The sequence below is a fragment of the Mya arenaria genome, chromosome 8, assembly GCF_026914265.1.
Source record: "Mya arenaria isolate MELC-2E11 chromosome 8, ASM2691426v1".
NCBI lineage: Eukaryota > Metazoa > Mollusca > Bivalvia > Myida > Myidae > Mya > Mya arenaria.
The window spans coordinates 52,544,452-52,616,540 of NC_069129.1; the positions used below are offsets into that span (position 1 = coordinate 52,544,452).

At 34.8% G+C, this 72,089-nt stretch overlaps 2 protein-coding genes and 2 long non-coding RNA genes across 9 annotated transcripts; 3 read left to right on the forward strand and 1 right to left on the reverse strand.

Annotated features, from left to right (window-relative positions):
* Window positions 1-24,904: 24,904 nt before the first annotated feature.
* LOC128243747 (uncharacterized) lies at window positions 24,905-32,452 on the reverse strand. Of its 6 annotated transcripts, none has more exons than XR_008262889.1 (4): window positions 32,409-32,452; window positions 27,376-27,458; window positions 26,925-27,048; window positions 24,905-25,333 (listed from the first exon to the last, which is right to left on the reverse strand). It is a non-coding gene; the product is annotated as an uncharacterized LOC128243747 (long non-coding RNA). The 6 variants fall into 6 exon arrangements; XR_008262885.1 differs by having other exon boundaries at window positions 27,347-27,458; window positions 32,409-32,449; XR_008262886.1 differs by lacking the exon at window positions 32,409-32,452 and adding an exon at window positions 32,362-32,401.
* Window positions 32,453-32,474: 22 nt separating this feature from the next.
* Window positions 32,475-37,762, forward strand: LOC128243748 (uncharacterized). The gene is made up of 3 exons (XR_008262891.1): window positions 32,475-32,675; window positions 37,334-37,410; window positions 37,744-37,762. It is a non-coding gene; the product is annotated as an uncharacterized LOC128243748 (long non-coding RNA).
* A 12,582-nt stretch (window positions 37,763-50,344) lies between these two features.
* Window positions 50,345-53,464, forward strand: LOC128244742 (uncharacterized). Its single transcript, XM_052962793.1, has 3 exons — window positions 50,345-50,688; window positions 52,203-52,498; window positions 52,869-53,464. The coding sequence occupies exons 1-3, from the start codon at window positions 50,482-50,484 to the stop codon at window positions 53,347-53,349; spliced, it is 984 nt and encodes a 327-aa protein (XP_052818753.1). The 5' UTR covers window positions 50,345-50,481; the 3' UTR covers window positions 53,350-53,464.
* Window positions 53,465-61,799: 8,335 nt separating this feature from the next.
* On the forward strand, window positions 61,800-64,948 carry LOC128244348 (chymotrypsin-1-like). The gene is made up of 6 exons (XM_052962363.1): window positions 61,800-61,839; window positions 62,512-62,719; window positions 62,947-63,040; window positions 63,588-63,753; window positions 64,053-64,201; window positions 64,784-64,948. Exons 1-6 carry the CDS (start codon window positions 61,800-61,802, stop codon window positions 64,946-64,948), a joined length of 822 nt encoding a protein of 273 aa, XP_052818323.1.
* The last annotated feature ends 7,141 nt before the right edge of the window (window positions 64,949-72,089 follow it).

Here is a 72,089-nt window from a genome sequence, read left to right on the forward strand (position 1 = left end):
TGCCATAGTCAGCAGAATTGGATACTAAAGGTCAATTCAAATGAAGTGTGAAGTTGGTGAGACAGCCGAACAGCCGGACATGTATTACTAAAGTATGAAGTTAGCCAAAACGCCCGGACAAGTTTGAAGTGAAGCATATATTATGTTTCTTGATGATTTGCGGACAACCGTGCAGCCGAACTAGCCGTAGCATAGGCATAGTGTGAATTTGGCTGAATAGCCGAGTAGCTGGACAAGCATTTGATAAAGTATAAAGTTAGCCGGACAGCAGAATACCCGGACAGGTAGTCCGAACGGAGCATATATTATATTGCGTGATGTTGGGTAACAACCAAGCAGCCAGACAAGTATTCCGATCGGAGCATAAGTAAAATTTGACAGTAGCCGGAAAGGAAGCGCCCGGACAAGTATTCCAGTCGGAGCATATATTATATTATGTGATGTTGGCGGAAAACACCGAGCAACCGGAGAAGTATTCCGGTCGGAATATTTCTATGAGTGTGTAAATGGTATGAAGATGTCCGGTCAGTTGAGGAGCATATTGGTGACCAAGCTGGATATTACATACCAGGTGTGGTAGGTGACACTTCCACCTCCCGGTACATTTAAGTCACCACGTGGGATATGACAAACCAGCTGTGGAAGAGGACGAATCTTTCTCCTGTCAAATATAAGTCATCAAGGTTGCAAATCTCGTTTCATTATTTAATGATTCCGATTTACAAAAAAAATGGTATTCAGATACCTCAAAATTAAGGAGTCTGAGTCACAAAAAGCATTTTTTTTATATCCTCAGTAAATTATCTATAACAAATAAGCTATTTCACTGACATCCTTATTAAGGAATCGTTCCAAGAAATAAGCTTGATTACGGATTTTTACCCACAGAAATACCTCCATTGAGGAATTTGACCCAAAGTATATCTCCACTACGGAATCTGAATCACAAATATTCCATTGTATAAGTAATGTGACCATAAAATGTACCCCTATCACGGAAAAGACCAAGAAATATTCCTCAATTGTGAGATATGACCAACAAATTTACCTCCATTTAGAAATCCCTCCAACAAATATACCTCCTTTAAGGTATCTTACCCAGCAAATATACATTCATAAAAGGATCTAACCAACAGATATTCCTCCATTCCAGAATCTGACCCACAAATATTCCTCCATTAAAGTATATGAATCACAAGTAAAACTAATACACGTCCATTAAGGAACGTGATTCACAAATATACCTCAATCAAGGAATCTAACCCACAATAATATCTCCATTACGGAACCAGAACCACAAATATACCTTCATTCCAGAATCAGATCCACAAACATTCCTCCATTATGGGATATTACTCACAAATAAACGTCTATTAAGGATCGTGATTCACAAATATACCTCAATCAAGGAATCTAACCCACAATAATATCTCCATTACGGAACCAGAACCATAAATATACCTTCATTCCAGAATCAGATCCACAAATATTCCTCCATAATGGGATATTTCTAACAAAAAAAAACGTCAATTAAGGATCGTGATTCACAATTATACCTCTATCAAGGAATCTTAATCACAATGATATCTCCATTACGGACCTTGAACCACAAATATACCTCCATTACGGAATTATACCTACAAATAAACATCCATTTAGGTATCTAACCAGAAAATGTACCTTCATTAAGGAATTTAACCATCAAATAAGCCTCCATTACGGAACCAGAACCACAAATATACATTTATTCCAGAATCAGATCCACAAACATTCCTCCATTATGTGATATTACTCACAAATAAACGTCCATTAAGGAACGTGATTCACAAATATACCTCAATCAAGGAATCTAACCCACAATAATATCTGCATTACGGAACCAGAACCCTAAATATACCTTCATTCCAGAATCAGATCCACAAATTTTCCTCCATTATGGGATATTACTCACAAAAAAACGTCCATTAAGGATCGTGATTCACAATTATACCTCTATCAAGGAATCTTAACCACAAATATACCTCCATTACGGAATTAGACCTACAAATAAACATCCATTTAGGAATCTAACCCGAAAATATACCTTCATTAGGGAATTTAACCATTAAATAAGCCTCCATTACGGAATCTGACCAACAAATATACATTCATTAAGGAATCTGACCCTCAAGTATATACCTATTTAGGAATAACACCAAAAAATATTTGTCTCTTAAGTTATCCGACCCACATATATACATCCATTGAATTGTTCGACACTCAAATATTCCTTCTCTTTATAATTTGACACTGAAATAAATTTCAATTTAAGAAATCACCAACAAAAATACCTCCATTTAAAAATTCGACACTTAAATATATTTCCATTTAGGAATTCGAGACTGAAATATACCTCCTTTTAGTATTGGACCAACAAATATACCTCTATTGATGAATTCGACACTCAAATAATTTGCATTTTAGAATTCGAATTTGACATATATACCTCCATTTAAGAATTCGAACCTTAAATGTACCTCCATTTAAAAATTCGACCCACAAGTATATATCTACATTAAGAATTCCACACTCAAATCTATATCCATTTCAAAATTTGACACTCACGTATTCCTTATTTAAGAATTTGACACTCAGATATATTTCCATTTAATAATATAAATAAAAAATCTACCACCTTTAGGAATTTGACCCACAAAGTTATAATACGACCCAAAAAATGATTATACCACCATTTCAGAATTCGACACTCAAATATATATCCATTTCAGAATTCGTCACCCAAATATATTTCCATTACATCTGAACCCAACATATGCTAGTTATCGGATATCTCTATCAAAGAATCTGACCTACACATATGCAATTTGTCGATAACCTCTATCAAAAATCTGACCTACACAAATGCTAGTTGTCGGAAACCTCTATCAAAGCATCTGACCTACACATATGCTAGTTTTCGGAAACCTCTATTTAAGAATCTGACCTACACACATGCTAGTTGTCGGAAACCTCTATCAAAGAATCTGACCTACACATATGCTAGCTGTCGGAAACCTCTATCAAAGAATCTGACCTACACATATGCTAGCTGTCGGAAACCTCTATCAAAGAATCTGACCTACACATATGCTAGCTGTCGGAAACCTCTATCAAAGAATCAGACCTACCCATAAGCTAGTTGTCGGAAACCTCTATCAAAGAATCTGACCTACAGATAAGCTAGTTGTCGGAAACCTCTTTCAAAGAATCTGACCTACACATATGATATTTGTCGGAAACCTCTATCAAAGAATCTGAACTACACATATGCTAGTTGTTGGAAACCTTTATCAAAGAATCTGACCTATTCATAAGCTAGTTATCGGATACCTCTTTCAAAGAATCTGACCTACACATAAGCTAGTTGTCAGATACTTTCATTAAGGAATCCGACCCACAAATATATATCTCCATGGAGAAATATGAATAACAATATACCTTCATTTAGGTTACTGACAAACAATTATGCATCCGTTCAGGATTTTTTCCACAAATACACATCCATTAAAGAATCTGACCGCCGAATATACGCCCATCAAATATCTTACCCTCGAATATACCCCCATTAAGGAATCTGACCCTCAAATATATGCCTCCAGTTTGAAATCCGGCCCTCTAATATTCCTCCATTAAGGAATCTGATAAACGTATATACCCCTGTTAAAGAACCTGATCCACTTATATACCTTAAGTTACGAATCTGACCCTGAAATATACCTCCATCAAGATATTTTACAAAAAAGAATACTTCCATTAAGGAATTATAACCTCCAAAATACCTCAATTTCGGAATCTTACCCTCCAATTTACCTCCGTCTAGGAATCCGACCCTTAAATGTACCTCCATTAAGCAATATGATTCTCTAATATACCTCCACTAAGGAGTCTGACACTCGAATATACCTCCATTAAAATATTCGCATTTTTTCTTGGGTGAGAGCCACATAACACCGGTTCCATATTATATATATTTTTGTGTGGCTCCTCCTGGTAAGAATATTTACCTTTTGACACCCAACATCATACCTACGAACAATTACTACTTACATTAATTGTTTAGTAAACAAGTAATGAACAAGAACAACTACTTGTTAATGGGCAAGTTTTGAACAACACATTCGTTGCATTAAAAGTACAAACATCCGTGCTCGAAATATTAGATTAACTATTCGTTACTCTAGTGCAAACATTTAATAACTGCATATAGAAAAGATTATCCGTTATTGAGTTATTGCATTCAGTGACGATTTGCTTGCCACATCTGATGCAGAGTTTATACAGTGAATTAAACATTCTTATATCAATTAGTATTCACTCGCAAAAAGAGACTTTTAGAGATTGAAAACTTACTGAATTACGGAAGCATTGTACTATTGATTGTGCCATTTCTAAATTTATTGTTCAGTTCTACAAAACAAAAGGTTTCGGTGTCAATGTATTTTCACACATTTATTATTTAGTGTGCAACGGGACAATGGTAACGTTTCAAAACAATAATATCAAGCAATGGTATTAATGGGAAATTTAGCAAACGGGATCATCGTTGATTTTTTGTTTATTGAAAATCATAGAAGCAAATCCAGAAATAAATCATATGGCTTTATATAATTACAATTAGTATAACTGCAAACTTGAAAATATTTTATTGATTATCTTCAAATAATATTGTATCTGTTCTTACTGATATGATTATTTTCCACAAATGTACGAGTACTATGTGTCGACTAAGCTGTGTTCCATTTATATACGTCGTGCGTTTCTCACATCGCTTTGACAAACACAGAAAGCAAATGTTCGAACTATAACTAAATGACAACTCGTTGATAGATTATAGATTATGTATTAGATACAGTACGGGTGATTCTTCAAAAGTGTCCTCTGACAAACGTAAGAAGCCGTTTCGCTAGAATGGACACCAATTTTGTCCAACGAAAAGCCGAGAAAAAAGTCCTAGCGAAGCGGTTTCTTACGCCTTAAAGAGGATACGTTTAAAGAAATATTTAGTAACTTATCTGACTTATACGACGATAAGTGTATTGCATATATTAGTGAGCAAATAAATGCATTAATAAATAAATAATACATATTTAGAAAAAGATAAATAGAAATACGTTTCCGAAGGATAAAGATAAGATTATTTTCATAGCTTTTCTAACATAGCAACAATGTATAGGCTAATGGGATTACTTGAAATTCTCGTGCACGGTCCGCTGACAACCGTAAGAAGACATTCTTTTAATACCTCTGCTGGAGGAATAGTCGCATAGGCAAAAAAGAAATAAAATATTGATATTGAACCTGTTTGGAATTGTACTAACTAGAGAGAAAGAAACTACTCGCTCGCCTAATATTTTTAACCACTCAAGAACAGTGTGATAAAACGCGCTTTGAATTCAAAGGCTTGTGTTTGTGTCGTGGTGCGGTTTATTTAATGAGGTTGTGTTAAGTTCAAAACGCTGTCTGAATGATAAAAGATCAGCAAAGTTCAAAGCGAGGTCTGAACGATCAAAATCAACCAAGTCCAAAACAAATTCGACAATGCCTGTCTGACCAGGAGATGACTCTTATTAATATTTTTTGAAGTTATCAGGTCGAATGCTGAGGTCACCTTGACATTGAATGCGAAACCCTTGTCTATTTTTTTAGAATGAGAATGTCTCGCCCTCTTTATTCTGACTACAATGGTATAATTGAATGAACATTTGTCATATTCTCAAATTTAAAAAGACAAATCAGCTGGCATGTCGGTCCATGCATAATGTATTTAATTGTCCAAATATTCCTGAAATATGGTGCTCAGCGGTACTCAATGCATGACAAACTTCTCATATTTCATTTTATATCTGCTTTGTCTTTATGTTTGATAAATGGCGTTTTAAATTTACGGATTGAAACGAACTTTTTAATGAGCCTATTAAATATTTAATAAATTACTTTTGATTGAAACTTCCATAAATAATTTATATAGAAAAAGAGAACGAACGCACACAATTTTGTTTGCAATTTGAATGGGATTTCCGGGCAGATTCACATAATGCATCAGATTCTTCACTTAGAGGAGCTCTGGCAATCAAAAAAGCAGATTACAACCGCAATATACCTCTAAGTAATGCAAATAAAACGCAAAATTTTCTTTTAGTCATGAATTGAATGTATTCAGTTAGTTATTGGAAGCTCTCGAAACTGCACTGGCAGGTAAATAGGTATCGCACTTGACCAGTTTCAAACAGTGTATGTAAAAGCGTGGGGGTGCAGTTGCAAGAACGACTTCAACCATACCAAACTGTGAAGCATTCCAATAATTTCGTTAATTATTGAGTGCTCTGTCTTCGTGGTCAGTAATTATGCATAATGGAATGAATTAAATAAAAAAATGAAAAAATGAACACATTTAATTTATTTCAGTACATTATGGCTATACAGCTTTTGATGTTACGAGACCTGATTATACGGTCCATACTAGAACATGCACTGGGACGGGACCTGGTTATCTCGCCCAAACTAGGACATGCACCGTGACGAGACCTGGTTATACCGCCCTAACTTGAACATGCACCCTGAAGAGACTTGGTTATACTGCTCAAACTAGAACTTGCACCGTGACGTGACCATGTTATACCGCCCAAACAAGCATATGCACCGCGACGAGACCTGGTTATACTGCCCTAACTAAAACATGTACCTTGACGAGACTTGGTAATACTGCCAAAACTAGAACATGCACCGCGACGAGATGGCATTCGCAGTTTTGAATGCTTATTGCCGTCAATCATGTTAATGACACGATCACTGTAGTTTCAGCGCATTCCGGCAGTTTGAAATTATTGGTTTTTTGCAGAAACATTGTTTAGAAGGCAATCGTGGATTTAGGGCGGAGTTAAAAGTCGACACTGTGCAATACTTATATACCTCTTTGTGTCTGATGATTTCTGTGGGCCAATGACAATTGAGGATTTGTTTTAATATTTCTGTTCATTATTTAAAGAGTGCATCGGCCGAGGTACGCCGTACTATTTTCTGTAGACCGGCAAATGAGAACTTTAACATCCACGTAATGTAAATTTCATTTTCAAACTGTAATTACATGATGAATTAGGAATTTTAATCGAGATTTCCAGAAATAATCCATATCACTCTGACGTGCTTAAAAGTAAAGTATGGACATGTCTTTTAAACTAACTGTGTCATTTCTATGCCTTCTAATAGCAACAAAAGTTGAGGCAAATGAGAAATTCCGAGCAAAAGTGTATGCAGGGAAAGAAGTTACAACAGTCACTTCAAGTAGTTTGGGTGTTTCGCTTATACAATGCCAAACCATGTGCGTCTTGGCTAGAAGAAAATGCACAAGCATGATTTGTGGATATGACAAAGTGTCCAAAACATGTTCTTAAAGTTTGGACAGCGAGGATGACCTCATTACAACTAATGGAATCACAAAGGTCGTGCTTATACCAGTTGATGGTAAGTAAATACATGTTGTAGGTTGTGACGTACACTACTAATGGAATCACAAAGGTCATGCTTATACCAGTTGATGGTAAGTAAATACATGTTGTTGGTTGTGACGTAGATTGATATCTTTTAGTAAAAAAAACAACATAAACGCGCGTACACGCACATGCATCGAACACACGCACGCGCACACGCACACACGCACGCACGCACGCACACACAAACACACACACACACACACACACACACACTTATACATCGTTTACAGTACAGATATAAAAATTGATACATAAATCTTCGTGTTTTACTTGTAACCCGAATAGATGGCCCAAGACATAGACATAACATATGAAATGGATGTTTAAAAAATAAAATAAGAGGTTGAATATAAACATTAAATTGTGCAACAGAGCCAACTTTCATCAACGTTTTGAAGTCAAACCATAGGGCATAAATCGCCCTTGCCTATGCAAGAGCATACATGGACCCATGGCAACATGAATACCAAGTTTTATTGGATACTGGATTGTTGACCATTGGTTTATAATACAAACGACGAAAACAATTACATCAACAATATCGCAATATCTTTAAATCCCTTAAAACAACAGACACGCACCTAAGCTACCGCAAAACCATGTCTTCATTCTTTGAACAACAGACAGCGGACTACATCAAAGCTATTGAAATACCCGGAGGTTACGTTAGGGCATAAGTGCTAGACTGGCGTAGGTGCTAACGCAAAAAATGTGTTAGTTGAACCGTGCTGGTGGGGCGTAGGTGTAAATAGGACACAGGTGCTAGTGGGGCGGAAAAAAGAACGACGTAGCTAGTGGGGCGGAGGTGTTAGTGAAGCATAGGCGCATGTTGTCTATAGGTGCTGATGGGGCTGAGCTGGTAGATCGAAGCAATTGGGCACTATTAGGGCTTAGGTGATAGTAGTACTTGATCTTAAGTAGGATGCAGGAACTAGTGCGTAGGTGCTCAAAGTGCTGAGATGCTAGTGTTGCGTTGATATTTGGGCGAAGGTGTCAATTGTAATGCGCTTGCTAAGTAAAAGTAGTTTAGCGAAGTAGATGAAATACGGGGAATACGTGCTTTGTGATGGCGGAGCAAACATGCTAGTGGGTTGTAGGTGCTAGTAAGGGGTAGGTACTAGTAAAGTTAAGGTGCTAGCAGGACTTAAGTAATACAAGTGCCAATGATGCTCAATGAGCGAATGTGCTTCTTTGGGACCTAAAACCTAATACTTGGTTCGCGACGTTGGTCCTTTCTAGGGGATGAATCCTATTGATTTTTGTGATTAGTAGATCAAAGGTCATGATCGCGGTTACCTTGGCATGACATATCGATATTACTAAAATATGACTTCTTTTAATTTTCAAATCAGATGGTTTAAAGTCAAGATGACCTTAAGATGAAAAACGGTTTCCGCGTTATCACTTAAGAACGCATACACCCAGGAACTTCATTTTAGATATTGGTCATGACTGATAAACGACCGATATGTATTTTGAGGCAGAAGGTCAAAGGTCATGTTCGCGACCTTGAAATAAAAAAGGATTTCGCTTCATTACTAATGAGCACTTTATAGTTGGTATGCTAATTCGTCATAAGTCCATACGTCACACTATTTTAGGCACAGTAGCTATTGCACCCTTGGACCTAGGAAATTCATTCTTGATATACAGGATGGTCATGACCAAAAGGTGAGTCTTTGTCGGTTAGTCCCCAGTCCAAAAGTACGAATGACATGTCCGTCATTGGTTATTATTTCTCAGCTACGACCAAACAATAGGGGAGATAATCGCTTTTAAAAAAATATTAAGTTTCCGATTATTTTCGGCAATAAACTTTCACTTTTGTAAGTGATATTCCTTATAGATTAAATAAATTTGTTGGCCAATTGAGTAGAAATTGATTCTGCAATAATTATTTTAAGTTTTCCTGTGTTTACGTCATGTATTTTGTTTGAACAGATGCCTGTCAGACTTCAGAGTACCTTGTGAACGGAGCAGAGCCTGTGTCAGACGCCCAGATAACCGCCTCGACTTCTTACAGTTTGATTTGTGATAGAAGAGGTGCCAAACTCAATACCATAGCGACTGATACGCATGAGGGCGCATGGTGTGCAAAGATCCTTGACAAAAATCAGTACATACAGGTATACATGTGCATACGTTATAATAGTTATTTTTTTCGTAAATGATCGAATTTCATTGAGGTAGACAATAAACTTATATGTGCTTAAAATATACTTCCCGGTGAATTATTTAGATTTATCAGTAAAATTACACTTGATATTTTGAACTATAATGCAATCTTAGCTCGTTGTACTATCAAAATCAAACATCTGTGCGCACAGGTCTCGGACACAATATCAACGACGTCATTTACGTTTCGTGCGCATGGAGTTTGGCGCATGTTGATTTTTAAGTCAATTAAATGTCTTTTAATAACACTTTGATGCATATAATAAAAACAAAAATAATTCGTTTCAGTGTAAACATGCACTACAGTCCATATCATGAGTACCAAAAGTTGATATATATGTTGGTGCTCAGTCGGTGAAATATTTTGCGAAATCACTATGAAACGAACAAATTCTTTTTTATAAACAACCAGTCAGCAGTTTAATTACTGATGGATAATCCATAGTTCATTGTCAGAATCTTTCAAATTGTGCACTTGGTCAAGGTCAGTAATTTATGGTGCGTTTCCAAAAACCTACGATGACTTATGCAATATGGAAGCAATAACTGCCCAACGTCGGTCATTTATCGTCAGAAATACGGATCAATAAAAAAATCTACACTAGCAAATACATTATCTCGCTCTAAATTTCTTCAAATCTATACTTCAATAGGGTCTATGAGACTATGATTGCATATAATATAAAAATATGGTTTATGGCTATGCCTGATTTATGAGATGGTATTCAATATTAGTGTGAAACTGGGTTGAAGAACGATGCAGCCAATCGAATTGCGTGAAAATACCGGACCTATAAAGTGAATGAAGTCCAATGTATGACGATTATATTGACTATGTTAGCATAATGAAAACCACTCATGGTTTATGGCATAGTAGATTTAAGGTTATCAGCATCCTTCTTAACCATTTAATGTTAGACCTACCCATTGGCTAAGGTATGAGCCTGTGTATGTTTTTATGACGTTATATTTTATTTATTTTTTATTACAATATTATGAATAAGTTATTATATAAGACTCAATGTTCGATTCCAAAAGCGTTAACTTTTTATATTACTTCATGCGCAAAACATACTCGATAGCGTCACCACTACTCGACAGCGCCACCACTAGGGCAACAGCGCCACCACTTTTATAAATATGTGCATTTTTCCTTTTTAAGAAGTGCTTATCAGTTTTGTTGTTTTTCGGCATAGGTACTTTACATAACAGTTATGTTTGCATGCGTGAGAATGTTCTTACGGGGTGTGTAAGCACTGAAATGTACTTGCTATGCAATCAGATCTCAAAATATGCACAAGTCTGATTCGGGAGAAAAGCTCCTAGCACCACAGTTTGCACAATATTGAAACGAAATAGTAACCAGCCTACAGTAGTAGTGTTCTTACACGGTACCGCATTCTTCGATTTTCGAAATATGTCCGTTAAATGAAATTATCAAATAAAATATAAATCATACTCACGTTTGTCCATGTAAACATAGGGCACAGCTCCACCACGGAAGTGTCGACAGCTCTTTTTCTTTGCACCACCGTAAAGTGGTGGAGCTGGCGTTTACAGGCCGTGATTCAGGACTATATGATGTTTACGATATATAGTCTGTTTTCTTCCTCTTGTTTTATATCTGAGATCAGCAACATTAAAATATCAATAATGCCCTTAATTTGTGGCGAAATTGATATGTTTAATATATATGGCCGATTTTCCGACATAATATTGTTCAGATGTGCTTTAAATGCGCAAATCCGTATAAGAGATATATTTTTTATTTAACAAGTGCCATGGTGACTGCTTCCAAAGCTCGATTAATACGTCTTACGCAAATAAATTATCACGCTATCCTTTAACGCTTATATAAGCGTGCACTGATCTCACATCAAACATATCCCCGGTTTTAAAGGAAATAGTTAAATAACGTTCATAACGTTGGAAATAAAATGAGTTGTGAAATTGAAGCTCGAAGCAATGGTCGCAACAATATCTCAATAGTCCTTCACACGCTCGATAAGTGTTTAAAGTCGTTTACAAACTTACCACAATTTGCGCCTAAACTCGGCATATAGTTTGAAAGCATCGGATTGAGCAACACTTTCCGAGTTATGGTTATACCGGTTGCAAAGAAATATTCCTAACAAATTAGTTACAATGAATAACATATATGTTTTTGTTTTATTTATTTAAAAAAAGTGTTATTTACAACGAAAGACATATGTCTTTTTTTCTTATAAAAGATATAACATCGGTTCCAACTCAAAAATAATTTATATCACCGATGTAACCAAATTATATAACACTGTTTTAACTAATTTGCACTGTTGTAAACTTTAGATTGCTTTCACATCCAATTCAAACATCAGCGTGCACAGGGCTAGGACATACTGACGTCTGTTTAAGGTTTTCGTAGGTGTTTAACATTTAAATTGATCACTTGTCGTGATATTGTACGCAACTTTATTCAACTCATCCAGTAATGTGTCAGTAAGCTCGCCAGACAATTGGGTTTCTTCCTGGTACTCCATTTTCGACAAAAACACAGGGCAATTTTATAAATTTTTGATCTAAAGACGATGTTTTCTCAGCACAAGGCCTTTATATTTCGTAGTCCAAATCAATTACGATTATTTTTGTAAACACGACACCTGACAGTTCAGTAAATATTGATTTTCTGCCTTAAATGACTGTTGATATTTATAAATATTGCAATTTACAAGAGCTCAATAATATAATTCGCCATTTTGACAAGTACGGTTTAGTGTTTAAAACCTGGCTATATCATTCCACATATTAAAGCTGCACTCTCACAGATATACCTTTTTTACAACTTTTTTATTTTTTGTCATGGAAAGAGCAAATATTTACGTAAATATTTGCAAACCAATGATATAAGATTGCTGACAAAAAATCAGATCATAGATTTTCATATTTCCGTTCGAAAATTGATGTTTTATGGCTTAAATCGTTACTAACGGTTTAAGAGATATGCATAAAACATCATTTTTTGAACTTAAATATAAATGTCTGCGATCTAACTTTTTGTCAGCAGTCTTATATAACTGGTTTCTATGGCTTTTCGCAAAAATTGGCTCGTTCCAAGACAAAATATAAAAAAGTTGTCAAAATGTTCAATCTGTGAGAGTGCAGCTTTAAGATGACTATTGAAATGATAGGATTTGATACGCCCTAAATCGATAAAATGTGAACGAAATAATTCACGGGTAATGAATGGAAAATTACGGAATTTGTCAGTCGTGGAATAGTGACGATGACATTAGAAATCGAGTATCCGAGGGTTGAAAGGTATATGTCCGATATCAATAAGCTGTATGATAAATGTTAGTTCCTGCTTGGGCAATTACTAATGAATAATTATATATTGCATCATGTTTAGTATATCTTAATTCATTTACATAATGTTTAATATATCTTATCTCAATATTTTACCAGGTGCAGTTCAATTGTCTGAACCACGTTTTAGGGGTGGCCTTGCAAGGAAAACATCCTTTAAATCAATATGTGACCGCGTACAAAGTACTCTACAGCTGTGACTGTGTCAACTTTCGTACGATCATGGACACGAATGGGTCTGATAAGGTAAGTGTAATTAAAAAACATGCACATAATTTCAGTGTGTTTTCGGCTAAAGAATGTAAACCTTTTGTGATAGCTTTTGATTCGTCGTCTGTGGTTATATGACTAGCAGCTTATAAGAATGCATTTACATTCAAACAGAAAATACCTGATTTAAGCATATCAATGTGTCTATCAATAGAAATAAGCAAGACGATCTAAATAATACTTGATATATAAAGTATAAATGTTGATAATTAAGTTTTGTGCAAAAAATTATGTTATTTAACTTACATACATGCGCATATCTACTGTATAGCTCAATGTGTTATACAAACATACATACGCACATGCATACGCACATGCATACGTACACGCACACACGCACACGCACACGCGCACACACACACGCACACGCACACACAAACACACACACACGCACGAACGCACACACACGCGCACACACACACAAGCACACGCAGACACATAAACGCACATATGCACATTCTCATACACATGCACATATCTGCTGTATAGCTGAAAGCTCAATATTTCATACATATATACACATATCTTCTGTATAGCACAATATTTTATACATACATACACATATCTGCTGTATAGCTCAAGATGTTATACTTTTATATGCACAAATCTGCTGTAGCTCAATATGTCATACATACATACATACATACATACACATATCTGCTGTATAGCTCAAAATGTTATACTTTTATATTCACAAATCTGCTGTAGCTCAATATGTCATACATACATACATACACATATCTGCTGTATAGCTCAACTCTCATTCATTCATACGGTCATACGTTCATACATACGTACATATGCTGAAGAGCTCAATATTTCACAGCTCATCGCATATCATGGTTAATCATAGTAAAATGGTGTTATTGTATACGCTTGTCTTTATTTGCAGTTTCAAACATACAAAATCTTTAGATAGTTGAGGAAAACACGTAAACATGGAAACACGATACGTTTGTTACATCTATGTTGCGAAGCGAGTCACATTGATAAACTTGTTTTCCTTTAACGTGTATTTTAAACTTTACAACTCTTATCGACCTTAGTTGCAGTAACAAAGTAATTCAATTCATGGAAAGCTGTGTTAAAGCCTTTTTCTTTAAATGTAGGAGACTGTGTAAATCTGCCAATTTGTGAACATCTGTCGATTAACTCGACCCTGCCTATTTGTGAGCTCAACATACATGTTAGCATGTAACGCTCATCCACAGATTATACAAACCAACGCACATCGTAATGTGGTGTTCGACAGTAGTTATTAATATTAGATTTTGTGCCAGCATATATTGTAACCGCTTCCTAAAGCTGCACTTTCTTTTGTATGAAAAATAAACAAACGCAAATATAACACATTGTAATACATTATTCAATTGTATCCATAGATATTTGATGGAAACACAGACACGGATACGGTTGTTACATCGATGTTGCCAAGTCAGGTGACCGCTCTCTGTGTCAGAATCAACCCAGTCACGTGGATTACGCATATAAGTTTGAGGTTCGATATTCTCGGATGTCCTGTGAATGTGCAGCACTGAATTAACACATAATTTATGCTGTATGCTGGCAAACCATTTGATTGAACTTTTATTAAATATGTCCGTGTCTCTCGAAACCATTTCATCGATAGAAACCAGTACTAGTAGTCATTGTGAGGGTTCATTAGTAGTGAGGCGAGACCTACATCACTAGATTCCCTCCCTCGTAATAACATTTTGCCATTTTAGATAAGCTATATAAAATATATTTCGCATAAATGAGGAATTGATTTGTAATGTAACTTCACGCAAGAAACCAGACAGTGGATGCTTTTGACGTTCAATTCAACGTGTGTGTTCGGGTGATATCTACGGTTGTATGTGTATACAACTCATCTATGAGGTTGTGGTTTCGTTTTCCACAAGGGTGAGAGTAGTCAAGTGGTTTAATTGGCCGCATCGCACCCAAAGAGAGTGTGGGTTGTATCCCCACCACGTATACATTCTAGTGGCCTCTCAAAAAGGAAACTAGTACTTGTTCCTACCCACAAAATGGACCCAAGAGTGAATAATATTTTAATATGACTTTACGATCGAGCTAACTAAATTAGTATAACCTATTAAGACTGCAGCTTTTTCGATCCAGAGTATTTGTTTCAAAATCGATGCTTGCTATTATTTTGCTGAGATAATATACAAATTTTAACACAATAAGTAAGAAAAACAGTGAACTGTTTAGAATCATCTTTGTGACCTTCACTTACACCGCATGCGTCCTTATTCTTTTATTATATTATAAAGGAAATATGATCTGACCCTTCTGACATTTTTGCATTATAAAAGAGCTTTGCGAGCTGATCTTTTGTCAGCAATCTTTTGGTCACAAAACACAAGGTGTACGTGTACTTGTCTGCAGGTACATATTATGGTTGCAGTTAAGTTAAAATGTTGTTCGAGAAAATTCCCTTTTAACTTGTAGACTTATTGATACCGCATTAATGATATTCCGTAATTCTTTGATTATGCCATTTTCAACTTGCTACGAAGCGCACAAAATGCAACACACATGTACACGTATTCGTACCGTCATAGTATCACTATACACTCAACAACATATATAACGCGGGAATTTGGTTTTCGGTTCTTGCTTTCCAATGGGTATCCATATTAGATATAAATGATACATATTTTCTCTAATTTAAATTAAGTTGATGTTTTGAATGCAATTTGAAGTTTTTGTGACACTAATAAGTATGGTAGAAACTAAACATCGAAATATCATTATTCGTAAAGGTGTTCCTGTAAAGCATATCATAAAGTACCAGTAAAGTTATAAGCTTTCATATAGATATCAGTATCCGATGGACGCAACATCTTCGGATAGGTTCGGATCGTGAGTCATCGCATAAAAGTATACATTCATAATTTATCTTGTTATTGTTTGTATAGTGACAGCGAACCCCGAAAAACTTAAACCAACATGTTAAAAAGTGTAAATGTATGATAGTTTCAATGTAATGTTGTCATTAGTGATTCAATTTTACCATTAAAAGTGATTTGAAGTGATGGATATTTTACCACGTTATTCTGACGTCATTTGCAAACACAGGTTCCGGTTACGGTCGGGCCCTATTTACACAACGAGTGAGACAGAATTACTGTATTTTTTAATGAGAAGTACTTTTGAACAATTTTTGAGTGAAATGAAATATTGGTGTAAATATAAGTAATGAATTGCGGGATTGACGTCAATATCGTGGATATGAACGCAATAGGGCTAGTTAAAGAACCAATGGTTCTTCGGACTCTACCCACTTTTACCAGCTCAATTGCGTTAATGTCCCGATAATGACTTCAATCCCACAATTCATTCCTTAACTAGGCTGTGTGCCACATTGAACTACATTGCGTGTTTTCGTGTTATTATTAACATATGTTTTTGTTTCTCTATTTGCTGTTTGGCATTGTGAACCTTCTTAAATAGTGAATAATGAGGTCTTGTCGTTTTTTCCTTCCAGACAATTATACTGAGATTTGTTTTCATGTTGATTTACCTACGTGTAATGATTTTAGTTTGCCTGATATGCGTGATATGACTTAATTGACAAAATACAGTTAATACGCTGTAACACTTGTATGACCGATGTGGTCAAACATTATGATCTTTTTTATAGCTATATATGTACGTTAAAATATATCGCATTTGTTATTAAACACGTTTATTTTAATTTAGATTTTAATTTAAGTTTTTGAGATATCTGAGTTGAAAATTGTTGCCTAAGGGATTTCGCCGAGTGTGAACAATAACATTTTGGAATTGTAATGTTTTGTACTATGCATAGGAATTTCATGTTTTTATACTTAATATAGGCTCTGTCCCATTGTGTTGTTTTGCGGGTTTTCATTTGATTATACATCCTCTTTTTGATGTTTGGCTTTTAAACCTCTAAAAGGATTTATAATTAGGTCTTGTCATATTTCCTTACAGGCAATCATACCGAAATTCGTTTGAATTGAGTACAATGGAGCCACCATACGGTCGATTGTTTAAAAAGTCGGGCGGGCGGTTTGGTGGCAAATGTTTTTTTAGCAAACTATTCCCACATTTGGAGAGGTATATCAATCTGATACTTTGTACAAATAGCCACCATGATGAAAAGACGATCCTTTTCCATCGTAGTTTTTTGATGTTTCCTATTCGAGTAATGAGTTCTTGGATATATCTTTCGTAATCTGACCTCTGTCGAACTCGTCTTCATTTAATTAGCCCTGAAACATCATTTTACACGTTGATGAATGTCCAGTGTGACGTACTTCTGTGATAGCCCTTTATTGTTGTTGTTGTAAACGTTGTTGTTGTTATTTTATTTTTGTAGTCGTTGGTGTTATTGATGATTGACCATAATTGTTGTTATCCAAACATTTGACGTCATAAACCTGATCAGAAGGTCGAGAAGAAGAAAGTAGTTCAAGATACGAATGAAGCTTAAAGTAGCAATGCACATTTTGAAAGAAAAGCAATAACAACGACAATTATAGTTTTATTTAATGTGACTTTTTTATGAAAACTTGCGAAAAGAAGACTTTCTGATCGGAATTGTATCATCATTTGCTTTCAAAGTAATTAACCCTCTCTCAAATACTTCTAAACATTTACGAAATGGTTAAAGAAATTATATGCATATATGTTTAAACAGATTTTTAGTCATGCTTGTTTGCTGAATAAAATTTATGTTGTTGCATTTGTTGTTTTGATGATCATGATACTGAACATGTGACGTCTAAAAATGCACGTCAAGTTTAAAACTAACAATATGGACTAATACGATTAAAACTGTTCATTGGTAGTAATAGTAAGCGTAACACTGTACATATTCCCACTCCAGCACATAATTAGGACATATCTAATTATTCTGTCAAACAAGAAATAACATAACGCATCCGCACATGAAAAAACAAAAAACGAAAAAGACGCGAGAATATTTGGTATGAGCAATGATAGGCTTATGAGATAATAGTCAACAATTTATTTCGTATTTTGGCATCATAATAATGAATTAATACGCGGCCGTAGATTAAAAAAAAGAGTATTTGTAAACCAATATTCATCCTGATCGGACTATACATCCATTGGATAAATAAGCCGGTACTATAACTTCAAGAAATATCAAGTCGTTGGTAAAGATCCCAATAAAACAAAAAATAAACGACTTTGTGAACAATATCAGAAGTGATTTTCACACACCACGTTTGACAATGTTATATATATCAACATTCATCATGAGTTTGCGAAAGTTAATTATAGGATTTATATCAATGCTGTTCATTATATATTCAATAAATGATTTGTCAAATGCATGATTCGATTACAATGACTATTTAAATTGATGAGAGAGAATTAATATATATTATGATACTTAAAGAAATTAAACAGTTGACGGGATAATAAAGGAACTGAACAAACATGCGAGTAACACCTGAGCAAGACACAATCGACTGATAAAACTGATATAATGAATGCATTTGCTACGGAACGTTTGTTATTCTAATTGAATCTAAGGTCGATATCCGTAAAAAATACTAACGTAAGGGACGAATATACATAGGCTTAGTTAAGATATTGTAGTCTCCACGTTGTCGGATTCAACGCTAGAACATATGCAAAGTGGTGTATTCGGTACTTACTGACATCAAAAGATACTTGATTGAAATATTATCCAGACACTACTAAATTCTGTCACCTTAACCGCGACACAAGATTGTGGATGTTCTAAATCAATTGTTTTAAATCAAATTCAATTAACATAATAATCGTTTTTCATGCAAACTAAGTCAAAGGCTGATTTTCGAAGTATATGAAGAATATACACCACATTAAACAAGATATATATGTTTTCCTAGTTTTAGTTTAAATATTGAAGCTCCGTTTATGTTAACACCTGTCCAGTCATTGCGCGAGACAGAATTGTCGATGTTCCTAAACAATTGTTATAAATCAATATTAATGTAAATAAATAGCATATTTAAAAACAAATCAGGAATAAATCTCGAAAGGTTAAATGTGAACTCTCACAGATTGAACAATTTTACAACTTTTTAAAGTTTTGTCTTGGAACGAGCCATTTTTGCAAAAATCCATGGATACAAATGATATAAGACCGCTGACAAAAAAATAAATCGCAGATTTTTATACTGCAGTTCAAAAATTATTGTTTTATGCAGTTTTCTTAAACCGTTAATAACGGTTTAAGCCATTAAACATTAGTTTTCGAACGGAAATATACAAATTTGCGACCTGATCTTTTGTCAGCAATCTTTTGTCATTGGTTTGCATATATTTACGCAAAAAATTGCCTTTTCCAAGACAAAATATAAAAAAGTTGTAAAAACGGTAAATCTGTGAGAGTGCAGCTTTAAAGCAAATATCAGTACAAATTAACAAAGTAAATGAGCAAATTATAAAAAATTGATAGACTGACGTAAAAATATAAGTTATTATTTCAGACAACTGTCATATTAAGACAAACAAAATATGAGCAAATGATGACGTATGAAAATCAGTTATACTTCCCGACAGTTTCAACAAATGTCATATTTTAAGAATAATAGTTAAACAAAATAAATGAGCAAGTAAAAGGATAAGCATGACAAAATGAAGTTAATACAATCCTGACAACAAATTGTTCGAAGATACAATCGTCGTTTATGCATTTGCTAGTGATAGTGAGTAAAGCACTTGAATTGTCGTATTGTTATCGTAACTGAAATGCACTCTACCCATAGATGATAGTAACAATAGCTGAAGTTTGCGAACTGTTTTCTTTACAGTGTAGGGTTTCAATACCCTCGTAGGTAAATTTTCTGTTCAGGGACATTCTAAATTTTGAAGCTTATTTTGCCTTACAATCAATACAGATCATCATCATATCATTCAAGACGGTTTCAATCAAACCCGGGAAAGGACGCGCAATAGCCTCAAAGTAAAAGCACTTCAAACCAAACAAACAGACTCACGTCAGTGTCTGCAATTCAACGTCTAAACATGCAAGCTAGATTGAATGTCTAGTTCATCAATAGCAAGTGAACAATGCTCATTTAGTTTGGATGTATCAGACGACCAGTATATATTATACACGTGCTAGACGCTCACTTCTAGCACAAATGACGCTTTGTCATTTTGAGAAATGTGGCTTCCGTTGGTGGAGGTATTTGTGAATTTTGACCAAAAAAAGGTGTGGTCGGTTTGTTATCATGCTCATACATTCAACTTAAAGGCCAAATGTCAGAGCTCGTAATGGTATTTTAAATTGAAAAATAAATAAATTTCAAAACAAGTTTGATGTGTATACATGAACCTCGTTTAAAGTTGAAAAGTTGAAAAGCTTTAAATACGTCCAACATTTGAAAATTATCATTATTTAGTGATAACTAGTTCTAACGATCGACAAAACACTAGCTTTGAATCGATCCACCTACCTCTAATCCAGACTCTAATAAACTAGCCGCTCTGTCCTCAAAAATGCAATTTGATATCCACATTGGATGTAAGAACATCAACATATTCATCTATGTCGTGGCAAATGTACGATTAACCGCAGAAGCATAAACTCATTTACTTTACAAATAAATTACACAATTACACAATTAAGTCACGGCCTAAATTCATTAAGCGCGAATAAGTAACCCTCTAGCTAAGCTCCGAACTAGTAGCCACATCAGCAGTAGTATTGACTAAAGATGCAACATCTTGTCGACACGGATGTGGACTTCTTGTCCGGGACTGATAGTCCTCTCGACCACTAGAGATGGACTGCACCCTAGATACAGGGGCGAAATCATACTTTACTATGCAGTAGGAATGCGGGCGTATATTATTCCCACACGTTCCCCGGGTATTCGGGAGACTACCCCATTATGCATGTGTGTTTGAAAAACAGCCGATATGTGCTTATAAGCCTATACTGCCCGTTTCCGTAATAGTCAACCCCACAAACCTATCCAACAAACAACCAAAAGTCTCTTAAAAAATACAACTTTGTGCTACTAACAGTAGCAGTGAACTTGGCTGCTTTCAAGAATATTATCAGAAAAATCTGATCCCGGGCATGTTTGTCAGATAATTTACTTGCGTTTTCGCATATAATTTTTTTAGTTTGGAATACAATCCAACTAGAGGTACCGTAAAACCTCATCACAAAAGGCATCAGGGCCATATTATACATACAATCTAACTTCGGAACTTTTCCCTCTTTCAAGAACAGTGAATTATTTGAATCTAGAAAAAAATATTAAATCTAGAATGCTTAGACCAAGTTGAGATTGAGATCTTAGATGTCAACGCAGTGCATAGACCTATACACTATATGGATATGGACGATATACCGTGACAGTACGTACATTGGCGTTATATTCTATACCAGTATATACTGTGCACTATATTCTATTCATTTTCAGAGGTGTTGAGTGCTTCAACACCCCTGTTCTCTATACAATGTATACAGCCAGAGATTTTGAAGATTTACTTCAACTCCTCTGTTATAGTCTATATACATTGTGGAAGCGTGCACTATACTCTATTCATTGTCAAGAGGTGTTGAAGCAGTGCTTCAACACTCCTGTTCTCTATACAATGTATACAGCCAGAGATTTTGAAGATTTACTTCAACTCCTCTGTTATAGTCTATATACATTGTGGAAACGTGCACTATACTCTATTCATTGTCAAGAGGTGTTGAAGCAGTGCTTCAACACCCCTGTTCTCTATACAATGTATACAGCCAGAGATTATGAAGATTTACTTCAACTCCTCTGTTATAGTCTATATACATTGTGGAAGCGTGCACTATACTCTATTCATTGTCAAGAGGTGTTGAAGCAGTGCTTCAACACCCCTGTTCTCTATACAATGTATACAGCCAGAGATTTTGAAGATTTACTTCAACTCCTCTGTTATAGTCTATATACATTGTGGTAGCGTGCGCTATACTCTATTCATTCTCAGAGGTGTTGAAGCAGTGCTTCAACACCTCTGTTCTCTATGCAATGTAGATTTTGAAACTTTACTTCAACTCCTCTGTTATAGTCTATATACATTGTGGTAGCGTGGACTATTCTCTATCTGTAGATTTGAACCCCTGTTATAGTCTATATACATGGTGGTGACGTGCACTATTCTCAATTTGAATAGAGAGGTGTTGAAGCAGAGTTTCAACACCTCATCACCTCTATTTATTCTTTGTCCAGTGAAAATGAAAAATGGGAGAAAAATGCTTAGATTTTTTTTGTTGGTTTTGTGTTATATCAGACACCACATTTAATATACTATAAGTATAATACAATCACATTGTACAAAATATAATTTTTGGGCAAAATGTTTTAAAAGTTAAATGAAAATGAGAATTTCTGGACTTAGCATCAACTCTGCCAAATTTTGCAATAAAATTACCAAAATAACTTTTTAAAACAGATATTATATAACATTATAAGATACTTGAAATATACAAACTATGTATTTTGTAAAATATGATTTTTAGGTAAATTTGTTAGAAAAAAAATGAAAATTTCTGCATTTTGCCAATTACTTTGTCAAATTTTGCAATAAAATTACCAGAATTACTGTTTTTAAATATATTTTATATTACAGTATAATAGACCTTAAGTAAAGAAACTACATACTTATGTGAAATGTGCTTTTGGGGCACAATGTTTGACAAATGAAATGAAAATTTTTGAAATTTGGTCACCTAGGCATCAATGAATTTTAAGTTTTTATATTGCAGATATTTACCAGTCGCGCAAAATGCACAATTGCAAACAACATGCAAAAGCACTTTGTAACCAATATAATGAGACAGGCGCTTTGGTTTGCCAAGCCTTGCCTTGCAAACATCTACATAAGCCTAAAAATGTCTGTCTGAGATACCAGGCGTGAAGCTGCATATAACACTAGCATGCGGATGAATCCACATGATTCTGATAAAAACATAAAAAAATCAGCCAAAGTTGCAGTATGCGTACTTGACTACATGATCCTTTAAATGTCATTATTATTTTCCAGTACAAAATAAAGCACCTCAAAACGCCCAGAATGCACCATGTTTTTCAAAATATTCTGAGGGGGAATGCCCCGAGACCCACCTAGCAATTATGAATCCACATATAAAGGGCTAGCTAAGCCCCTTACTTCTGTATGCAAAACAAGACTACATGCTCATCTTTTCTTTATCTATTCTGCCTGTTAATTTGCTTGTAAGCTTATGTTAGTCAACAATATAATAACATTAGCTGGGCCAAAATACAAAAGTCTCTTTTTATGTTGAGAAAAATTCGAAAAATTCCGTTACTGTTTAATTTCTGTGAATGTTTATTATTCTTTTGCAAAGAGGTATGCACTTATGATTGCCGGGTTTATATGAAAATACGATATCAGGAATGGTCTGAAACAGCCCTAAAACACACAAAAGCCTTAAATGAAACAAACATATATTATATATTAAAGAGAATTGGACTACTGTCTATAAAACATACACCTTAAAACACAATCTATGAACAGTTTTTGCCAATGTCTCTTATAAAAAAAAGCTACAACAAAAATATCGCTGGAAGTGATGGTACTTCCCATATGCCCGTTTTCTTTGAAAAAGCAGAACTTGTAATTCAATGTGCTAGTAGAAGGTAAATTGTTGTTGCATTATTATACACAGTTGGAAATACCATCATTTTTAATGCTGCACTCTCACAGATATATGAATTTTTATTATTTTTAACTTGGAATGAAAAACTTTTGTGCACATGTCTGATAACAGTTATATGAGACTGCATACAAAATCACAGTTTTTCCTATTACCATTTAAAACTCTATGTTTAATGGTTAGTAATGCTTGAGAAGAAATGAAAATTTTGGCAGTTTTTCAGACAATTGAATTCTGTTTCATTGAGAGTTATCTTATATAACTGGATTGAAGGCATTCATGCAAAAGTCAGACTATTTTAATTATTTTTTTCAAAGCAAATGTGAAAACTCTTAATCAGTGACAGTGCAGCTTTAACATCCTTTTAGATTTAAGCACTATGATTTCAAAATTATCAGACAAACATGATACTAGATGTATACTGTCTTGTTTGGAATTCTTGCCCTTATTCAGTATTGGTTCAATCATAGCAGTATTTATTTGAACTGCCTCTAGGTTAAAGTGTGATAAAATTCATAAGATGTCAAATACATAATTATATAAGATTCACAATTCTTCGAAGGAATGAACTCCTGCTTACATGTCATATGACAAATTATGGACAAATACAGAACCTAATCCTAATAGTTTTTCTCCAGAATTATCAAAGGGGTCACTCTTAACAAAGATCTAGTATAAACTTAATAATAATTTCTTTAGTTTAACAATGTTATAAAATCTTGAAAGGCCATAGGCAGGTAGTTCTGACGTTCATACCCTTCAAAACCTTTGACAAGAGGCATGTCTATCAAATATAATTATGAATTACTGGTGTAAATGGGTAGTGGGTAATGCACATGTCAATTGTGACCACCACCCCCCCCCGTCCGGGGGTATACTGGGTGTGAATGCGGTGTCTTACCTATGGTATGTTGGATATGGGGGAATTTGGCAGGGATTTTAGTTCAGGATCAGTTCAGGGAATTTAACCTGGGGTAGGCTGGACCAAAAGTCAAAAGTCCCCGGACCTGGGGGCGGGATGTGGTTACAATTGACTGGTGCATTATGCTATTCATTTTGTTGCCCACTCTTTTGTTTTTCTTTGATAATCCATTGCACACAACTATAGATCAGGATCTCAAATACTATATATGTTGAAAATTGACAACTTTTGACATCAATGTTTTAGTTATAGTTATGAATAATGAGCGTTCATTCATTGCTTTTTTATCAAATCACAATCATAAGTGTTAGCAAAGCACACCACTTTGTGCAGTAATGTTTAATGCTGTGGCTCCTCTTATCAACCAAGCACTTGGGCTGTTGGTGGATAACCATTTCCCTAGTTTCCTCCCTGTCTGGTCACCTGTTTCAAAATTAAAACATTGATAATATGTAATAATGACAAAACTTGAAAGTATCCAGAATTGTACACTATGTTTATACATTTGCTGAATTAAACGAATAAGCTAAGGAAATGTACATTCAAAACAAAAGGGCCAGCATGGCCCTTAATTGATCACCTGATTAAAATGACCATGAACAAGTCAGTCAGGTAACAACTGGTTATGAAAGGTGTTGCTATTTGCTTAGCAGGTTAGTGGTTGCTGTGTTATTTGATGGTTGATAAGGACTCCTCAAAGAAGGCTGCTCTTTGTTAACAGAAATGAGAAGTATGGTAAGCTGGTTGTTCCCATGGTCAATGGATGTTACGGTAATGAACCAGAATGTTGCTATGGAAGTAAATGATTACTAAGGAAGTAATTGGTTGCTATGGATGTTGGCTGTTGCTCAGGAAAAAAGTGGTTGCTAAATAAGGCATTGGTGCCTATCAAGGTAGTTAATGGATGCGTTGGAAGGAATTGGATGCTAAGGAAGTCATTGGTTGAATGGGAATTCATTTGTTGCTATGTATGAAGGTAGTTGCTAAGGCAATCATTGGTTGATAAAGAAGCCAAGGATTGTTTAGGAAGTCATCATTTTTTATGGAAGTCATTGGCTGCTGTAAATGAAGTATTTGATAAGGATATCATTGGTTGCTTATAAAGTGGTTGTTAAGGAAGACATTGTGAGTTTGGATTGTAGTCACTAAGTCAGACAAGTGGGTTCCTTAAGGGTACTACGAGGTCTACGATTTCCTCAGCAAGGCAAAACCTTGCTTAACATCCTGCCAAAAGGTGATTATAATATCGTTGTAACAACTTGTTTCATAATCTTTGAAACTAAATACCTTTTAGTTTAGACATCAGTTTCTAAGGAATTCATGCATTACTGCAGAAGTCATTGCCTGATTTGAGTGTGTATCAATTTTTGTTCTAGAAGTCTATCAGTAACAGGGGAACTCTGGTTGGGACAACTTTGACCCCAAGGACGAAACTTGAACAACATTCATAAAAAAACACTTAACAACAATCAGTGATTTTTTTATGAATTCTTTTTACTGCCTGTACAATGTACCTCGCAAATTCGGTAAAAAGTCAACTTTGGGAAAAATACAAAATCAGGCCAAAATTGCTTATATAATGGCAAATATACATTTTTTAACTTTTTTATGCATACCTTATGCTGTGAAAGGGTAAGACTTGTCAAGATTTTGTTTATATTTCAAGAAATTCATTGCTATTTTAATCCGAAATGTAATGTAATTTTTTTTAATTTTGGGGAAAATGGAGTTTTTCACAATAAAAAAATCACTGACAATGAACTACGGTACAAACTCCAACATATAAACACCACAAACACAAAAACAAATTGATTACATATATAAATTACTGAATATTCACATGGTCTTATGATATTATTGATGAATATTATAATGTTATTTTTAGATACCAGTTACGGGTAGTAGTAATGAAGAATACCAGATCACAAAATCAAAGTGGAAATTGGAACTATTAGAGAATCACTTTATTTGTGGGTAGGTCACTTAAATATTCATTGAGGTGAAAAGAAATTACCATATGATGTATTGCATATGTTTAACCGCTGTTGCACAATCATCATTTCCAAGTGACTGTCTTCATGTCCAGTACTAGCTTACAAAATCCCTTTCTAGATAGTCAAAGACTTCATCTGATGCATCTTAAAAAGGAAGAATACAACACAATCATGAACACAATAAATGCAAATAATGTTGGGTATGCTTTAAACATGATTCAAATGCAAAACATCTTGGCAATTATTTCTAGAGCAATCTAAATGTCCTACATGAGATTTATTCTCTTATGAAAAAGTGATGTTTATGTACAAGCCAAATATACTAGAAATGTGTCAAGTGGACATTAAGTCTTGTGTTGCTTAGTGAATTGCATATACTGTGAATGAACATAATTAACAAAAAAACAGGGATTTCTCATAATATGACAAAGTTTTTTTTTACCAAGTTTGGTAAAGATTATTGAGCCATACAATGTTTTTATCTGGACTGCATCGTCTTTTATTCTGGGCAGCATAATATGGAAATCCAGGCCATGTATACATCTGGGTTTTATCTGTAATGGACCACATTTTCCAAAATGTATGTAGGCAAATGAGTTACATGGAAATAAAAACTATCTATACATAATAATAAGTGATTTGTATACATGTGTTTACCTTGGTATTATATACCCATAGATATATTATATGACATAATATTGGGTTAATACAAAAAAAATGAAATAATATATAATTAGGTTAATGATGAATCAAGCAAATTTAAACTAACACAAACAATTATATGTATATATTTACATTATTTCACAGTAAAATATAATAGAAATTTATAAACATTGGCATAATGCTTAAATCAGGTATCTATTTCAAGGCAGTTGTCATTAAATCATAAAATTTAAAGCTGCACTCTCACAGATATACCATTTTTACAACTTTTTTATTTTTTGTCTTGGAAAGAGCAAATTTTTGCATAAATATCTGCAAACCAATGATACATGATTGCTGCCAAAAAATCAGATCGTAGATTTCCATATTTCCGTTCGAAAATTAATGTTTTATGGCTTAAACCGTTACTAATGGATGAAGAAAAATGCATAAAACATTACTTTTTAAACTTAAATATAAAAATCTGCTATCTAATTTTTTGTCAGCTGTCTTAAATAACTGGTTTCCATGGATTTTCGCAAAAATTGCCTCATTCCAAGACAAAAAAATTGTCAAAACGTTCAATCTGTGAGAGTGCACCTTTAAGGTCAAAACAACTAGAAAATGGAACTTTAAACAATAAACTTAAAAACCATGACTTATGGTACAAGTATTTCCACATCGGAGCGGCTGGTTCTTACACACTGACAGTGACACACAATACACTCCACTCCTCTCCATTAACCCTTTATATATATATTACAGTCGAAACTCGTTGGCTCGATATCTCATGGCTCGATATCCTCGTTGGCTTGAACCAGATTAAAAGAACTGATTTTGTTTAACTCTTTGTTCATATAAAATTTGATCGGATGGCTCGATATATTGTCTCAGGGTCGATATTTCTCCACCCTCGAAATCATTTTCGCGGTTCCAAGTAAGAATTTCACAATTTTGTTTGCTTGGGTCGATGTCATTTTCGCAGGTTCAGGTAAGAACCTCACACCTTGATTTGTTTTGTTGGCTTCATTTAGCACACGGCGCTAATCGATAAAAATTAATTCAATTTATTATAATTATTATCAAATTTGAATGACTTAACAGTTTGAATAAACATGCCATCACTTTATCTAAGTTCTTTCCCTAATTGTTATACATGTATAAATTTCAATGCATCCTGATATAACTAATAAGCTATGTTTTTGTTACCCACTGTTTAAAATTACTTGTTTGTTGTTTTCGCATAATTTTTATAATTAATAAAAACAATCAAATAATATTTTCTAAGTATCGAATAAGTGATGTTACGAACTTTACGACGTGTAACTATGTCCAATTAATACTCTTCTCTTGCGGAGATAGCATAGCCAATAACAAACGAGGTAAACAAGACTTTTTGTAACGAATAATAAAAAAATAACATTCTGTAAGCAATCCCGCTTGGCTCGATATTCTCGAGGCTCGAAGTATTTTGGCTGGTCCCTAGAATATCGAGCCATCGAGTTTTGACTGTAGTTTAAAGCTGACGGAGGCACTCCTGCCATGTACCGCTGCCACCATTTAAGTAAACCTGGGAGGAGAAGTGCCCCAGTGTGGAGCTTGAACCAACAACAACTGCTGGAACACTATCATGGCGCTGTAACCAACTGAGCTAACTGAACGGCTGGTTCTCATCGACACGATCTACATCTACAATAACTTTACAATGTACATGAATACATAAATAACTAAAGTATGAATGCAATGTATTTAGTACATTGTAAAGTTGATGTCTACTGTTCTACTTTAAAAGACACATGCATGTACTCCAAAATTAGTTTTGACAGGCATGAATCACTAATGCCAGTTGTGAGCTTGTTCCTAGCTTCGATCAAGATATTTCTGTCTGAAAATGACATTGAATACACTCTAAAGCCTAAAAGGCTGTAAAATATGCATTCAACATCTTGATAAGCAACTATCTTAAATAAATTAAAATATTAGGATACAGAATGATGTGAAAGAGACTTTAAAAATATGGCTGCATTGTTGGATGTTGGTGCTGTCATCTGATGAACTGTCAGCGGCAATGATTGAGGCAAGCATCAAGTATATTTAAATAAACATAAAATGATTGCACTTTAACAGATTAAATGTTTTGACAACTGTTTTATTTTTTGTCTTTATACAAGCCAATTAATGCATAAGTGCAAGAAAAACAGTGACACAAGACTGCTTAAAAAAACATTGGATTGCATATATATTTAAGTTCAAGCTTCACTCTCACAGATTAGTCCAAATAATTGTACGTTGACGGATTTTTTTTAGATATTTGATATGGCAAATCCTTCACGTACAAATTGTTTAGTATCAAAAGTGGGTAGTTGTTCCGATCAGGATTCCGGGTTAAAGCATATAGCGTCTATAAAATATCATAAAAACAAGAAATATTACCAGATAATGTTATTTTATATTAGTTCTGTACACAAAAAAATAAATATCCAACTTATAATTATGAGTTTGACGGCTTTTCTTCATTTCATTCTGTCAAAACATAACGATATATACATGAAGGGCACCTGCAAGGCTTTAGGGCACAGTTTTAAATCGCTCGGAACATTTCGGCCATGGCCGAGTTGTTACGATTGTATAACGAGGTCTATCTCGAAGCTTTCTCGGAGGAGGCCGAGCTATTACGATTGTATCATGTTGTTCCCCTTCGCATAATTGTTGTATGTGTCAGTCAACTTTCGTTTTATTGGAAAGGTAAACAACTTGTTTTAATGCATTAAATGCTTGTTTAGTGCAAAATAACATTTCACTTACATGGTGAAATATGAGTATAATTCTTTATGATCTATTTCAACCATAAAATACTTCACTTAAAACAATTTCAATATTTTTAAAACACCCCCGTTTTTTGCACATTCCCGTTTAGACGTTAGGGATTGGAAGAATCCTGTTTAACACGTCTATTATTTTAGACTATCACACAGATATACCATTTTTACAACTTTTTTATTTTTTGTCTTGGAAAGAGCAAATTTTTGTATAAATATCTGCAAACCAATGATATAGGATTGCTTACGAAAAACCAGATCATAGATTTTCATATTTCCGTTTGAAAATTAATGTTTAATGACTAAAACCGTTAATAAACGTTTTAGAAAAATGAACAAAACATCAATTTTTGAACTGGTATATATAAAAATCTGCGATCTATATTTGTCAGCAGTCTTATATAACTGCTTTCCATGGATTTTCGCCAAAATTAGTACATTCCAAGACAAAACACAAAAAAGTTGCCAAAATGTTCAATCTGTGAGAGTGCAGCTTTAAGAAAATGATGTTTTATGCATTTTTCTTCCAACTGTTAGTAGCACTTTTAGCCATAAAACAATTTTTTTAACGGAATATGTAAATCTGCGATCTGATCTTTTGTCAGCAGGCTTATATCACTTATTTGCATATATATTTACACAGAAACTGGCTCATTCAAACTCCAAGACAAAAATAAATAATAACAAAGTTGTCAAAATACATGTATGTGAGAGTGCAACTTTAAGTAGTACTTCGTTTTCTTTCATGCTTTATGATGAAATATGGGGTTTTAACAGTGAAATAACAACAGTGAAAATATCAATTTGATATTTTCACTGCAAAATAAGGAGTGAAAATATCAATATTCAGAACTACTTTTAAAATCCTTTGTTGTTACATGTACTTGCCTTGGTCAAAACAGAACACTGGACTTCAGTAAATTATGTCAAAAACTGGTTAAAAAATAAAGAAATATTTTATAAATTTAAATAAATATATAATTGGAAATTAACAACTTACCGTTTATTACCGGTTATCCCGTTTATCAAACATTTTACTGATCTTTGAAGCTGAATGTTCAAACATTTGCTTTCATTCCAAACAAATTACAGACAAAAACAACTGTTCGAACATAAATAAAATTTTATAGCATCGTTCAAATGTATTTTGAACTGTTAACCGTTGTAGTACGTTAAATGAGCTTCCTGGAGAATTCACACAACAATTTACAGATAGATCCGATATTTTTTACCCCACCCACATCTCAAAATGTGTCAACAAACTAGCGTGGCATTTACTCTTCCGGAAAACAAACATTTTAAAGCGAAACAGACTGGTCTCTGACAGTAAGATGACTGAATATTAACTTACTTTAAAAACACGCGTATATGCAGTCTTAAACTAAGAAGAATGGTTAAAATCCAATGAGTATCCACATTTGTTTTGCTAACACATTTGACCTTCCAAATTTTCATTCTATAAATAGCGGCGTAGTAATTTGGTTAAAATAAAAAGTGTTTTCATTATTTTTTGGAACATTAGTGCACTAATAATACTTCATGTTTACTATTCATAAAGCTTTGCAATAAAAAACGAGCGAATATTAAGCAATAAGAATGAATAGCACAGAACTATTTCTCAACAAACCGAAAGTAGAAAAGTTGACAGCTAGAATTATGCATGAGGGGCACCCCACGGGTAGCGGCGTAAAGCCCACCCTTTTCAAAAAGGGGGTAATTCAGAAATAAATAAAAAAACAAATAAAACTCCGAAAATAAGCATAAAAGAAACAGAAAATTTGTTTATTTCAGTGTAAGATCGTATTTAATTTCACTCGTGATCATAAAAAAACTACATTTTCACTCGTGGCTTCGCCACTCGTGAAAATATGTTTTTCTATGACACTCGTGAAATAAAATACGATCTTACACTGAAATAAACAAATATCCTCTATATATCAATAAAATATACTCGTTAAACTGTCAATTGTTTACGTATCTACATAAATTCAATTACCTTTTGAACTAGAAAGTGTTATATTTTCAAAGAAAATAGCCATTTACCTCTGTTCAGTGTCGGTCAAATTCGATGTTTTGAATCACTCTAGTGCGTGCTAAATACTAAATGACGCAATGTTTTGGACTGGTCTTCATTTTCTTCGATACAGGCACAACCGAGCGTAAATATTAAGCGAGAAAGTCTAGTGGAACGATGCAGGGTTCATTGGGTTTGTTTACAAAAATTCAAGCATCCGGTTAAGAAGACGACAAATAAGAATGGTATTAAGTTGGTAGAATGGAACTCCTTCCTGATTCCTGCACATGTAAGTTGTAAGTATTGACTATATCGGGATACCATACAGGACACTCAAGTGTTATTTTATATTTTCTTAGTTATCATGCAAATGAAAATAATCACTATTATTTAAAAGTTATTCAGGGATAGTTGCAAATGGTTTGTTTACATTAATTAGTTTTATGAATTTAATTGAATACACAAATTTTTATTAGAGCTTTGCACCAAATTAAATTCAGTTCATTTTACGGGAGTAACCCACACTAGCGGATCCAGAAATGGGGTGGGATCCCCCCCCCAAAAAAAAAATATTCTGTAAAGAATCTCAGGACAATTATTTAAAAAATCTTTTGATCTTTGATATCATAATGGTAAAAAAGAATTACCAAAATGCAAAAGGTAAAAAAAAAAAATCAAGTCAGAGAATGGGTTGGAACCGGTGTCGCCAAAATTGCAGTCCAGTGTTGTATCTATTATGATCATTCTTTTTGCATTATATTTTGTTGCAAAATATTAATGTTTTAAGTACAATAAATATATACATTTAAACTTAAAATTGACTTATCATATTTAGTATAGAAATGATTGTCTATTGATATAGAATTGACTCAGATAACTTACAATATCATAACTTGATATTATAAACATTATATAATTATATTTTGTATTTTTGTCATCATATTTGCAACTTGCATAACTTCAGTAATTTCTTAAGCAAACACTTAATTCTTATTTTTGACTGTTGTCACTACATTTTAGCACCTTTTTTGTTCTATGGTTTTGCTAATCATAAGAATTAGGCTTAAACACCTATGCAAGCCAGACATGTTGTGATAAGCATATATTAGATCAAAGAAACAAAGATTATCTAAAGGAAACTCTTAATTCTAAGCTGAGTAAAACTCTTTAAGATGACAATGTCAGTTGTTGGCATCTTAGCCTCAAATTTAGTATTTAAACCCATGACTTCCCAGTCCAGGTTGTCATTTAACCTTGGACAATAAATATCGGAAGTCTGATTTGGGTACTTGTCATCCTATTCACAGGTATGTGGTTTTACTCTGTTATTAGATTGTTATTATATTTTGACTTAAAAGCTTGGAATTCAATTAAAAGTTCTTTAAATAGGCTAAAATAAGTTATGTATATTGTTGTTACAATTATGTTGCAAATACACACTGTTGACTTTATAATTCACTTGTACTTTATATTAGTCATACAAGTTGTTTCTCTATTTTAATACATTCATATTTATTGGTACCTTTCACATTGCTAAGCGTTGTTATTATCAATATTCCCCAAATATTGTTAATATTCTTAATAATCACATATTCATGTATTTACATCATTATGCTGATTTACTTTAATATTTTGTTTATTATAATTGGTCATTTAACCTTGGACAATAAATATCGGAAGTCTGATTTGGGTACTTGTCATCTTATTCACAGGGACGACCCCCTCTAGCATTCTTCGCTGTGCCGTCTCCGGTTGTAGTTAGTCCAACACCGAAATTAGCGTCATAAAAGAGTGGTAACTTTTATGATCTAACTTTGCCAGAACCCTCTTAAAAACTGATTTACAAATAGTGTTTACTTTTGGACATGTTGTTAAAATACAACATGTACATTTTATTATTGATTATTTAACAATCTGTTTCCAGACTGCTTTTATAAACATGTTTGTTGAATAATTTATAACAGTTTGTAATAATCCTGTAGGTTCATATTTGGCTTCATTTGATCTTAACTACCTTTGTTCTATTATTAAATCCTTCCTGCTTTATCTTCCTGTAATCCCTTCAAAATTCAAAGAATGATTGTTTATCAATTGACACGTATTGCTTTTATACATACCTTAAGGGAACGCCTTAAAATATGTTGTTACAATAATATGCTCTTTGGTATTCCATGTTTGTTCTAAAGCTTTCTTGTTAAAATTGTTACTTGCTTTCATCAGTCTAGAGTTGACAGCCGTATGGTTAGGACCTCCTAAGAGAACCATTTTTAAGTAATATCTGTGGACTATCCATTGTATGTTGTAGTTAATGTTGGTTATCCAGCTTGTGAATAAAAGTTGAGAAATGGTGTACAAGGACTTCCTTGAATTAGCATTAGTGTTCGAAGACTCCCACACAGACCTTTGAGGAGACAACCTTTTGAGTAACTAGACGTTGTGACAGAGAACTCTCCTCATAAAAGATTGGTGGAAGTAATCCGGAGTAAGGACTTTTCAGCTCCTAAGCGATCCGTTGTGGACTTAGGTTTGTGTGGATAAATTTTATTTTTACCTGCCATTGAGTGATTCCCCAAAACTAATGGCACCAATATCTATTTGCAAACGATGTGGACTATCCCATCCTGTGATGCTTTGCCATGCCAAGAATGCACAGTGCTTCCACTGCAGGAGGTATGGACACTTTGCCAGGCGATGTTACTTCCGTCAGCAACAAATATCTTGTCTTCAGCTCCAGTATAAAAGAACCAGAGACCAAGATCGCATGACCGCTTTTATTCTGAAGAAGAACTTCCAGGAACTACCATTTTATGAAATTAACAGTGAAGATCTGGCATTTCTGTTTCCAAAATCACTCTTTCTACATCTTCAATATAAAGCAGAATTACGCTGTTGTCGAAATGAGATCAATGATGAGATTTCAAAAGCAAATTCCATGGCTGACAACTTCAACAAGGCAATTGAATCTCTCAAAGAGAAATGTGAGAATGACCAGGCAAAACTCAAACAACAAGGTGAGCAAATAGCACATCTCGTTGCTGAAAATGAACAATACAAAAGAGATACCATGGAACTCTCATTAAAGGTGGAATGTTTACAAACTGATCCAGTTGAATATTATGGAAATGATCAGGATGTCGCTGCAGCTGAAGAAATTAATAGACTGGTTAACAACTTCGAACTTCTACAATCATATTGCCTTGAATTAAACGATGAATTTATACCTTTTTTAAATGCATACTACTCAAACCTTAAAAACAATCATCATCAATACAGAAAGAAAGGATATATCCCAAAAGATTTTCAATGTCCTAAGTGCATGAGTAAAATATTTCACAGAAAGGGTGATTGTGTGTCTAAGTTCCAAACGTGCATCCTCTGTGGGGAACGAAATCATCTTATGATTGCCTGCGAAGAGTTTAAAACTATTTCTACAATAGAACCAACTCTATTAAAAGATGTGGAAACAATCAAAGTCACAATGAGGTCTCCGCCTAGCTGCACCAGCTCAAACTCTTCCTCTGCCAAGATCGGTGTGCGGACAAAACCTTTGATCCCTAAAGAGACTGACACACAGGGAAATTCCCACTGCTGAATGGAATCTATTTTAACTTTGGGGCCCAAAGTAAAAGTAGTTCGGGGGAACTTTTATGATCTAACTTTGCCAGAACCCTCTTAAAAACTGATTTACAAATAGTGTTTACTTTTGGACATGTTGTTAAAATACAACATGTACATTTTATTATTGATTATTTAACAATCTGTTTCCAGACTGCTTTTATAAACATGTTTGTTGAATAATTTATAACAGTTTGTAATAATCCTGTAGGTTCATATTTGGCTTCATTTGATCTTAACTACCTTTGTTCTATTATTAAATCCTTCCTGCTTTATCTTCCTGTAATCCCTTCAAAATTCAAAGAATGATTGTTTATCAATTGACACGTATTGCTTTTATACATACCTTAAGGGAACGCCTTAAAATATGTTGTTACAATAATATGCTCTTTGGTTTTCCATGTTTGTTCTAAAGCTTTCTTGTTAAAATTGTTACTTGCTTTCATCAGTCTAGAGTTGACAGCCGTATGGTTAGGACCTCCTAAGAGAACCATTTTTAAGTAATATCTGTGGACTATCCATTGTATGTTGTAGTTAATGTTGGTTATCCAGCTTGTGAATAAAACTTGAGAAATGGTGTACAAGGACTTCCTTGAATTAGCATAAGTGTTCGAAGACTCCCACACAGACCTTTGAGGAGACAACCTTTTGAGTAACTAGACGTTGTGACAGAGAACTCTCCTCATAAAATATCCACTGTGCTATGAAGGCTTATCCTAAACAGTTGGAATATTTAATCTATATACCTAACTTGTAATATATTGGCAAAAAAAATTTATTGTAAATTATGTGGTACTTCAGTTAGTAAGTTTTAATGCATTGTACACATAGATACCAAGTTTATGTCAGTTTTCATCAATTTTCTTTTTTTCCGCTATTTCATTAAACAGATTACAGCCCCTTTTAAACAAGTCTTTGGGATGAACTGTTGGAGATTGTTATTAAAGCTGCATTTTCACAGATTTACCATTCTGACAACTTTTTTTTTCATCATGGAATGAATCATGCAATGTTAGTGCATAAATTATGTCCGCGAACCATGATTTAAAACTGCTGAAAAAATATCAGATAGCTGTTTTTCATATGTACGTTCATAATTGTTGTTCTGTGACTTAAATTTGAACACTTTCAGAAAAATGAAATAATAAGCAGATTTCTCAATACATGACATCTGTTTTATTGTTAGCAATTAAAGGCATTGATTCTCTGAGATAATAATAATGTTAAAACAGTCAATCTGTGAAAGTGCAGCTTTAAGACTCATTTTTCCTAAGATCAGCCAAGTTAGTATTATAGCTAATTTTAGCTTAAAAGTAGGTGAATTTTATATTTATTTCAGACCAGATACTCTTGAGGGACCAATTTAAGGGCAAACAGACAAACGTTTTGATGCAAAGAAAGCATTGGATTTGAAAGGTAGATTTTTAACACATATTTACATGTACTCAATGTCATTTACTTGTATAACATAATGTATTCAAGTATAAGATATTTCAAGTATTTGGTCAGGTTGTTAGGTTTAATTGAAACTGTTAAGCAAATAAATGAAAGTCCATACAATTTTGCATGCACATGTTTGTTGCATGCAGATTTTACTCAGATGGCATAGGGTACAGTTACTCTTGTAACTTGCTTAAAATAAATGCAAATAATTCTGCATGTGTCTGAAGTCATGTTTTATTTTTCTCTACAAATTGTTTTAAAAAATGCAATTGTTTGATTTCCTTTCTTATGTGTTATGCATTCCAGTTCCCATGGAGAAGAAAAACGGAGAGATTCTAAAAGTATGAAGATACTCCTGTGTATAATGAGGAAATCTTGTCAGTGAATGGTAAGTTCTCTTTGGATTAATTCTATGTATAACAATATAAATATGAGGTAAGCCAAGAAATGAGAATTAACATAATTATTCTGTTCAAACATACATTGACATATTAAATATAAAGACATATGTATGATTTGTCTCTGCTATTATACTCCTACCACTTGATGGTTAGGGTTCATTTGGACAAGTCTTCTTTTATCCATAATTCCAAATGCTTCTGAGATTTCTAACACATATTAAATATGTTGAGGAGAAGTGCTGTGCAAAAAACATTTTTGTTTATGGTATTTTAGAGTTATTGGTCTTTGATTATTTTTCTTTCACTTTTCTGTGTTTTTGAGGTATTAACTTCAAACTTCATGCACATATTGGACGTGATAAGAAAAATAGCTGTGCATATGAATCATTAAATTGTGTATGGTAGTCAAAGAATTGTAAACCTTTGATTATTATCTTTATATTTTTTTATTTTTTTTCTTCTCTTCATAACTTTTTTTCGTTTTTTACTTTAATTTAACAAAACACTATTCTGTTTTTGGTATATTAAGGATTATTTTCTTATGTTTATTTTGTGCTTGGCAGTTTTAAAATTATTGCCTAATTGGTTACTGTATGCTTAAAAGCAAACATCACTCTCAGTGAAACCTCTTATTACAATAGGTGATAGCTGTAGTTTTTCATGGAAACAAGTGTTTGACAGTATGAGTCATTTTTAGTAGCAATATATTATGTACATTTAAGGTATAAGTTCTCTTTTGCTAATTGTTCAGTTGTTTTTCAGTTGTTGCAATTGTGGACCAGGCCAGAGTTGTACTAAACCAACTAAGACAAAATGAGATACAGGAATGACACAATGAGAAACAGGAAACAGGAAAGTGATGACTGATCGCCACCTGTTACAAATTCATCTAGGTACAGTTTTTATTCCAGATTTGATACAACTGTAAACTGTTTTATGCATGCTATGATTATGTTCATCATGTTTGTTTAAGACCGTGATGATGAGGACTAATCTATTGATTATCCCTTGCCAAAAGGTAAAGTGGATACAGAAATTGTGTAATTGTGCACATGTGTGTGCGTGTGCACGGAATGTAATCTTGAGCATAAATCCCCCAGGTATTAACTTCAAACTTCATATACAGATAGATCCCTATTGAGAAGAAGTGCAGTGTTAAGGGACCATAACTCTGTTTACAGTTCTTTTTGTAATAACCCTTTGTTATATTTCATACTGAGTTTTTGTCTGCAGCTGAACTTGAAAAGTCTTTGAGGTGTTGATCTCAAACTTCAAATATGTACAGATAGATCTCATTTAGCAGAAGTGCAGTGCACAGAAACCATAACTCAAGATTTTTTTTGTAGTAGTTGCCCTTTGTTAGTTTTCAATGTTATCCTTTGTTGTAATGCACAGTTGTGATCATGCTCAAATATGCTCATTCACATTAAAATTAATTGTCCAGGTTCAAATCCTGTAATAGAAACAATTATTTTCTTTCTGTGTTTAGCAAAGTTTATATGAACTATCTATCAATGTAAAATAAACTAAGATTTGTGTGTTTTTATCATTTCTTATTTATTTGTATATTTTTTGTTACATATTTTTATGTGCATATATATAAAATCTATATCACAAAAAGTGTGGCTAATTTTAAATATTAAGATATAATATGTATAAGAACTATCATATTTCAAAATCAACCATAGAGCTTTTGCAAGATAGATAATAACTTAATGTATCTGATGAACAATAATGTGATTTTGGGATGCCAGCAATAACTTTTCAAGGTGAAAATATGTTCTTGTCATTGATTTTACATATAAGTAATCAGTATGCAAAGCCCTTTCAAATGATACTTATATGGGGTAACTATCAAATTTTAACATTGAAGCCAATGGCACAAATGAATGAAAAGCTCCTTAATAGTTCAATATTTGAAGCCAACAATGGAACGGTGTTTTAATGTATTGCTTAATGTTCCTTTTTCTTTCAGAAAACTCCCCACATCCAACAAGAGACAGTCTGACTTCAAAATCTTCATTGAAGGCAACTTAATGGACAAGACATCCGTCACATAAAGATTCACTAAAATTGGAATGATATACCAATTTTAACTTTTAACAGACAAATACATTATAGATTTGAAAATAGATTACCTTTAAATAAGTTGGATGATTAACATTTACCTCAACACAGTACAAAGTGCTCATGTCGAACTATTGTGATTGATCATAGTCTGTCCTTCATTTTTATTAACAGTTTCATACAGTGTTAACACTTTAGTATGGGGAATCATTTTTAGCTCAACTTTTCGAAGAATATGGAGAGCTATACTACTCACCCAAGCGTCGGCGTCGGCGTCATCCCTTGGTTAATGGTTTGCGTGCAAGCACACATAGGTTAATATCTCAGCAACTGCTTGAGGTATTGCATTGAGACTTGATACAATGGTACTCAACCATCCAACCTACTTATTTAAACAAGTAAGATAACTCTAGTTTGCATTTAATGTAAATAATAGGCCTTTATTATTTGACTTAGAAATTCTGGTTAAGGTTTTGCATGCAAGCACACATAGGTTAATATCTCAGCAACTGCTTGAGGTATTGCATTGAGACTTGATACAATGGTACTCAACCATCCAACCTACTTATTTAAACAAGTAAGATAACTCTAGTTTGCATTTAATGTAAATAATAGGCCTTTATTATTTGACTTAGAAATTCTGGTTAAGGTTTTGCATGCAAGCACACATAGGTTAATATCTCAGCAACTGCTTGAGGTATTGCATTGAGACTTGATACAATGGTACTCAACCATCCAACCTACTTATTTAAACAAGTAAGATAACTCTAGTTTGCATTTAATGTAAATAATAGGCCTTTATTATTTGACTTAGAAATTCTGGTTAAGGTTTTGCATGCAAGCAAACATAGGTTAATATCTCAGCAACTGCTTGAGGTATTGCATTGAGACTTGATACAATGGTACTCAACCATCCAACCTACTTAATTTTCCAAGTTATATAACTCTAGTTTGCATTTAATGCAAATATTTGCCTTTATTATTTCACTCAGAAATTCTGGTTAAGGTTTTGCATGTAAGCACACATAGGTTAATATCTCAGCAACTACTGTATGAATTGCATTGAGACTTTATACAACCACCCAACCTAATTGAATAATCAAGTTAGATAAAAATTCTGGTTAAAATTTTGCATGTAACCACATTTATGTTAATATCTCCGCACATCATGTATTGCATTGAAATCTAATCTAACAGTGATCCATGCATGTTTCGCCAAAACTTTTCAATCCTTACACTGAAAAGCAGCGGAATAGTCGAGAGCGCTGTCTCTGTGACAGCTCTTGTCTCTTTGGTCTTTATTCATACTGGCCAGAATATGTTTACCAAAAAAATCTTAGTAGAGATTGATAACTGTTCAGGTTGGACAAAAAACATGTAGGTTGTTTGTTCTAATAATATAAACTGTAAATGCTTCAGAAACTATATATATAATTTTTCATGATATTTGTCAGTATTTATTCTCGTCAACATTTAAATATTATTAGGTGAAACTTGTTTAATGGTCAAAATGTGTTTGATTAGAGTGGCGTCAAGTTCCACTTTATATGAATGAAATTTGGTCAAGTTTTAGAAAAAAACTATGTTCTAGTTTTATAGGCCATATTCTCTTCCCAAGCTTTCCTTAAAGAATGAATGTAGGTAATATGAAACAGGAGTCACTAAGTCAAGTATTAAAAACCTTAAAAAATGCTATTCATAGAGGTATTGTTTCCTCATCATAAATCACAACTTAGCCAGCAAGACTTTTCAACAAATAAGGCATAACATGTAAAAAGTTAATAATTAGGCACATATTTTAGTGAATAAAGTCTTGTGAACATATTATTGAAACAAATAATGTGTCTGGTTCTGAGGTGAGCAATAAAGCACATTGCTTAGTAACAATTGAGCTAGCTCATTATTAAAAGTTTGTTTTAAACTTGAATTAAATGAATGCAAATCATATATTATTATTTTTAATCTATATTTTTTTTTTAGTTACCTTGTTCTGTTGTTAATTTCCATACTGACTTGGTCAATTATGGCTAATTGTCTAATTATATTTTAACTTCTAACCTAAATGTTTCATTGTACTTTTGAGTGTTCTGTTAACTATATTGCACATTACCCTATATGACAGTATAAATTCAATAAAACCATGGTTATTAAGTTCCATACATATTGGAGCACATGGTAAGCCTCTAGAAATGTCACTTCTTAAACCTAGATTCTTGATCTGTTCGCCACATTGTTTTGTAATTTTTTTGTTTATAAAAACAAATGATTGTTTAATGTCAAGGAAACCTTTTTTAAAGTTAAAATGTAGATGTACATAGATAACTGTCAAATATTATTTACCATTTAATAACTGTCTAAAGGCAAAATTTCCATTCATTTTTATATTTGATTTGGGTCCCTAGGGTCATGGTCACTGTAACTAAAAATAGAAAAATGCTTGGTACTGAATAACTTCAGTTTTAATACATTGAAAACTGAATCTCACAATAAAGGCTGAAGTTCTTGTTGCATTGCAGCATTTCTAGTTAACTTTTTAAATTGACTCTTTTTATTGCTTTCGACAGGCACATATTACATCATTATTGTATTCATTTTTAAGACAAAGCCTCATTTAATTGAGCGTGCTGTCCAAAGACAGCTCTTGTTGACATAATTATAAGACACCTTATGTTATGGTTTATATGAACAATAGCTGTTTCTGTGTATGTTTTAGAAGAAACTTCCATTTCTTATCATATTGATGGACATAGATATACATACATGTACGGGATTATTGACATCAGATTCTTAGGATCAAATTTACTAATGTTCTGTTCATGTTCAAAATAGATACAGTTATGGTAAATGCATAGTCTTGTTTGTTTATAACATAGACAACCATGTCTTTTGGTTGTCCTGGTCTCCTGTCCTGTTATGTGAATTGGGTTTTATGGACATCTTCTATATTGTAGGTCCAATTCTAGTGTCTAGCTGGAAAAGTATTTAGCCTAGGGAGACCTTAGTTTGGGTTATCATGTTGGATATGTCTAAATGTTGGCATGTCGGGAAATGACAATTTTAGGCTATGATTTTAGGCTATGACAATTTAAAAATGTAGACGTTGCTGGGCAAGGCTCCACACCCAAGTGACTGTCGCATTATATTCTTGAAAAAATGCCTTGGGCTTTTGGTTTGTTATGAATTTTGCGAGTCTGGCAAATATCTGCATTATAAAATTCATCGACATACAGGTGACAGAGAAAAAGGTCAATTTTCAATGATTTCAAAAGATTTATTAACTAAAAGGGGATCATCATAAATGAATACAGAGAACAAGGTTAATTGATTTGACAGAGGATTGATGCAGAGCTTCAAAAATTAAGGAGACAATTTCAGAAAAAGGCACATAAATGATTTTTGTTTATTTGTGTTGTTTGATAACTGCTGTGTGTCGATTTTTATTTAATTTCATTTTACCCCCCAAATCACACTTCACACAATACATGGTTTCTACACTTTAGGTTTGTTATACTGTATTATAGTATCTATTGAATACAGTAAAATTTCTGGTCATTGTATTGCAAAATTTGTGCTAATAATTTGCAATTTCAGAAATTCTCATTTTTATTTAATTTTTCAAACATTTTCCCCAAAATTCACATTTCACAAAATTACATAGTTTCTTTACTTTTGATATATTAAACTGTAATATTTATGAAATACAGTAATTCTGGTCATTCTATTGCAATATTTGAAAAAGTTATTGGCGAATTCCAAAAATTCTCATTTCCATTTAATTTTTCATACATTTTACCCCGAAAATCATATTTAAAAAAAAACTGTGTTTCTAGATAATATATAATAATGTTAAATGATATATATTAGCTGCAGTAGTTCTGGTGTTTTTATTGCAAAATTAGGCAGAGTTATTGGCAAAATTCATAAATTGTCATTTTCATTTAATTTTTCCAACATTTTACCCCAAAAATCATTTTTTGCGCCATATAATTGTTCTATGATTTAAGTATATTAAATATGTTGCCTGATATGACATAAATTCATCAAAATTATTTTTGTGCAGTTTTCTTCATTTTTTGTTCAAAAATCTCCGTTTGTATACATTGAATAGAGAACAGAGGTGTTGAAGCACTGCTTCAACACGTCTGAGAATGAGTATAGTATAGTGCACGCTACCACAATGTATATAGACTATAACACAGGTTCAAATTTACAGATAGAGAATAGTGCACGCCACCACAATGTATATAGACTATAACAGAGGAATTGATGTAAAGTTTCAAAATCTCTGGTTGATACATTGCATAGAGAACAGGGGTGTTGAAGCACTGCTTCAACACCTCTAAGAATGAATAGAGTATAGTGCACGCTTCCACAATGTATATAGACTATAACAGAGGAGTTGAAGTAAATCTTCAAAATCTCTGGCTGTATACATTGTATAGAGAACAGGGGTGTTGAAGCACTGCTTCAACACCTCTTGACAATGAATAGAGTATAGTGCACGCTTCCACAATTTATATAGACTATAACAGAGGAGTTGAAGTAAATCTTCAAAATCTCTGGCTGTATACATTGTATAGAGAACAGGGGTGTTGAAGCACTGCTTCAACACCTCTGAGAATGAATAGAATATATACCGTGCACAGTATATACTGGTATAGAATATAACACCAGTGTATGTACTGTCACGGTGTATCGTGCATATCCATATAGTGTATAGAGTCTATGCACTGTGTTGATATAAGATATCAATCTCAACTTGGTCTAAGCATTCTAGATTTAATAATTTTTTCTAGATTCAAATAATTCACTGTTCAAGGGTTATTCCTTTTGCCTCTCAGAAACGGCACCGTGCTGGTTTCTATCCAAGTACTGTAATTGAACGTTTAACATCGGTTTTCCTCTGTCTACAAAATGAAGCCAAATAAACTGGTATGAGCCAATTGTACTGTTTTCAATAATGGAAGGTATTGAAGAACCCTGTGTTAATGCCGGACGTCATATTTATTGCCGCGCCAAGTGGTTAAGTTCTCATGGTGATGTATGAGGGGTCGCATAAAAGTGGTCAGAAAAGGGGTAAGATACGATTAACCTCATGCTATCAACGATTCTTTTTCAAGTTCAGTCACTATATTATTTCAAAAATCAACAGCAAAGAGTGCTTGAACTGGAGAAAGTTCACTTTTCTTTCGTATGGTTTATTCAATAATCACGCCTAACTAATCTCATTATGTCACTTAATCGCAATATTTTTAAAATGCTTCAAAATTCTGTCTTTAAATTGTTTGAGAAATTTTGGTCTGGTCATTATCGAGTAAGTCATGGAGTAAATATTTGATCCCAATTGTCTGGATTTTCAAAAATACACTTTAAGGGACTAGACACCAGATGATACAATTGCAACTAAAATGGAAAATTGTCAAAAACTGATATCGTTGTGTAAAACGGATTGAATCGTACTAACTAGTGTAGCACATCGCTAACGACACATTTATCTTTCGCAGTTTTTGCTTTTTTTCAGTTCAATATCTAGTAGGTTTGTCTACCCATTAAGTTAAAAATAACGTCGGTTTATTGATCGACACGTATTATGTGACCTTCAAATACTAAAAATACACACAACATGTCTTCTCCCTAAAATCTGCTGCAAAACATAAAGCTCGATAGAAAACTCTTGAAAGAAATTACCACTGCTGAAAATGATAGCACGTTGGCTAAAACGTTCATTGATAGGTAAGTGTGTTAAACGATCAGGTGTCTTACATGATCTCGGGAAACATTCCCACTTTTTTAAACGGGGAATCTCAGCTGAGACAGCGTGTGAGACAAGATTATTGTAATGTATATTCTTAAGATCATGTAACCTGATATAGAGCAGCCACACTCTAGCATGTTTTGACATTTCTAGGCTTGTTGTGAGGAAAAACTGTTTTTGACAATTTTGGCGTCTGGTCCCTTTAAGTAAATTATATTTCAATTATCCTTTTTTTAAATTTAGATTTAACAAAGCAAAAACTAGGTTATTATGGTTATTATAAAACCTACTTCCTTATAAGTACCACAAATATATAAATGAAATTATTATGCAATCCTATTCGAAGGGACGCAATGTTGTTTAAGACTTTGGTGCATTGACAACATGAGTTATTTATCTTTACATTTATAGCTGGCAAGTCAAACGTGATTCAGTGAGTGCAGTGGTTCGCGTACTTGTCTCTCGTGAAGGCTTTCTGGCCTCAATTTAAAGCCTCGGCGCTGTTTTGCCATGTTCACAAAACAAGACTATATTTCGATATTTCGATTTTGATCCGTGGCCCTGACCCGTGACCTGTGACCTTTTTGACAAATCCACTGTTATGGAATGCTTAAGAAACCAATTGTGTCAATTTAGTGTTACCATTTCAGAGTAACATCCCTTATAAAATATAGTTTCTTATCAAAATGATTTATGCATTAGGTACTAGGGTATAACATATAGTGCAGTATGTAACGTGTAGGGCTGTAATGCTAAAGGTTGCGAGAACAAATCCGGCGGTAATTTGTTTGTTATTTATAAATTCAATTAAGTTCATAACCAGTATAATTTATTCAAAACTTTTATCTCTATTTTTTTATTGCTATCTATTTCATTTTTGTGCTTATCCATACATAGAACAATGTGAATCAAAGATATTGAAACTAATGATTTATAATTAATTATTTAATAATACATGTATTAATTTTAAATAACAAATCAGTTGTCGCCCTCGCTGGCTGTGTTTGCCGGAACCTTCGGTTTTCTCTTAACAGACGTCCGGCTGATTACAGGATCGAGTGACTAGTACTGGCGCTCAACAGACTACATATGGTCTTAACATTTCGGACCAATATAAAACTTTTATGGCAGGAAGACCTTCCTCTATTTGTTATTTAATCTTTGCCAGTCTGAACGTCAAGCTTTTCCTCAAAATGAAGCCTTAAATATAGCAAATAGTACGACATAGTCAACAAGTTTGTAACAAAAAATAAGTTTTTTGCTTGAAAAACAATCGTCACGCTCACAAAAATAATACCTTTTAGGTTTCCCCAAATGTTTAAAGGTTTAGTTCAACGTGGTTTGGCGGAAGTCGAATTGCCTTGTGTCCGAAAGAAACAAGAAAAACGTCAACAACAAATAGTGTTTGTTGTTTTATGATGGTTTCGTCGTGATGGATGCTGTTCTTCCTGAGCCACGTTGGTCATATATAGACCTGGACCTTGTGGTAGGCAGCATCGTCGAGCACAACCACTGAATATGTAGATAGGCTAGGAATCAGCATTCCTTGAAGCCAATCAATGAGATTTGCGTGATTTATTTCTGAGTGTTAATTTCAAGGCAAATCTCAATTTAAAAACAAAAGGCCGCACCCGGGATAAACACCTGTCTGCTCCAAGCAAGTACAATCATTCGTTCGCCTGAAATAAAACTTTAAAAAAAACTACATTTGATTGAAATGCGTAACCGTTGATACAAAACATGACTATTTTATTTTTGTGTCGTACTGCTGCATGTTTGTACCTTACGACAATGGAATTTTAGTTCATTATCTGTATTCTTCCAACACGTGGGTACGATATAGCAGCTGTGTACGTAGTACGTCTTGTCAGTATACAAGATTAGTTGATGGAGTCTCGAAATTCCCTTATCCAAAATAGAAATTGAATTCTGTGTAGACCTACGTCTTTTCGTTCCATCATTTTTTTCTGTTCGCTGTGCATCGTTTGTACTTAAATACAATACGTTTAAGCTCTTTCCGGAGGTAAGTTTAACATAAGTTCTCTTCCAGGGTAATTTTAATTTTACCTACGGTTAGAAGTATCATTTGCTGCGTATACGATGTATTTGTATTCCTTCAAACCACACCCTGGTCAAAGCTGTCATATTTTCACCCATCTGTTTTTGAAACTGTCCTTGTAGCAGCTTCCAATGAACCTTTCAACCTCTTCATAGAACATACCATGGCGCATGTGAGAGATTACGTTCCTTCTCTTTCTCATTTTGGTGAATTTAAACACAATTCGGACAAGTTTGACATCCTCTGAATATATTTGGTCGGGACATCTGATCACTTATAATTTAAACTATGTAATTATGTTTGATGAAAATTACTCGAAATTTGCACGTCTTTTTTGAGCATTTTTGTGAGTTACTATTGTAGATATTGAAATTAGGACTTTAGAAGGTGGAGAAAACAAAGGAGGTTCGAACTCACAACCCATTTAACTAATGTCTAGAAGTGTCCCCTCTACCCCCACGGTTATGACATCTTGAACATAGCTTTAACTTTACCATTTATACGCTTTGATTGAAATAAGATAATAATCCATTATGTTGATTAAACCATACATCTTTAAATACAAAAGTACAATCATAGCTCAATGAATGGACTCGAACTTTACAAGCATCACAATTTATTGTTGACTGTCTTCACTGAATATAAATTATCAAGCATACCTGACCAGTCTGTTTTTATTGCGACTTTAGACACAAAGTATCGACACTATTGTACTGATAACGATATTACCCCCCAACAAAGTGCGATATAATTAAAGGGAGTACCTCAAAGGTAGTAAAATTCTACGCTTGGCAATTGCAATCTAATTTTAAGCAAAGAGACTGCACGAGAAACACAAGCAAAAAAGGCTTGTATTTATGTTAATCTCTTGGAGCGTATAAAAGCGAATTTAATGGAAAGGGAACCAATAGAAGGTGACCCGAATTCAACGAACAAACGATTGTGAAAAAATATATTAACTTATGCTTAGTCTATGTCGTTCGAACAACAATGTACGAGAGTGTGATCCTGTCTTGTGAGAGAACCAGTGTACCCGGAAAAATCCTAATGGTCCAACTACATGTAGGTGACCACAAATCAAAAATACATTGGCCCAGGGTGGGAATCGAGCCCGGGACAAATTGGTGAGAATCGAGTATGTTAACAGGAAAACCGATAAAAATATTAATATTTCACATACTTACAATTTATTAACGAAGGTAATTTCCTAACATTCTTAAAGGGTCAGTAGCTGCAGTATTGACGAAATTATAAGTAAAATATAACTCAATATTTTGAAAATAAAACGTGATAAGTTTAAGCATTAACATGTAAATATTACCAAATACAAAATTTAAAAAAAATGTAACACCGGTATCAAGCATTGGACCTGTGTACTTTGGGTCAGTAGGCGTTGACCGTTTCCCGGAATCCAAGTTGACGGATAATTGCCGAAGGTTTTATGAAACTTAACAGCACAACTTATTATTTTGGCATATTTTTTCATTATTGCATTGATATTTGTAAACATTCTAACGTTTATGTTCGATTTAGAGACCTAAATATTTGAAATATGGCAGTTCTTAACACCACTAAACGTTAAGAAATGGTCGGCGTATGTGTGTTTCAGAATAAAATATTTGAGATATGGCAGTTCTTAACACCATTAAACGTTAAGAAATGGTCGGCGTGTGTGTGTTTCAGAATAAAATTCAAAATTAGTAATGAATTTGCTGCACTGCTCAGGATCAGTTAAATATCGATGATACAATGTGTTTCATTTGTTGTGTGTTGTTTTTGTTTTCAAAGCTAGTAATTGTATTGTCATAGCCATGCAAAACGTTGGCTCAAAGTCTAAAACTTGTGCAGATATTCAGATGAACACAGTTTACCGGTGACACTATTCCACGTGTGTAGTGCTAGGTTTATATTTATGGATATAGTTGTGATACAGCTGGGAAAACTATTGATTTCCATATACCTCACAGAAAGTGCATAATCATATTAAATACTGATGCTGTACACTTTAAAAGCACTTGTTAGTCGGACTTAAAACTGTAAACATGCTATCAAAATGTTGCGCCTTTGTACACCTCATTCCCCTCCAAATGGATACAGCAGCTTCCTTCATCGAAATCTAAAATCATAAAAAATGTCACTTAGATAAGCCGAACTACATATATATCGCTCGAATAACTACGATAGCGGATGATTCACTGAATATTTGACATTTCATTGAACTTAACGCTACAAAATATTTCCAATAATAATTGTGTTAAACTGGCACAATATAACACTAATTATTGGAAATTTCCTATAATGCTTGTATTGCTAATACTGGCCCACACCTGCAACGCCGAGTTAAATTACGGACTCCGATTTTTTGGAACATTAGGTAGAATTTATGAAAAATAATTATGAATACCAAAACGCATTCTAACCTTTCGGAAAGAAGTTTCTAAAAAATAATTATCAATACCGAAACGCATTCCAACCTTCCTGAAAGGTCACACATCAATTTAACCTCAGCACCTGCAGTGCTTGAGATAAGCGTCAAGAGAGTATGAAAATGCAACGTAGATAGTAAACAAATATGCAATTACAGCTTATCTCGGAAAACATTTTGCAATCTGAAACAGAATTATTCAGCAATCGGAGTTATAATCTACAAATATTTAGACTTATAGGAAAGGCTGTCGAATGTATTCGACGAAACATATCAGTGTAAAACATTATATTAATTTTGAATTAAGTACAACTGAATTTATTTGTGAAGAATAAAGATGCGATATCTAATTCCATGTGTTTTGTGTGTACAAGCTGTTTTCTGTGTTCAAACACCGGGCATCACTGATTCAATGTATCACATTTTGTCATCGAAGATTGACACGATGAATTTGGAAATGGCTCTAATGAGGAATGAACAATTGCAAACTAAACAAGAACTACGTCAAGCGAAAGCTGATATTGAAAAACTACAAGAACACCAGGTGCGTATTTCTTGTGTGCATATAACATGACAATTATTTTTCTTTATCCTTATTTGTCTGATCATTTTTCTTGTACAGATGTTAACAGAACTGAGCGGTATCGTAGCCTGGATTTGGAGTTTCCATGTATCCACCAAAATTCCTATTTTGTCAAACATCACTTTTGTAGAAAACATTTCAAAAACGAATAAAAGGAATTTGAAAGGGTAAAATACATGTGAAGAACTATATTCCTTTAAGGCCAATTAGGTATAGAACAGCCTCCCAAAGGAAATAAATTGCTCTTATAACTACCTCGAGTTTCGAACGCTATCCGCACGTGGGTTGGTGTTGGACTAATGTTCAATTTCCAAATATTTCTTTATAATCTATAAATAAAATGAGAATTATGATTTGTTTCACTGAGTATATATTATCATTTGTCTAAGTACTACGAGCAATTCTTTCCAAAGACTTGAATTAGCAAGCTTAAGTAAAATAATTATACTAATGATATATAACATTTTTATACCAACAACACGTTACTATACCATACTAAAATTCCCATGTACACAATACTGCTTACCGCTTTGATGTTAAGGATGATTGTATACTATTATTATCCTTAATCTATACTCTTGAAAAAACTAACCTTTTAACATTGGTATGTAAACTAGCGAGATAATGCGCGTGTGGACTTGCCGTACACCCGGAAAAACTAGTTGATGGTATCATTGTATACAGTGCTCTAATCCACCTTACTTGTTTGTAATTGTCTGAATTAATATAAGAAACGGCTTTTGTAAGTATTTCACCAATATGCAACTTATTAATACTATATGTTTATACTTTTGGGTAACCTGTTCAAAGTATTGTTTTGTTTCGTTATGTATGTTTTTAATTCATGTCGGAAAATAACTCAATGAGCTAATTATTTTTGTAATCATTTACACGACTTTAAATAAAGATTATTGTATCTGTTGAACAGTAATGCACTTTATTACACCTTGAGCACTACCAAAACACCGTGTATGTTAACTCAACAAAATACAAACTACAGTCGAACCCCGTTGACTCAAACTCAAAAGGACGGGCGAAATTACTTCGAATTTCGGAAAATTCGAGCCCAGCGTGAACTGTTACATTTTGTAGAAACAAATCGTCATATTCATCCAGTTCGAGCCAACGAGGACATCGGGCGAAGCGAGTTCAATCCAACAGGATTCGACTGCATATATTAAAAACGTTATAAAATTTAATTAAACGTTAATATTTACAAACGTCAATATTAACATAACTGTTAAAATAGCTCACAGAATATATTGGAAAACATTTTGTCGAACAATTGGTGTATATATTGGTTGGTTTTATACATTGTGGCCAGAGTATCATTTCCTTAATCAAAAGCCAAACTTATTTCAATTGATACCCACTATTGGGGGTACCAGGCATCGACATTCAGCTTACAATTGAAATATAACAAACATATCTTAATGATGAACAGAATGCTTTAATCAATTTATATGTTTTCACAGAGCCCATACGTGCCAAACACCACAGCTGGAGAAGGTCTGTCTGACGCACAGATGAACAAAAGCAAAAGTGGTGTCATGAACTTCCTTCGGAAGGCATTCCAGAGTGAGAAAGCGCACACAAAACAAACTCTTGATCAAATGAAAACTGATGTAGCTCTAATAAGATCCCATTTAAACACCCTGGTGGCATCAGTGGAAACTCTCAATGAAACACAAGCAAACCTTCTTATTGAGGTATTTAAAGTCGGGAGGGACGTTGAGCACGATATAAAGAAATTGAATGACGCATTGGCAAGGTCAGTAAAACAAGCGTTAGCATATTTTATGAATAGAAGATACAAGGTGCAATTGCTTTTTGTTTTAGAAGAACAAAGTGAAAGGGCGTGATATTTTTATGTTTGGCTGACTGGTAAATGACAAAAAGGAATGAGCATTTCATAAAACAATTCAATGCATAATAAAGAAGATAACGAGGTTTTCGTGACTGAATATCACCTAATGGAAACGCAGAAATTCCTTAATTGAGATTGTTGAGAATTCGTATCATGCGCAATCTTTTCAGAGTATGACAATAGATTACATGCGTATACGGATTTTACTTCAAAATTTAAAAAGTTTCTTGAATTTACTTCTTTATTTATTTCAAATTGTATCTTGTTTTTCCAGGATGCATACAAGATTGGAATGGCTTGATACAAGCTTCTCTTCTCTAAATGTCACTCAGCGTCAGACTGTCAATCACGTGCTACTACTAGACAAGGAAGTGAACTTTCTGAACTCCAGCTTGGTCAACGTCAACACCGCACTAGAACAACAAATGACGAGTTTCAAAGACGCAGTCTCAAGAATCAACACTTCACTTGAGGAGAAATGCCAGTCTGGGGAGTTTGGACCTCACCAGATTAATCCACGTCCGTCTTACCCTGTGACCTTGACCATCAACTTTCAGCCTGCCTTCAACAGCAAGCCGGCTATCGTTTATGGACTAAAGCTCTTGGACTCGGCCTACAATGCAAATGTCCGTGTTAGCGGGTCAATTACGGAGATGAACAATGCATATTTTAAGTTTAGGATCTCGGAATGGGCGAATACTGTTATGTATGGCGCCAGCTTTTCGTGGATGGCCTGTCCAAAAACAAACACATAACTTGTTGAATGTGATGTACACTTATCGGTTTGTATTTTTGACGGTATTTGTACGCGTAAATATATACTTGTATATGAACTGTGAACTTCAATGTTTCGACAAATAAATAGCTATATATGCAGTTTTTGTTCACTTAAATTCGTGTATATGACTACACTTTCGGAATGTTTCGTATAAAATATAGGCTTATTCCGTGTGTTTCCGGTGTTGATAGAAAACGCCATCGTGAGCATAAACGGAAGCCGTAAACAAGGCTTGCCTTCCTTTTCAAGTTTTTATTGTCCAAAGTGTTTGACTGTTCTATGAGGAAGGTTTAATTAGACCGCATGACATTAATCACTTCCGATATGATTCCAAACAAACCTTTAATCACTTGTGGAACCAATGGAGAAGCTACCATTCCAAATAAAACATTCATGTTAATCTTAAATGAAGCTTCCTAATACATGTAACATGCATTTTAACTTAAACGTTTTACGACTCACAATCATTTAAAGCGTGCGGTGTCTTATATCCAAGGTGTCTTCTAAGAGGTTGCAGATGATGCATATTCCATTACACCCATACTCAAAATTGTGTGGCGAATACCAAAATTTAGTATATCTAAATGTTTACACCAGGTATCTATGCTAGAACAATTTAAATATACATTGTGATTGATAAAGCATTAAAGGCCGATATTGCCGACCATTACTTATTTTGGTTGTAATAGTACATACGTTTGTGAACAGGGAGGTCATGGTCAAAGAACATTTTAATACGTCTCCTCTACAAATCAAATGCAAATACTTCAGCAAATTCCGCACAATGTTTTACTTGTACTGAACTGATCATTTAAGCGCGTGAATACCTTTACATAGGATAAGATTCGATGTAAAAGTGAACGTGGACGTATTGGATGACTGATATTATTTATATGTCTACTCATTTTTGTTATAGTAATCTCTCATATGGGTCTCAAATTATTGCTAAATAAATCTTGATACCTCGACATTTTGATTCAACGAACATGTTGACGGTCCAATATTTAGTGAATACGATGATGCTTTACCTAAGTTAGGGAATGTTTCTGATGTGAATGTCCTTTGTATAATGTGTTTGTCACAGTATTGTTTTTACCAATTGTACATCAACTTTATAGTAATAAAAATACTACAACAAACACAGACATAACTAAATGCCATACTGGTCGGAAAGAAATAGGGATAAATTTGCTCCAAAAAAGTTATTAAAATAATTGAAAATAACACATCTTACATGAATTTGATCAAAATGGTAGGTGCCATAAACCACTGTACCAGCCTGTTACGTAAAGGTTAGGTGATTTACATACAAAGAAAAATAACGGTTATTAATAAAGTTTTAAGGATAGTCGCCACAATAGTTCCAAAGACATTGATGAGAAAGAGTAATTTCTTGTACAAAGTTACAAGTACATTTATCAGTACACCTCAGCGTCGAGTTAAGGATATCTTTATTCAAAATGGTATAGTAGATTAGATAACTCAACCAGAGCGTCGTTTTGAGTTTTGTCAAATTTTGAACAGGCATATCCAAAAATGTTAAATTAAGAAATATGAAATGGCATGAACTTAATAACAACTATCATCACATCGGCTCTCGGTTGTGTAGAGCATACAATAAGTTAGAAGATGATGAGTACCACCTGTCATGATGATGGTGGTGGTGGTGGTGGTGGTGGTGGTGGTGATGATGATGATGATGATGATGATGATGATGACACGAATCTTATCTTGTTAACCGGTTATTCTGCTTTTTATTGAGTGGTTTCGCAGACCATAACTAGACAAACTGTTAGTGTTGTACAACATGAAAAGCTATAAGGTGGCAGTTCTGGGCACTTTCAAGCCTGTTTTGGTTAACGAAAGTGTTTTGTGAATATTAACTAGATAACTTAATATTATCACACAAACTATTTGGTAAACATGAACCAATTCGTGAACGTAACCATGTTTTCTTCTGGCAGTAATATGCCACCATAGTTTTGCCATATTTAACCCCATAGTATAACTAACTAACCACGTTCCCCCAGTAGGTATCTATAATGATGCTTTTAATGCTTTTACTCTGGAATAGTCGCCATTTACCCACCACCGTAAACTAATTGTTAAATGCATAAATACGAATGGTGTTTCCATTTCCTTGTATTTGTTTAACTGTAAAATGCGGTGAAATATAAAAAAAGATAGCTGACTTGATTTGATTTAAGAAAAGAACACATGCAAGTTAAACAAAAAAGTAAACCCAAAAATGTGATTTTAACATTGCGAATACGTATTGATCTTTTAGGAGTATAAACTAACTCAAAAACCACAACTGTCATTAACGATTGTTTGAACATCTCATGAACATTTCACTAATAGTCATACTGTTTGGAGTAAATAGGTCATGACAAAAATGTTTTGGGAAACTACCAAAAAAAAACTTTTTTTTTCAATGTTAGTAGTTTCGAGATTTTCACAAGGGTAAAGTTTTAAAATCAAAGCAGTAACTATTTGTTAGTTTATCCATAACGACGACGAAAATTCTATAACAATAAAGTGTCTTAGACTTCCTTATACTGTTCATATATATATGTTTTTATTTATACAATAAGACTTTCTTTGAGTGTTAAACATCTCATCCGGTTCGGATTCAAAATCGGTCTGTGACAGACCCTTGAATTTTACATACAGGAAATACGGGTGTTGACTTTTAACCCAATTCTTATCTAATTTAAGTCTAAATAACTGTTATTTATTAGTCACTTTCGGAGCAAAGTTCACAGACAGAAAAGAGTCCTGTTTAGAGCTACCCTGGTACTTTAACGTGCACCAGCGTATAGCACTGTCGCGCGGGGTATTGAACGCCCCTCCCAGAATGATTTCCTGTTGTTTAGATCTTTATACTGATACTGTTATTTGCTGAGTAACACGTGCGTTGTTGCGATAACTGTTTATAAAACCACTCTTTTTAATCATTCAAAAGATTATTACAAAAACAAAAATCTTATGACAATTCAATATTTCGACATTTTTTTATTAAAAGTGCTAAATCGTTTGAACAAATAAAAATTACCTGCCAGGCGTTATACTATGCATCTCTAAAGCGACCCTTGGGACAGTATACGTTTTTATTTTTATCATGATAGGTACGAAATTTTGTGAAAAAAGCGATCTGTTGTGTGGGTGAAGCCCACAAATCTGTGCTCGATGATGTAAAACTGCTTTACATTTTAGACACAGTGACTTCAACGTTCCTAATTATTATACATATTTGTTGATTTCGCATTGACGTAGCGATAAACGTTCGTTTTCAGAGTACACCGAATGCATACAGCCACAAAACTAATTTCGAAATTATACCATCCAGCAGAAGTATTTGAGGGCATAATTTTACCGCTTCTTTTTTCTTGAAACAATGGTCTTTCAAAAAATAGAGATGGAAATAAAGGGCTGTTGCATTACATCTTCTCCTAGGTGGCTTAACGACTATCATAGTTTAGACGATACTTTTCGTAATTAGACAAAACGGGTTGCATTTGATTGTACCAATCATTAAATAGAATTGGTCTGATTTTGAAAGGATGCAATTTTTACACGTAAGAGGCTGTGCACGAGAATATTCCTGATGATTGTGTAAGACAACCTTCTTATAGTTTAACAACTTTAATAGAATCTACTTTGAACTTGTGTCTTTTGCAGAGGTTGGCCTTGGGGAATCATCATATATGTTTGCTTTTATGTTTTACCTACTTTTTGACTTGAAACACTTTTCCGGAATGTAAAGACAACTAAATTGTGGACGTGACACTTGATGCCATGATTTGATGCGTATAGGGCCTCCGGACACATGGCTTCACTTAGTTGACGTATTTCATATTGACGTTGTATGGCGTCGAAATAATGCCAAACTGCCCAATTTAATAATAACTATACTGCTTATGATCCGATTGCTTAATTAAAAATGAAATTTATAGGTATGATTATTTTAAACTGGCTTTATTTTTAACGTTTCATCAAATTTGTTAATATAAGCAGACCCAATAAGATATATCGCAGACGCGCACACGACGGCCACACCGATTGAATCTGTGATGCTATGTATGCGATACAGAACAATATTCCATGATGAACATGTTACCAACATACATGCTGCAAGTATGTGTTGATGCAGTTAGTGCTGCAAGTAAGTGTTGATGCAGCTGGTGCTGAAAGTGTGTGTTGAATGCAAGCTGGTGCTGCAAGTATGTATTAATGCAGTTGTTGCTGCAAGTATGTGTTGATGCAGCTGTTGCTGCAAGTAAGTGTTGATGAAGAAAGTGCTGCAAGTAAGTGTTGGATGCAGCTGGTGCTGGAAGTGTGTCTTTGATGCAAGCTGTTGCTGCAAGTATTTGTTGCTGCAAGTATGTGTTGATGCAGCTGTTGCTGCAAGTATGTGTTGATGGAGTTGTTGCTGCAGGTACGTGTCGATGCAGCTGTTGCTGCAAGTATGTGTTGATGCAGCTGTTGCTGCAAGTATGTGTTGATGCAGCTGTTGCTGCAAGTATGTGTTTATGCAGCTGTTGCTGCAATTTTGTGTTGATGCAGCTGTTGCTGCAAGCATGTGTTTATGCAGCTGTTGCTGCAAATTTGTGTTGATGCAGCTGTTGCTGCAAGTACGTATTTGATGATGCAGCTGTTGCTGCAAGTATGTGTCGATGCAGCTGTTGCTGCAAGTATATGTTGATGCAGCTGTTGCTGCAAGTATGTGTTGATGCAGCTGTTGTTGCAAGTACGTTTGTGTTGATGCAGCTGTTGCTGCAAGTGTGTGTTGATGCAGCTGTTGCTGCAAGTACCTGTCGATGCAGCTGTTGCTGCAAGTATATGTTGATGCAGCTGTTGCTGCAAGTATGTGTTGATGCAGCTGTTGCTGCAAGTACGTGTCGATGCAGCTGTTGCTGCAAGTACGTGTTTATGCAGCTGTTGTTGCAAGTATATGTTGATGCAGCTGTTGCTGCAAGTAAGTATTGATGCGTTTGGTGCTGCAAGTTTGTGTTGATGCAGCCGTTGCTGCAAGTACGTGTCGATGCAGCTGTTGCTGCAAGTATGTGTTGTTGCAGCTGTTTCTGCAAGTATGTGTCGATGCAGCTGTTGCTGCAAGTACGTGTTGATGCAGCTGTTTCTGCAAGTATGTGTCGATGCAGCTGTTGCTGCAAGTATGTGTTGATGCAGCTGTTTCTGCAAGTACGTGTCGATGCAGCTGTTGCTGCAAGTACGTGTTGATGCAGCTGTTGATGCAAGTATTTGTCGATGCAGCTGTTGCTGCAAGTACCTGTCGATGCAGCTGTTGCTGCAAGTACGTGTCGATGCAGCTGTTGCTGCAAGTACGTGTTGATGCAGCTGTTGATGCAAGTATGTGTCGATGCAGCTGTTGCTGCAAGTATATGTTGATGCAGCTGTTGCTGCAAGTACGTGTTGATGCAGCTGTTGATGCAAGTATTTGTCGATGCAGCTGTTGCTGCAAGTACGTGTTGATGCAGCTGTTGCTGCAAGTATGTGTTGATGCGGTTGGTGCTGCAAGTACCTGTCGATGCAGTTCTTGCTGCAAGCATGAGTTGATTATAGTAGGTGCTTCAAGTTTGTGCTGTATGAACTTAATGCAGCATTTATATGTTGGCTGTAGTTGCTGTTTTAAGTAAGAGTTGGATGTAGTTTGTTGTTTATTTTAGTGTTGGATGCAGTTAGTGATGGAAGTATGTTATGAAAAAAGAAATAAATGACACTCAAAATGCAATATTTCTGACTTGAATTGTCAAATTGGGATTGGGTGGGGGGGGGGGGGGGTACTCGAAAATATACACTGAAAACACTTTTAACAATAAAAAAATCGTTCTGAGGGAGGGGCGCATGTCATTGGTTGCGTACATAAATAACGGCCCTCAAAGAAAATTCCTGGAACCGACTCTTGCACAATTACTCACAGTATCTATTATTACAGTATCATAGAATGCTTTGAAATGAACTGATCGAGCAACATACTTGAGTTTCAATTTCAATAATTTTTGATGTACAGGAAAAATCGGGGTTCTTACAGGCCATGAAAATGGCTGCCAAACTTGCTGTTTTAATTAACTGTTTTTAAAACTGAATCAAGACTTAACTCTTTTTAAATTGTAAAAAGCCATAAGTGTACATAATTCATTAAAAGAACACATTCTTCTACTTTCGAGACACTAACTTTACTTGTAAACAAATGTTTTCTGAAGGCAAAAAAGGAAACATTTAACTCATAGGACATGATAGGGAATATATGAGGATGGCTTATTTATACACTATCCCGAAAGTCTAGAAGTAGAGCGTTCGCTTCTGGTGTGGAAGGTTTTGGGACCAACACTTCACCATGTCATACAACGAGACGTTCATATATTGTACTTGTGGGCACCCTTGCTAACTCTTGGTATTAGATCTAGCAGTAGAGCGTTCGCTTCTGGTGTGGAAGGTTTTGGGACCAACACTTCACCATGTCATACAACGAGACGTTCATATATTGTACTTGTGGGCACCCTTGCTAACTCTTGGTATCAGATCTAGCAGTAGAGCGTTCGCTTCTGGTGTGGAAGGTTTTGGGACCAACACTTCACCATGTCATACAACGAGACGTTCATATATTGTACTTGTGGGCACTCTTGCTAACTCTTGGTATCAGATCTAGCAGTAGAGCGTTCGCTTCTGGTGTGGAAGGTTTTGGGACCAACACTTCACCATGTCATACAACGAGACGTTCATATATTGTACTTGTGGGCACCCTTGCTAACTCTTGGTATCAGATCTAGCAGTAGAGCGTTCGCTTCTGGTGTGGAAGGTTTTGGGACCAACACTTCACCATGTCATACAACGAGACGTTCATATATTGTACTTGTGGGCACCCTTGCTAACTCTTGGTATCAGATCTAGCAGTAGAGCGTTCGCTTCTGGTGTGGAAGGTTCTGGGAGCAACACTTCACCATGTCATACAACGAGACGTTCATATATTGTACTTGTGGGCACCCTTGCTAACTCTTGGTATTAGGTCTAGCAGTAGAGCGTTCGCTTCTGGTGTGGAAGGTTCTGGGACCAACACTTCACCATGTCATACAACGAGACGTTCATATATTGAACTTGTGGGCACCCTTGCTAACTCTTGGTATTAGATCTAGCAGTAGAGCGTACGCTTCTGGTGTGGAAGGTTCTGGGACCAACACTTCACCATGTCATACAACGAGACGTTCATATATTGTACTTGTGGGCACCCTTGCTAACTCTTGGTATCAGATCTAGCAGTAGAGCGTTCGCTTCTGGTGTGGAAGGTTCTGGGTCCAACACTTCACCATGTCATACAACGAGACGTTCATATATTGTACTTGTGGGGACCCTTGCTAACTCTTGGTATTAGGTCTAGCAGTAGAGCGTTCGCTTCTGGTGTGGAAGGTTCTGGGTCCAATTCTACACATTGTTATACTGCCATTCGTCAAAATATGGTACATGTGTCTCCCTTGCCTTACTCCTGGTATACGATGTAGGTCGAGGGTTACGTACTGGAACATCGAAGGTACTTTTGAGTACCGGGCCGGAATTCATACATCAAAAGAAATGTCTTAGCGTAAGTCAAAGTTCTAACTTTTTTAAAGTCGAAATAAAGAGTATATAAGACTTGTATAAATTGCATATAAATGTTATGTTATACAATAAATAATACTAAAAATGCGTTAAAAATACACGAAATCATTTGCGATTTATTTTTTCCCGAGAAAAACGTTCTTCAGGATTACATAAGTCACACAAAATCACCAAAGTGGCCGTTTTTTATCGTGATCTTTTTCATCACTATTGTTTTATTTCTTTTGTTAAAGTGACGCTCTTATTCAAAATCAATACATACACATGTATAACAAACATCAATCTTGACTGATAAACCTCTACCTACTTACAAAATAATATATTTATGGAAAATATTATTGACTTATAACAAGATTGTAAACGTGTATTTGATAGCAGAGAGCGCAAAAATATTAAATGATTGATGAATTGGTCTTATAAGGTAGAAATACTGTGTTTTGTGCCCATTTCTTTCAAATTAAACTCGATATCTTTCATTAGTACCATTGTTTTCGACATTAATTCATCCTTTTTGGAATATTGAAACAATATTATTAATTGTGGTAAATCTTATTTGGGAGTAAAAGTGCATCTTTAAACGTCTTACAAGTGCTTTAAAGAGGGATTATAAAACTGTAAATCGCCAAATAACGGTTTAAATTCCAAACACGGCCATTCAAGAGCCTTATATCGGCCATATCCATGTCCACTCATGGCGCTTGGCCACTATTCAGCTGTCTAGTTTCCGACCGCCACTTGACACGCGGCCGCCACCTACAGGGTATAAAAGCCCGGCCCGCTAGTCAGCACCATATCTTTGGACGTCTAGTGACCATGGTTGTTCTAAATCTTACTGTCTTCGCTGTACTGATTGGTGAGGTTTTTGTTTCATTTTAAGTTTAAATTCAAGTGTATATACATATTTGATAAATCGGTTGTTTTATAGCGCGCACAGATAATACACAATTTCATTACATGCTTTTCTGTGGTTAATAGAGATCTATCAGTGAAATAAAATTAAAATTTCACTGCTTCAAACAGTGAAAATATCATTTTGATATTGCTTATTGTTTTGAAATTTTAGCCCGCTCTCATTTCCAAATCAAACTTCAGCGCGCACAGGGCTGGGGCACAATATTCACGACGTCATTTCTGAAATGACGTTACGATCGCGTAGAAAAAAAAACGATAAACTCTCATTTTATTTCATTTTTAGGCACATAATAAAAGGAAAAAATGTTCATTTCAGTGTAAATTTGTAATACATTTCACCTCGTGACCACCAAAAGTAAATATTTCACTCGTGGCTATGCCATCGGTGAAATATATTACGCTCTTACACTGAAACAATGTTCCCCTATATATTTTACGTTATCTGTATTCATTGTATAAAGACCAAATATATTATATTGTTCATCTTCTCCTTTATATTTCATTAGACTGATGCTTTATTGAATTCTAACGATAAAGTATTTGTATTTTGGGTATCAATTTAAAGGCACTTATCCAAATTTAAGTAATAACCTTTTTTGCCCGACCAATACAGGAGCGGCGCTGGGTTCTACTCTGTATGTGAGCCGCCCTCTCTCCAAAGACGGTCCGTCGAGCGGATCGCGGATTATCAACGGGATGGAGGCTACCCCGGGAGAGTTCCCGCACCAGGTTACACTCCTGAATAACGGCTACCACTCGTGTGGTGGATCCGTCATCGCCAACGACTGGGTCCTCACCGCCGCCCATTGCGTCGACGGACAGTGAGTAGATACCACATACATCATCATAAAAGGAATTTGTCTAAATCTTTCATGTTTAAAATAGTCACAGTAGTCAACAGTCATAATATAGACCAGTTAAAGACAGTTATATTACTTTGTTTCTTTATGAGAAATAAAGGCGCGGATATTTAGGGCGAGGGTAGGGGATTGTAAACATGCGTGGGTTTGATGCCATATTGATTGGTAATATCCGGTGTGTTTTACAGGACGCTGTCCTCCCTGGCTGTGGTGGTAGACCTTCACGACTTCAGCAACCCCGGCAGCAGCTACATCTGGTTCGATATCGCACAGATCATCATGGTAAGACATACGTGTCCTTGTGTCAATTAAAATGAAATTTCAACTTTCGAATCATGGAAGCTTTTGTTTGTTGTTTGAATTTCATGGCATGCAAAGCTATTGTTTTTTTCAACTTGGCAAAAACTCGTTCATTGTAGTATTGCCACTCTGGCTCTCTCATCGTAATCTTTGCACACCTTGTTCTCTCACCGTAGTATTTGAACGCTTTTCTCATTGTTCTATTGGCACACTTTAGTATAGCATCGTAGAATTGCAACTATTGTTCTCTCACCGCAGTATTTGAACGCTTTTTTCATTGTTCTATTGGCACACTTTATTATATCATCATAGTATTGCAACTATTGTTTTCTCATCGTAGTATTTACACATTTTATTCTCTCAGCGTATAAACTTTGTTCAGTCGTAGAGTCTTTGGATGCTTAAACATTACTGAATCTTCGTTTTTTTAATTTGATAATTTTAACGCTTGTGAAATGTATATATAGGAACGTAAAATGCAATCGTAAGCATGCACACCGAGATTATTTGAAACATTTTCTTCTTTTAGCATAACAATTACAACAAGGGGCCCGGTGGTTTCCCTAACGATGTGGCTCTGCTGCGTCTGTCCAGATCCACACAGCCGGATATCACGAAAAACATCATCGAGTTGGCACCGGAAGGGACGTCGTTCGCCGGCGATAGATGCACAATTTCCGGTTGGGGCACCACAGGTATCAACTCATGGATGCTTAGTAACGTCGGGCTTGAGAACGTTGATTTGTTTGTTACCATTCCCACAATGTTATTACAAACTCGCCAATTGCGCAGGGATTTCTGTATTATATTTGCCGTCTTCATTTGAAATGCGTTCTATCAAAAGCCTTGTTTTTGCTAAAACACATGGTATAAGAAATAATTTTATTCGGAGTAGTGATAGTAGTGTAAATGATTCATTCACTACATTGTATAATAAATTACAATTTCTATTCAAAATATTTGACTAAACGTGTTAGCTGTCCGTTCTCCACAGAGACCGGAAACGGCGCTGTCGTTCTGATGAAAGCTGACGTCGACGTCCTCACGAAGACGCAATGCGCGGTGTACTGGGGCTCCAGCATCCTCGACCAGCACGTGTGTATCTGGGGTCAGGACACCGCTCAAGGATCTGGCTCATGCAACGTAAGCTTTCCTTTAAATTCCACTTTCCCACCGGATTAAATAACATTGCCTTCGTCGTTCTTGTAGCAGCACTCTCTCAGACAATGTCATGAAACGGGTATTCAGAAGGGTTTTTCCCTTTTATATTGTATATAAATGGTTTTATCTTGGGCTTTGTTCGCGCTGGAGATTAAAATTAGCTGTCTAACTGATCAACCTTTCAATACTTCTTTTGCAGCAGTATCCAAATATTAAAATAATAATAAGTGTTTAAAACACTGTGTTTACAGCGTGTTTCATAGTCGGTAAGGGTGGTAAACCAATTTCCCTCACCATCGTATTATACCCATTCGGTGAGCACGTTCCGTTATACTATCATTTTTCTTCATTGACCATATTGTGGGTGCTTTGAACTTTAAGATATGTCGAATACGACACAATATATAATAATCTAGAGTTTTATGGTGATTTTTAAAATGTAATCTTAGGATTATATCACATACATTATTAAAAAGGAACAGCTTAAATAAATAAATGAATACAAACTCGTCTTTATTATGCTCTATACTCACTCTTGGTATGTAATGCTCTACTGTATTGTAGGGTGACAGCGGCGGCCCGCTCGTCTGCCGGGGTTTCCTGGCCGGTGTCACATCATGGGGACGCAGCGGGTGTCACGACAACGGTTTCGTCACATCCCCCAGCATCTACGCGAGCGTAAGCCACTTCCGGTCCTGGGTAAACAGCAACTGCGGCGGCTGCCTCTAGTTGAATTGTGTTCTTGTTATTTCGAATTTGAAATAAAAATCTACGCATTCACCTCAGTCTGTTATTTGGAACCCATAAACGAAGTGCAATAGTTACAGACTATATGTATCTTATTCGTCTTCCGAATACAGATGACAAACGCTTACATTGATTCATATAAGTAAAAGACGGTATTCTTGTACGGTTAACATGGTTACCTTGTACGGTTAACATGGTTATCTTGTATGGTTAACATGGTTATCATGTATGGTTAACATGGTTATCATGTATGGTTAACATGGTTATCTTGTATGGTTAACATGGTTATCTCGTATGGTTAACATGGTTATCTTGTATGGTTAACATTGTTGCGTTGTTGGTTTAGTTCTTACAACAACATGCGGAATGGGTTAGATTCATAAGATCTCAAATGGAGTTACATGTTTATTCATTCATCCCAAAGCATCAAATGAAATACAATACTACAGGCATGGCTTTATATGAAACATAGTACTCAGTATGAATAACTACAATAAAGAAATATGCTGTAGTATATCAAGAATTGTGTCCCTTCGATACATTTACATTAAGAATGCAACAAGCATGGTTATCTCGTATGGTTAACATGGTTATCTCGTATGGTTAACATGGTTATCTTGTATGATTAACATGGTTTTCTTGTATGATTAACATGGTTGGCTTGTGAGGTTAACATGGTTATCTTGTATTGTTAACATGGTTATCTTGCATGGTTAACATATGTATCTTGTATGGTTAACATATGTATCTTGTATGATTAACATGGGTATCTTGTATGGTTTACATGGTTATCTTTCATGGTTAACATATGAATCTTGTATGATTAACATCGGTATCTTGTATGGTAAACATGGTTATCTTGTATGGTAAACATGGTTATCTTGTGTGATTCACATGGGTATTTTGTATGGTTAACATGGTTATCTTTTATGATTAACATGGTTATCTTGTGTGGTTAACATGGTTATATTGTATGGTTAACATGGTTATCTTGTATGGGGTAAAAAATGGGGTAATATGTATGGCTTCCAAACACGTGCCATTGAGAGTTGATACAAATCTCCATTCAAATCAACGCTTTCTGCCACTCATACATTTCAAGGTATTTTAACGTATGATCTTAGGGACAGAAATAAAGGGTAATTAAAATTTAACACTGTTTTATTCATGTCGTCATTTCAACCTGGGGCCGTTATTTGTCTAGACTCAGATTTAGGAAAAAAACACTTTTATTAGATTCTTAAAAGTCAATGAAATGAGGTCTGAACTTGTTCGTTTTGCACCAGTCAAATGTAACCACGACCCAAAGGTCTGGGGGTATACCAGGTATAGCGGGCAAAATGGGCCGTGTTTTTACCTTCCATGTGGCCGCGCAGTGTCGAGTGAATGCGGTGGTTTTGTTTTCGCGCCAAAACTATCGGGGAATGGGCCTTACCTCGGTATCCCGGGGTGCGGGGGTATTTGGCGGGGATTTTACCACAGTTTGTCCCCGAAGAGCGCTGATTTCACCCGGGATTGGCTAGACCGAAAGTCAAAGTGACCGCTATTCCCCGGACCTGGGGGTCCGTGGTTACAATTGACTGGTGCATGATCATAGCCCCAGGGTCCATAGTCACTAATGGTCTGTCTGAGTTTGAGACTCAAATATAGAAAATCTGAAAATATTGATGCTATTACAGGAGTAACTAGTGTAATTGTTGTTGTTTCTGTAAAAAAAAACTATTCTACAATCAGGCATATATGAGTTATCAAAATTAGTTATATTGATTAAAGATCACATATATAGATGAGTGTAGGACAAAATAACCCCCTCTCCCCGGACAAAATCCCTCCCATTTTTTATAGGTGGACATCAATCCCCCCATCAATTTCCCCAAAGGCGAACATATTCCCTTCCATCAATTTTACCAGGCGGACATAATTTCCTTCATCAATAAATAATATATAACAGACATTTTGTGCATGTGGCATTTAGCATTTAGATATTAAGGGCCTAAACTGACAACCCCCCCCCCTCCCCAGGACACAATCCCTCCCACTCATTTTTATGTAGGTGGACATTATCCACCCCCCCCCCCATCATTTTTACAAGGCGGCCATAATCCCTCCCATCACCTTTACAAGGCGGACATAATCCCTTCCATCATTTTTACAAGGCGGACATAATCCCTCCCATCATTTTTACAAGGCGGACATAATCCCTCCCATCATTTTTACAAGGCGGACATTATCCTCATTAAAGCCAAGAGTTGTGGGCCCTTGTACACATGTGCAGGGTTTCTCTGATTTTTATATCCGTATATCAAGGCGATTCCTTTAAAGTGGCACTCTTATTCAAAATCAATTCATACAATTCATACAAATGTAAGATAAAAATCAATTTTGACTGATAAAAATCTAACTACTTATTAAATAATGCATTTACGGACACTATTAATAACTGATAACAAGATTGTGTATTTAATAGCAGAAAGTGCAAAAATATTAAATGATTGGTGAATGCTAAATGATTTATTATGATCTACTATAGTTTCATAAGGTAGAAATGCCGTGTTTTATGCTCATTTTTTTCAAATTCAACCCAGTATCCTTCATAAGAACCATTGTTTTCGACATTAGTTCATCCTTTTTGGAATATTAAAACAATATTATTAATTGTGGTAAATCTTATCTGGGAGTGAGAGCCCATCTTTAAGACATTGTCTGTGGTATAGTTAATCAACGAAAAATATAAACAATATAAAGTGTAAGACATTTAAAATATAAGTACAAAGAAAATGTCATATACAGAAAAAATGTATGGGATCTCATGACCAGTATGGGATCGTATGTCCAGGGTGTCAAACCAGAATGGGATGTTTTGTCCACGCTGTCAAAATGATGTGGGATGTTTTGTCCACCATGCCAAAATGATGGGAGATCTTATGTCCACCTAGTCAAACAGGGCAAGCGATGATATGTCCACGGGGTGTTTTGTCCGGCCCACGTCTCTGGAAACATGTGTACCAAGTTTCATCGGAATATCTTGTATGAAATAACGTTTTTTTTTTAGTTTAATCATGTTTTATTTCGTGCTTTTTAAAAAAACAAAATCAAGATGTACAAATTAAAAATACACGTACAAACGTGTCACACTCAAAAGAACAAATTGTTGTTGTTGTTAGCTTTGTTATATCAAAATCAGTTTAGGCCCTTAACATCCCAGTTGTGTTGGAGGGGAGGCGGACAAAATCACCCCCCCCCCCCGGACAAAATCCCTCCCTTTCATTTTTGTATAGGTGGACATTAAACACCCCCCGCTCAATTTTTCAAGGCGAAATAATTGTCTTCTTCTAGAGACATATAAATTTGTTTTTTATTGTTGAAATTCCTAAATTACCTTTAAATATGTATAATCGATAAATTGATATCATATGAATGGTTTGATTTGACTTGACTTGCTAATTACATTTTTTACACATTAATTTCTTGATTGAGGGGCGTTTTGTAAATTTGACAAGGGGGTGGGGGTGGGGGTATGTCCGCCTTGCAAAAATGATGGTAGGGATTATGTCCACCTATACAAAAATGAAAGGGAGGGATTTTGTTGGGGTGGGGGGGGATTTGTTCTACACTTGCAATGGAGGGCGGTAATGATTTTATGAATTTATGCATTAAGATTACTGCAAGCATTTCTGATGAGACACGCTGTAACAAAACCACTTCTACCAAATTCTGCTTCGGCATACAATTTTCACTGCCAATATGGGAATATTTTTTTCATGGCATTTTAAAATATCAGTACTATAGTTGATAAATTTGACAAACATCTCATTTGACCATACGCTACTCACTTCCATAACAGCAAGCATGCCCGCACCCACCCCAGTCTATGCATAACATTGAGAGATGGGGGCGGGTGGTCCTGCTGCTGCTGCTGATTATGATGATCAAGAAGGAGGAGGGTACAAAATATAGAAGAATTACGATTTTTATTGTATAATTATAATATCATAATAATTCATAATATTATGCTTGTATCTTTTAATTTGATACAAAAAAGTGTTAAAGAAAAGATAGCATTGCAACATTTAATGTCATTGTGCGTCATAACAGGATGAAAACCTGTGACTTTAAGGTGACACTTGCTGTAAAAACAATGGTGTTAGGGCCCATGAATGTCGGTTAAGGGCCAACCTGTGTCAGTTTAGGGGCCATCAGCCCCAGGTGTGAAAGGGCTATGTTGTGGATTAACTACCTGCCAATTAGGGCCAATGTCACACATTGCGCCACCAAGAAAGACACTCTCTATTCCGGATGATGGCCTTTGAATTTTTGTAAAGGAACATTTTCATTGGTTTAAAATGTAGAATGCAATTTTGCTTACTTTGGCCAGAGTTTTAAATTACCTTTAAATATTTTGTTTGATTCCTTCAATGACAGTTTGGAAGTGAACCTTATTGTGTTTCCAGTATCGGAATTATTTCATGAAGACAAAGTTAATTGTAAGTAATAATTATTATTGATATTGTAATTGTTATGTTACACCGTTGTTTACGGAAAATCTAAAATATTATCTATTTTCTTATCAGTGTCTAAAGACAAAGATACCCGTATGTAAAGTGAAATGATGGTTGTTCACTATATGACAAATGTCTGTGGCGATCATAAAAAAAGAAACTAAATACATGGTACGTACCAAGATGAAGTGTATACTTTAAATAGATAAAATAATATATACTATAATACACACGTGTCGGGTGACAGTATGAAATATTTACGGAAGTTAGATCACGATGATTTTTTTTATAACAAACATATATCTGTTGTGTATTAAAACTGAAAGAAGAATAGAGTTGATGAGGTTCAGATGTTCAACACAAAGTTTATTGAAAGACGAATTTAGATACAGAAATGTTGAACGGGGAGATATGTTCAAAATGCAATACAGCTTGTGTTGAAAATAAGTATAACTTAACGTTTAGTTCATTTTATCATTTTTTCAGAAAATTTCATTTGTCCTGTTATTAAGCCCTGTATGGCTTAATTCTAAACAAGTAATGAAACTAATTACCATAATTGCAAATTGCCTCTGTCAAAGACAAGGATGCTGCTATACTTGTCTATTTTAAAAGCTTACTACGCGGCAAGCGCCAACGTAAAGCTGCGAAATGAACATGGCCAATGATCATCTCAATTATTTAGCTTGCTGTTTTCGGGTTACATTTTACGAACTCATTTTAGATTGCATGAAGTATATTGCACTTGTTACTAGCCCCCCCCCCCCCCCCCCATAAATTTCACAGACACCCCATTTTTCGGTAGTGGGCCAGTAATAGTCCAAATAACTGATTTATTTCATCGATCAGCTCTCATCAGCAAAAAGTTTTTGAAGGGAAAATTGAAGATTGTTGCATATTTTGAAAAAATATTAAAGCGTTTATATACTGGTTGAGAAGCAATTTCGACAGTTTTTATACGTTAATGAATTATTTTTACGTGTTTCAATACCTGCTAAAATTGTTCACATTTTAGATAACTACAGCTCAAGCTGCTATTGTCGATATATTTCTCATATGTGTGATGTCACATATAGTGTATCTAATAGGGGCGCAAAAAGGGTACTTAAACTGTTCTAATTCGCTTGTGATGAGAAGCAGTTTCCGAATAATCGAATGCGGGGCAGATTTAAGGTGCCTATTGTGTGTTTTTATTATCCGTTTATTTAATATACTAAATATAAGACTGTAGTAAGATAAATAATTTTTAATTGTTCAGCATTTACGAAAAATTAAAACCTTAAAATTTACGACACTCAATTCATACTCGAAATCAGGCAGACACTGAATATCAATGATATTTTGATTCTTTTACGATAGAAACTTGTGTTTGTATACATTTAAGTAAATGTGCGTGCGAAACAAGAATGACACCAGTGTTCACAAATATTTACACAATGACCATCGTTTGTATAAGTCAATTTAGGAAAACCTTGTAGCTATTCATAGATATGCAAATTAGGTTTCCACGCATGCGCAATACGCTGCGCGTGCCGATCCCCCACGTGCAAGTTTGTGTACAAAATGAAAAATAAACATAAAACATTAAATAATAATAGAAGTTACTTACGTGTCTCGGTAGGAATTTCAACTTATCTGGTTACAATATAGTTCAATAGCAGTACCTTCTTTATGAATATCTAAAGAAAGTACTCGAAAAAGCGAGTAGTCGGAAACTGCTTTCCGTCGGAAACTGCTCAACCAGTAACGTAAGTAGAACGAAGAAATAATGAAAGTGACAGCTACATAAAACACTAATAGATTTAAATAATATAGCCTGTTCCTTTTTATGAAAATAATGTGTTGATAATAGCAAAGATGAAAGTTAATTACATGTAGTATAAAGAACTACATAGAAAGCTATGGCAGAGCTAATAGGAGCGTTATTTCACGAACCTCTATGAGTCTTTTACAAGATCTGCTTCTTTTAAGAACCAAGAGATGTCCGATTAGCGCAGTGGTAAGCGCACTCGCTTCTCACCTAGGCGACCCGGGTTCGATTCTCGGCCAGGGCGCATGTGAGTTTGGTTTGTGGTAACCAAGCCGGAAAAGTTGGTTACCCCCGGGTACTCCGGTTTCGCCCACAACACAAGACCACACTATCGCGTTACATCGTGCCAACGGGAGTGATTAATATAATGTTGTTATTGCTTGTTTTAAATCGTTGTAAAGTTTAGAAAGAACCAAGAGCTATTTTCAGAGCTATTATATGAGCAACGTAGAACGACTAGCACTAATATACTCTTGAAGACGGACATTAATGTTAGAATTTGACTTCTATAGAGGATATTACAAGAGCTACTAAGATCTACTTAAAAGATACGTTAAAATACTAAAAACTGTTCTAAGAGCTGCTTAGAAATACTAGCACTTATATATTATAATTTTTAAGGCAGGCTCCTTAACTCTCTAGTAATAGCCCTTCAATTGTTCCATTTGACCAATAACTTCATCAAAATATTGGCAAAATAAATCGGACAACTGTTTCAATATCTGATCACAGTGCCTTGATAGAACTGCTTTGGTGCTATATCACCTGTAAACAGTTTAATGGCATTCATATTTTCTCTTTAGATTTATCAATA

Bases quoted from the DNA above. Each gene is read 5' to 3' on its own strand.
- LOC128244742 (XM_052962793.1), top strand. From the start codon at position 50,482: ATGCGATATCTAATTCCATGTGTTTTGTGTGTACAAGCTGTTTTCTGT. The intron at 50,689-52,202 runs GTGCGTATTTCT...ATGTTTTCACAG, and splicing joins AAAAACTACAAGAACACCAG to AGCCCATACGTGCCAAACAC. The intron at 52,499-52,868 runs GTCAGTAAAACA...TTGTTTTTCCAG, and splicing joins TTGAATGACGCATTGGCAAG to GATGCATACAAGATTGGAAT.
- LOC128244348 (XM_052962363.1), top strand. From the start codon at position 61,800: ATGGTTGTTCTAAATCTTACTGTCTTCGCTGTACTGATTG. The intron at 61,840-62,511 runs GTGAGGTTTTTG...CGACCAATACAG, and splicing joins TGTCTTCGCTGTACTGATTG to GAGCGGCGCTGGGTTCTACT. The intron at 64,202-64,783 runs GTAAGCTTTCCT...ACTGTATTGTAG, and splicing joins AAGGATCTGGCTCATGCAAC to GGTGACAGCGGCGGCCCGCT.